The sequence below is a fragment of the Rutidosis leptorrhynchoides genome, chromosome 8 (genome assembly GCF_046630445.1).
Source record: "Rutidosis leptorrhynchoides isolate AG116_Rl617_1_P2 chromosome 8, CSIRO_AGI_Rlap_v1, whole genome shotgun sequence".
Classification (NCBI taxonomy): Eukaryota; Viridiplantae; Streptophyta; class Magnoliopsida; order Asterales; family Asteraceae; genus Rutidosis; species Rutidosis leptorrhynchoides.
Genome location: NC_092340.1, coordinates 61,306,836 through 61,367,489, shown reverse-complemented (window position 1 = coordinate 61,367,489; position 60,654 = coordinate 61,306,836). Strand labels below are relative to the sequence as shown.

Below are 60,654 nucleotides of genomic sequence, written 5' to 3'. Positions count from 1 at the left end.
AGACTTGAACCTTGAAACTGACCAGGTGCCAGACCACGTGTTAGGTCGCGGCGCGACACCTATGGCCGCGGCGCGGCAATAGCCGTGTTTGGGTTCTGACCTACTTTGTCAAATTTCGAAAAATGTTTGCTATGCTACGCACCTCCGATTAACATGTAACTTGGCCAACATGCTCATATATGACTTCTAAGCTTAGAAAAATAGTTCGGGACCCGACCCGAACGTGTTGACTTTCGTTGACTTTGACCGACCGAAGTTTGACTTTTTGTCAAACTTAACCAATTAATTATGCAACCCTCCTAACTTGTTTATATACTTGTACCTTGCATGAAACTTGACAATTTGATTGCACATGCTACATAATCGAGTCGTATTGAGCCATAGGACTAATTGAACATCTTTACCCTTCGTGACTATCGTTATTGATACAACCTATTTGTTTAGGTCAAGCCTAGCTTTGTCTTTGCACGCGTTTACTTGTCGAAGTACTTTATTAACTCTTGCACTCAAGGTGAGATCATAGTCCCACTTTTTCAATCACTTTTATTCTTTACATCGTGGGCTGAGAAACACATACATTTCATACTTATTTACTTTTCATGCTTTGACAAGGAGTTTTAAAAGAGGGAAATTTAAAGGATGAAATACCCAAAGGATCGGAGAAGCATCTTAATATTCGGGAAGACGGAACCCGGTATAGGGCTGAAAGGATTTGGGTACCAAAATTTGGAGATATGAGAGAAATGGTACTTAGAGAAGCTCATAAAACCAGATACTCAATACATCCTGGAACGGGGAAGATGTACAAGGATCTCAGGAAATAATTTTTGGTGGCCGGGTATGAAAGCCGATGTTGCTAAATACGTAGGAGAATGTTTGACGTGTTCTAAGGTCAAAGCTGAGCATCAGAAACCATCAGGTCTACTTCAACAACCCGAAATCCCAGAATGGAAATGGGAAAACATTACCATGGATTTCATCACTAAATTGCCAAGGACTGCAAGTGGTTTTGATACTATTTGGGTAATAGTTGATCGTCTCACCAAATCAGCACACTTCCTGCCAATAAGAGAAGATGACAAGATGGAGAAGTTAGCATGACTGTATTTGAAGGAAGTCGTATCCAGACATGGAATACCAATCTCTATTATCTCTGATAGGGATGGCAGATTTATTTCAAGATTATGGCAGACATTACAGCAAGCATTAGAAACTCGTCTAGACATGAGTACTTCCTATCATCTACAAACTGATGGGCAGAGCGAAAGGACAATACAAACGCTTGAAGACATGCTACGAGCATGTGTTATTGATTTCGGAAACAGTTGGGATCGACATCTACCGTTAGCAGAATTTTCCTACAACAACAGCTACCATTCAAGCATTGAGATGGCGCCGTTTGAAGCACTTTATGGTAGAAAGTGTAGGTCTCCAATTTGTTGGAGTGAAGTGGGGGATAGACAGATTACGGGTCCGGAGATTATACAAGAAACTACCGAGAAGATCATCCAAATTCAACAACGGTTGAAAACCGCCCAAAGTCGACAAAAGAGCTATGCTGACATTAAAAGAAAAGATATAGAATTTGAAATTGGAGAGATGGTCATGCTTAAAGTTGCACCTTGGAAAGGCGTTGTTCGATTTGGTAAACGAGGGAAATTAAATCCAAGGTATATTGGACCATTCAAGATTATTGATCGTGTCGGACCAGTAGCTTACCGACTTGAGTTACCTCAACAACTCGCGGCTGTACATAACACTTTCCACGTCTCGAATTTGAAGAAATGTTTTGCTAAAGAAGATCTCACTATTCCGTTAGATGAAATCCAAATCAACGAAAAACTTCAATTCATCGAAGAACCCGTCGAAATAATGGATCGTGAGGTTAAAAGACTTAAGCAAAACAAGATACCAATTGTTAAGGTTCGATGGAATGCTCGTAGAGGACCCGAGTTCACCTGGGAGCGTGAAGATCAGATGAAGAAGAAATACCCGCATCTATTTCCAGAAGATTCGTCAACACCTTCAACAGCTTAAAATTTCGGGACGAAATTTATTTAACGGGTAGGTACTGTAGTGACCCGAACTTTTCCATGTTTATATATATTAATTGAGATTGATATTTACATGATTAAATGTTTCCAACATGTTAAGCAATCAAACTTGTTAAGACTTGATTAATTGAAATTTGTTTCATATAGACAATTGACCACCCAAGTTGACCGGTGATTCACGAACGTTAAAACTTGTAAAAACTATACGATGACATATATATGGTTATATATATAGTTAACATGTTTTTATTATAAGTATGTATCTCATTAGGTATTTTAACAATGAGTTATATACATAAAAATGAGACTATTAATTTAAGAAACTCGAAAACGATATATATAACGATTATCGTTATAACAACGTCTTACTAGGTACATATGAATCATATTAAGATATTGATACACTTGGTTAATTATGTTAAATGATAAGTAAATATATTATTAAGTGTATTAACAATGAAATACATATGTAAAAATAAGACTACTAACTTAATGATTTCGAAACGAGACATATATGTAACGATTATCGTTGTAACGACATTTAACTGTATATACATCATACTGAGATATATTATATATCATAATATCATGATAATATAACAATTTAACATCTCATTTGTTATAATAAACAATGGGTTAACAACATTCAACAAGATCATTAACCTAAAGGTTTCAAAACAACATTTACATGTAACGACTAACGATGACTTAACGACTCAGTTAAAATGTATATACATGTAGTGTTTTAATATGTATTCATACACTTTTGAAAGACTTCAAGACACTTATCAAAATACTTCTACTTAACAAAAATGCTTACAATTACATCCTCGTTCAGTTTCATCAACAATTCTACTCGTATGCACCCGTATTCGTACTCGTACAATACACAGCTTTTAGATGTATGTACTATTGGTATATACACTCCAATGATCAGCTCTTAGCAGCCCATGTGAGTCACCTAACACATGTGGAAACCATCATTTGGCAACTAGCATGAAATATCTCATAAAATTACAAAAATATGAGTAATCATTCATGACTTATTTACATGAAAACAAAATTACATATCCTTTATATCTAATCCATACACCAACGACCAAAAACACCTACAAACACTTTCATTCTTTAATTTTCTTCATCTAATTGATCTCTCTCAAGTTCTATCTTCAAGTTCTAAGTGTTCTTCATATATTTTACAAGTTCTAGTTACATAAAATCAAGAATACTTTCAAGTTTGCTAGCTCACTTCCAATCTTGTAAGGTGATCATCCAACCTCAAGAAATCTTTGTTTCTTACAGTAGGTTATCATTCTAATACAAGGTAATAATCATATTCAAACTTTGGTTCAATTTCTATAACTATAACAATCTTATTTCAAGTGATGATCTTACTTGAACTTGTTTTCGTGTCTTGATTCTGCTTCAAGAACTTCGAGCCATCCAAGGATCCGTTGAAGCTAGATCCATTTTTCTATTTTCTAGTAGGTTTATCCAAAGAACTTAAGGTAGTAATGATGTTCATAACATCATTCGATTCATACATATAAAGCTATCTTATTCGAAGGTTTAAACTTGTAATCACTAGAACATAGTTTAGTTAATTCTAAACTTGTTCGCAAACAAAAGTTAATCCTTCTAACTTGACTTTTAAAATCAACTAAACACATGTTCTATATCTATATGATATGCTAACTTAATGATTTAAAACCTGGAAACACGAAAAACACCGTAAAACTGGATTTACGCCGTCGTAGTAACACCGCGGGCTGTTTTGGGTTAGTTAATTAAAAACTATGATAAACTTTGATTTAAAAGTTGTTATTCTGAGAAAATGATTTTTATTATGAACATGAAACTATATCCAAAAATTATGGTTAAACTCAAAGTGGAAGTATGTTTTCTAAAATGGTCATCTAGACGTCGTTCTTTCGACTGAAATGACTACCTTTACAAAAACGACTTGTAACTTATTTTTCTGACTATAAACCTATACTTTTTCTGTTTAGATTCATAAAATAGAGTTCAATATGAAACCATAGCAATTTGATTCACTCAAAACGGATTTAAAATGAAGAAGTTATGGGTAAAACAAGATTGGATAATTTTTCTCATTTTAGCTACGTGAAAATTGGTAACAAATCTATTCCAACCATAACTTAATCAACTTGTATTGTATATTATGTAATCTTGAGATACCATAGACACGTATACAATGTTTCGACCTATCATGTCGACACATCTATATATATTTCGGAACAACCATAGACACTCTATATGTGAATGTTGGAGTTAGCTATACAGGGTTGAGGTTGATTCCAAAATATATATAGTTTGAGTTATGATCAATACTGAGATACGTATACACTGGGTCGTGGATTGATTCAAGATAATATTTATCGATTTATTTCTGTACATCTAACTGTGGACAACTAGTTGTAGGTTACTAACGAGAACAGCTGACTTAATAAACTTAAAACATCAAAATATATTAAAAGTGTTGTAAATATATTTTGAACATACTTTGATATATATGTATATATTGTTATAGGTTCGTGAATCAACCAGTGGCCAAGTCTTACTTCCCGACGAAGTAAAAATCTGTGAAAGTGAGTTATAGTCCCACTTTTAAAATCTAATATTTTTGGGATGAGAATACATGCAGGTTTTATAAATGATTTACAAAGTAGACACAAGTACGTGAAACTACATTCTATGGTTGAATTATCGAAATCGAATATGCCCCTTTTTATTAAGTCTGGTAATCTAAGAATTAGGGAACAGACACCCTAATTGACGCGAATCCTAAAGATAGATCTATTGGGCCTAACAAACCCCATCCAAAGAACCGGATGCTTTAGTACTTCGAAATTTATATCATATCCGAAGGGTGTCCCGGAATGATAGGGATATTCTTATATATGCATCTTGTTAATGTCGGTTACCAGGTGTTCACCATATGAATGATTTTTATCTCTATGTATGGGATGTGTATTGAAATATGAAATCTTGTGGTCTATTATTATGATTTGATATATATAGGTTAAACCTATAACTCACCAACATTTTTGTTGACGTTTTAAGCATGTTTATTCTCAGGTGATTATTAAGAGCTTCCGCTGTCGCATACTTAAATAAGGACGAGATTTGGAGTCCATGCTTGTATGATATTGTGTAAAAACTGCATTCAAGAAACTTATTTTGTTGTAACATATTTGTATTGTAAACCATTATGTAATGGTCGTGTGTAAACAGGATATTTTAGATTATCATTATTTGATAATCTACGTAAAGCTTTTTAAAACCTTTATCTATGAAATAAAGGTTATGGTTTGTTTTTAAAATGAATGCAGTCTTTGAAAAACGTCTCATATAGAGGTCAAAACCTAGCAACGAAATCAATTAATATGGAACGTTTTTAATCAATAAGAACGGGACATTTCACATATGATACGCCATTTCGTAGGTAATTACGCATACAATACAACTAAACACTTACAAACAACATTACAAAGCATTCAATGCATCAAAAGTTCATTTTACTTCTATCAAACCCTAACTCAAACTCACAAATTTAATAATTATGTTTATGAAGCTATTCCGTGTCAACCTACATAACAATTTGAAGCTAGTGATGCTAGTAACACATTTAATACATGCACTTTTAACATCTAACAACATTTAGGTAACCAAATCTCAAGATCAAGCACACTCATTTCAAGTTTAAGCTAGTTACATCAAAATAACAAGAACAATCATATAAATCATATATTCATGTTAGACTTGAGCCATAGACACTAATTAACACTTTTATAAGTTAAAAACATCAAGAATACAAAATCTAGTGTTTTTAGAAAGTTACCCAAATGTAATGAAGTTGGTATGGAATCGAAGAGGAAGTTGCAAGGATTCCAAATATGTAATTTGTTTGAATTGATGCTTGCTAGATCTTGAATAGATGATGAATCTTTGATTTGGTGTTTGAGAGAATAAAGTGGAAGTAGTAAACAAGTGAGGAGGTGAATGAGTGGAAGGGATGATGGTTTGACCATTTGACCTAGTAACATCTTTGGTCATTTGGCAAGTCTAGTCCCTCGAGTTTGAATCGGGTGTGTGAATTACCTAAACGAGATATTTTAAAACGCGTATTAACGGAGGATGTTATAATTACATAACAGACTTTAAAATAGTATAATGGAAGGTAAACGGAAAAAGGCGGGATGTTACAGTTTCCCTCCAAATGAAGCAATTCAAATCTTATGCGACAATAAAGCAGCAATTGTCATCTCAGAGAATCCAGTTCAGCACGACCGAACCAAGCATGTGGAAATAGACCGACATTTTATTTGAAAAAAGTTAGATGGTGAAATCATCTCTCTCCCATTTGTCATATCAGAAGACCAGTTAGCCGATATTCTCACTAAGTCTGTCAATGGAAGATTATTCACTGAAGTGCTTAGCAAGTTGAATATTGAAAATCTCACTATTCAACTTGAGGGGGAGTGTTAGAATCAAGCAACAACAAGCAGTCAACGAAAGTCAAATTACCATATTTGGTAATTTTACTATAGGATCAGAAGTCATCGACTTCATCATTTCCCGAAATAAAACTGCATTGGTCACAAGTTTAACGACTACAACCTGCACAAAAGAAACAGCCTTTTTCCTTTATTGTAAAAGGGGTTTCCAAACTTAATTGGAGCCAAACCCAAAATAGAATTAGCTGTTAGGGACTTAGCTTATATAAACAACACTTGTAAATGAAAAAGATAACAATTCAGTTCAATAACAAAACAGTGATCAATAATTTACAACAATTACAGCTTTCAATTCTCAACTGTAACAGTACGATCAAGAAGTATGTGAAAGCAAACGTTGCAAATACCACTGTTTGTAATATATGGATTGAAGAAGTCGATAACAACGAAACGTTTGAAATAGTGAGTGACAAAATCATCGAAGAATATAACGAGGTTTTGCAGCTTTCTCTTAAAGTTTTGGAAGATTGAAAAGCCAAAGATAAAGAAAAGGAACCGATGCCGAAAAGTAACGGTCACCGGAACTTCTACCGGAGGATGGGGAAATCCTGCCGGAAGATGGTGAAGGATTTGTTACCGTTGATGATTTAAACTTTCAAACTCCAACTAAAGTAACTACATCAGAAAACATAGCCAAATCAAAAGAGATACAATACTTTATGGAGAAAGTGTCAAAAGCTATCCTAAATGAGAAGGAAAAAGAGGCAGAAGAAATAAAAAGGGCACTGTTTTCATCTAAAAATAAGAATAATGTACAAGAGAACATGGCAAAAGAGGACAAGTCAATGTCAACCAATCCTCACACGTCTCAACAGATACCTTTTAGTTTTGAGGAAAATAACTATCCTACCCTCAACCTATTATCACCAAAAATTACACCCAACTCAAAAAACTCTTCTAATTCAATTACAGTCCCAAACTCCTCTGCTGTAAAAGCCAACTCGTTTATTCACAACAATGCTTCTTTTGCTTCGAAGGTAGCTGACACAAACAAAACTTATCTTCAAGGTCAATGCTTTGGAATTAGTTGCCGGGCTTCATGTCAAGAGATTAGGAAAGAGTAGGCACACAAGAACTACCTTTTATTGCAGAAGATTAGAAGAAAGCTAAACCTAAGGATAGTAATTGGGTCGACAACGTACCAAATATTTCTGATTTATTCGACAAAGATAGTGAAATCAACCACGTTGTTGGGCAAGAATCAAATTTTAAAACAAGTAAGATTAATGACAAACTTTTTGGGGCGAGAAAGTTAACTTATAAAGAGGAATTGAAAATTTTTGGCATGATGATGAAGAATATGGCGGAGGATGAGGATCTCGCCAACTCCTCAAAATCATGAGAATCGCCTCTTGGTACACCCGAGGCCTCAGAATTAAGTCGAGAAGTCGTATGGCTGGTGCCTTTGTATATAGCTTTCAAATTCAACTTTTAGCAACTCAAGAATCCATGGTTAAAGTGGGTTCACAACCCATTCTCAATGAGTTTGGAAACACTGTGACTACTGTTTCCTTCTTTCTCACTTCGATAGTCCCATTTTGCATTCGTTTTCTTCTTTCTCCGGTAACAGGTGATTCCACACTCACACCTATATTACCATCTGTGAATTCTAGAATGGGTTCAATTGCATTAGTTCTTACCGAAGACATATGCAAAGCTCACTTGTTCCTCATGGAACATGATCAAGCACATGGAAGATACATATGTTGCACTGATAGTTTTACTTTGTCTCAATTGGTTCATCATTTTTCAAAAGTTTATCTTTCCCTTAATTCACAAAGAGTTGTAGAGACAAAAGATGAATCAGTCCCTGCTGAAATATCTTCAAAGAAGTTGAAAGATTTGGGCTTTAAGTACAAGTATAACTTGCAAGAAGTTATACATCAAACTGTTGAATATTGCATTGACTATGGTCTCTTACTTTCTTCTAGAGAACACACAAAGGGTGTACATTGCCACTTTGGTGCATAACAGTACGAGTTTTGCTTCCTTATTTGTTTCTATTTCTTTAGCCTTTCAATGTTTTTTTTAGTTTACTAGTTCTTTTCATGTATTTTGGGCTAGTTCTTGTTAGAGAGGTTCCAACTATGACAGAACTTCTTTCAGGACTAACCAATCATTCACTGTCACATCAACACTTCCATCTCACTTCCTTTCCAGGACTAAACCCAGGACTAAACACTCCTAACCATGACACTCCTTCCTTCCATATTTATATTTTCTTTTTTTAAATTTTTTTATATTATCAAATAATTACAATTATTTTATTAAACTAAATTTTTTATTAAAAATAAAAAATCATTACAGTAATTAAAAAACATTACAATAATTAAAAAAATACATTAAAATAAAACATACAATTAAAAATAAAATTACATGAAAATATAAATAAAACACTACAATAATTAATATTAAAAGTCCTATTCTTCATCGTCGTCTTCTTGATCTTCTTCATCCTCGTCATCGGGAATGTGTGAAGGTCCGGCGTCATCTTGATTGTTTGGATTTCTTGTCGGATCATGTCGTATGCGATAATTAGGTGGAAGATTATGTATGTGTTCTCCAAACATATCTCGTAGTAGTCGATGAATGCCCACATCTCTTATTTCCGCGTTCACTCGCATATGCGCATCAACCTTTTCTTGAAATGATCCCCGTGCTCGTCGAACCGGACGATAATTTTCCTCAAGTCCACAAAAGGAACGACCGTTGTCCTCGGTTATCATATTATTTAATATCACACAAGCTAACAAAATTCTTCTAATTTTGCGGATATAATACGGTCGTGCCGGACGTTGAACAATTTGCCATCGGCCTTGTAGTATTCCAAATGCTCGTTCAATATCTTTTCTTGCCGATTCTTGATACCTTTGAATTTTTTTTTTTTTGTTTCGGGTCTATCGGATTTCTGAACGCCTTAACTAACGTATGAGGTTTGTTCACATTTGCAAAAATTGTTTAAACAATCATATGAGGTTTGTTCACCCATATGCAAACACTTATCAAAAACATCGGCCGAAGCGGCATAAGCTAGTTGACGTATGGCGGATGTGATTTTTTGAACAATATTAAAACCAAGTAATCCGGTAGCATCACGTCTTTGAATAAAATAACTAAAATATTTTGGAACCGGAGATTGAGAAAAGTTCAAAATACCTTGACATATACGAAGAAATAGAGGTTTGCTCATTCGAAAACGATTACGAAAATAATCGGCCGGAAAAGTGGGATCGTCGGAAAAATAATCATTCCATAAAGCCCTTGCACGACCCTGACGATCTCTTTGTAAATATCTTCTAGGTGCCCGTGGTATTGGTTCAACTTCTTCGTTGTCACTTAATTCATCTAACGCGTTAAGTGATTCGAGTGCTCGATTCGTAGTGGTATTCGTGATCGATAATACCATATATGTGTCCGGATCGGGATTTGTGTTATTGGAACTCATTTTGTTTAATTGAGTGTAAAAATGATGAAAAGGTAAAAAAAAAAAAAATGAGAGTGATGGAAATAAAAAAGAAATGTATGTTTGTGTGTGAAAAAATAAGAAAATATGAGTGTTATATATAGGAAAAAGGGGGGGAAAAAAAAAAGAAAAAAGGTAACCGGTGCACATAGCCGTTGGTTTTTTTTTTTTTTTTTTTTTTTTTTTTTTTGCAAACTGCCGTAGGGGCGGTGGCCTGGGCGGACTCGTGCCAATAGCGCCCAGGCTGGGTGGACCTGGGTAGGGATGGCATCGGGTCGGGTTTGGTCGGGTATAGACAATACCAAACCCGAATCCGATTAAAAAACTCACTCCCAAACCCGGTTCCATACCCGCCGGGTACCCATTTATCAACTAACCGTCGGGTAACGGGTTTCCCCACGAGTAACGGGATCCCCGTTCATACATTCACAAGTAACAATGTTTAAGTTTCAGTAATAATCTAATGTGAAAAAAGTACCATGAGCCATAAGTTATCAAAATCTAATATCATGCAAAATAGAATAGAATGTGATAACAGAAACATCAAAGAACATGTCTTAAGGAATGAAGAGTGTATTGCAACTGCGAAAATTTAGAGATCTAAAGGAATGAAGAGTTTATTGTAATTGAGAAAAATTAGGGATCAGTGTATAAACTATAAAGGAATCGAGGAAATAAGGAATGAACCGTCCATTATCATACTGCCCATCTAAAATCTAAAATTCAGAAATTTTATTAAATTAAAAATTTACTTGTTAAGTAACAGAATATATATATATATATATATATATATATATATATATATATATATATATATATATATATATATATATATATATTAAATAAATGGATCGGGTAAATAAGTTGAGTATACGGATCGGGTATATGAGTTTTTAATTAAAATCAAACCCGAACTCAAATCCGGGAAAAAAAATAAATATATACCCATACCCGACCCTAAACCCGTATACCCGAACCATACCCAGCCCGATAATATCGGATTTCGGGTTTCCCCATCGGGTACGGGTATTTTTGCCATCCTAGACCTGGGCGAGCTTCCTGGGCGAACCATTAGGACCAGCCTTATGAGCTACACATGCCTCTTTCATTGTATTTGGACAATAAACTTTCATTGTTTTACGAAGGTTTCTATCAATATAATCATCTTTTTTTAGCCGAAAAAAAAAAAAAAAAGTAGTGACAAGACATGATACAAGAAGGAGCAATTGATAATGGAACTACAAGACCCCAAACTTCTGTCAGTCATTTCATCCATCACATGCCATGATGCTAACCAATAGTACATGCCACAAACTGCCACTTACACATTTCAAAATTTTCAATTACATGAAAAAACTTTATTACACCACCTACACGATAAAAATAAATTATAAATAAATTAATCAAAATTAAACAAATGTAGAAAGTGTGCTTAGTAACTTTTGAAAAATTAATTATTAATTTAATTATTTAACAACAATACAAAATACAAATATTTTCAAATCAAGGTTTTCTAAGATTATATTTGACGGAACAAAAATATCTTAAAAATATCTTTAAGAAGAAAGAACATCCGTTTCCCCCCTTTTATCATCCCCTGATTTTTTGACCTAAATACGGAGTAATATATACATACAAAAACCTATATCTATAACCCTTCTTCCCAACCAACTCGACACCTCTTCAAAATCACCGATCATATCATCTTTACAAACCACCGTTCACTACGTACGGACTCTAACCTTTTAATTTAGGGTTTAGCTTACATATTGCGTAAAACAGTTAGTTAAACTTGCGCTTTGATCATAGATGATGGTAGTTATTTCGGTTTCATCGTCATGTATGAATTTTCTAGCTAGAGAATGCCGGAGCTTCGCCGTAGAGTACGCCGTACCGGTGGTTCCCCTGTAATCGTTAAAAAGGGAGGTCGTAGCTCGCCGATTGCGGCGAACAAAAGATCGGAGCATTTGGAAGGTAATCGCGTGAAAACACGAGCAGCGGCGACTCAGAAGGAGTTAACAGCATTACCGGTGGTGGTGGTTGTTTCAGAAGAAGTCAAAGTAGTTAAGGAAGTCAAAGTAGAGATGGCGGATGGTAGTGGTGGTTTGAGTGCTAATAAGGTTACTGGACAGGAAGAAGAAGGGAATGCTGCTCCTTTTCCTGAGAAGGTATAAACCACAAACCTCTTATTTGTTCTGTAATTTGGTTTTAAGATTTTTAAAGTGTTGATTTGTTGCATGGCCTTAAGAAGGAAATTAATTTGTTAGTTACTTGTGTAAAGCTCGATGAATGTTGTTAAAATGGTTATAATTTTTACTAGTTGGTTTTAGGAAACTAAAAATTTATGGGCCATCTCTAAGTTCTTGAATTATCTTCATATTCTTCATGACTTTATGGTTTTGTTTTCTGTATATGTTTGTGTTTCTGAATGTGTTTATGCATTTTCATCGAACTTGAAAGATTAATTCAAGTCTTTATGCTTATGCTTTTTGCTTTACAAGTACGAGTTCATAGTCGGGGACTTTAGAGTGATACCGACTTTTGGAGTCATAAGATCAAGGGTTCAATAAAATCATCAAGACTTAACATTAATACTCAAAAATCTTTTTATTGACTTTGAATTCTGTATATCGAATATTGATTGTATATATATATATATTTATTTGTGTATATTATGTGTATGTATATACATGGCAACAATTAGTTCGTTCATTGCCTCATAACGTGTGACCTCAGGGCACAAGTTACACAATTCCATAGATCAATTGAGTAGTTGTGTTGTTGTTATCTGCTACCTGAATGAACTGCAATAACTCAGCTGACTGAGTACAGCAACTGTACAAAGTGGAAAGAGAAAGCTGTTTATGGATTTTGTTTTAAGCTGATTTTCTGCGAGCTTAAATTTATTACTTCAGACTGTTTTTAATGATCAAACTATTTAAATTTTCATTTGGTGACTTGGATGCAGTTCATGCAGGAGTAACTGTACGATCGTTCTTTTTGTATCCTTTCAGGTTCAAGTAGGCGGATCACCAGTATACAAGGTTGAGAGGAAATTAGGCAAAGGTGGCTTTGGTCAGGTATTTGTAGGTCGCCGTGTTTCTGGTGGAACTGAACGCATATCAGGCCCGGGGGCCACAGAGGTATGTTTTTTGTACCAAGCAATCAACTTAGAATGCTACAAGTTGTCTCCTTTTGTAATGGCTGTTGGCTAATTTATTTTTTGTATTTCATTTTTGTAACAGGTAGCTCTTAAGTTTGAGCACAAAAATAGCAAAGGGTGCAGTTATGGTCCTCCGTATGAATGGCAAGTTTACAAGTATGTTTTTTTCTTTTCTTTTTTTTTTTTTTTTTTAATTGATGCTGAAGTGCTACACATATTTATCTTTTAAAGTTGGAAGTTACTCATAATTTTATTGGTCAAACAGCACTTTAGGTGGTAGTCATGGTGTGCCTAAAGTACACTTTAAAGGAAAACAAGGAGAGTACTATGTGATGGTATGATAGTTGGCTTCCTTCTCATTTGTTGGATTTTTTTTTTTTTTTTTTTTTCTTTCTTGACAATACAATAATCTGCTGTTCTTATGCGTTTTTCACTCTTCCAGGTCATGGACATGCTTGGCCCTAGTTTGTGGGATGTATGGAATTCTTCAGGACAAACGTGAGTTTTTTAAGTTTGTAAACTTACGTTTTTTTTTGTTGCCCTTGTCATTTGACTTAACCTAGACGTGTCTTTTATTGGTTATGGTCCATGTTTCTTGTTTGTTGACCATGTCAAATTTCCAGGATGTCATCTGAAATGGTTTCTTGTATAGCCGTCGAGGCTTTATCAATTTTGGACAAGATGCATGCAAGAGGGTATGTTATCCAACTCTTTCCTTTTTGTCTAGATTCATAGTTACAGATATAATTGTATTTTTTTTCTTCCATGTTTGACATTACTTTTTACTGATGTTATATGTCAGTTATGTGCATGGAGATGTAAAGCCAGAAAATTTTTTACTTGGTCAGCCATCAACATCTCAAGAAAAAAAGTTATTTCTTGTCGATCTGGGTCTGGGTAAGATATCATCATATTCACTCATTATTGATTTTTTTCTTTAAAAAATTTCCAATTGGTTTTATGAATGTATTCATTTATTGACTCATGATATGCAGCAACAAAGTGGCGAGAGACTGCCAGTGGTCAACATGTTGACTATGATCAGCGTCCTGATATGTTCAGGTAAAAATTTTAGATCACCAGTTACATGGAAACAAACCATTTTAATACATCCCTCTAATGCAGAAAATTGATATCTATTTTCATATGAATGCAGAGGAACGGTTAGATATGCTAGTGTGCACGCACATTTAGGAAGGACTGCTAGTAGACGAGACGATCTCGAATCTCTTGCTTATACGCTTATCTTTCTTCATCGTGGCAGGTTGCCTTGGCAAGGATACCAGGTATTTTTTGATTTGTTATAATTTTCTGTTTTGGTATATAAATGTGATACAAATTGTAGTTACATTGATATGTGTTATTGTTTTCAGGGTGACAATAAATCATTTCTGGTTTGTAAGAAAAAAATGGCCACATCTCCTGAAATGTTATGTTGCTTTTGCCCTGCATCTGTAAAGCAATTTCTGGAGATAGTTGTGAATATGAAGTTCGACGAAGAACCAAACTATTCCAGATTAATTTCTTTGTTTGAGGGCCTACTAGGGCCCAATCCTGCCATAAGGCCCATAAACACTGATGGAGCTCAGAAGGTAAATCCACAACTATAATAGTTATAATGTTAGATTATATTCCAGTAAATAAATATGTTGATGAATGGGTAACTTAAAGTTTTCAACTTTGTGTTGATTTTAGATTATATTCCAAGTTGGTCAAAAACGGGGCAGATTGAATCTTGATGAGGAAGATGAAGGACAGCCTACAAAGAAAATTCGAATGGGTTTTCCTGCAACACAGTGGGTTTCAATTTACAATGCTAGGCAACCAATGAAACAAAGGTCGCTACTTTATTTTTTTTTTTTTTTTTTACCTTTTATCTGATCTGATAAGGGATAATATATATATCATAAACATCACATGTTTACTTTCCATTAGGTATCATTACAATGTTGCAGATGCAAGATTGAGCCAACATATTGAGAGAGGAAATGCTGATGGTTTACTAATAAGTTCTGTTGCATCTTGTTCAAACTTGTGGGCCCTAATAATGGATGCTGGGACCGGCTTCACAAACCAAGTTTACGAGCTCTCTCCTTTCTTCCTACACAAAGTACAAATTATACTCGTACTATTTTTACAAGTGGGGTCCCACAAGTTGTATGCTTATATTTTTTTTTATTCTCATTAGGAATGGATTATGGAACAATGGGAGAAGAACTATTATATTAGTTCCATTGCGGGTGCTAATAATGGCAGCTCTCTTGTAGTGATGTCAAAAGGTTGGTTACAAATCTTGCTTTATGGGTGTCTTTATGCACCCAACTGTTGGCCTTTAGGTATAAATATAAACTGATTTTTGTAGGGACCCAGTATACTCAACAATCTTACAAAGTAAGTGATTCGTTCCCTTACAAGTGGATAAACAAAAAATGGCGAGAAGGGTTTCATGTGACCTCAATGGCAACAGCAGGTACCCGATGGGGTATAGTCATGTCTCGAAATGCCGGCTTCAGTGACCAGGTATCGCTCACTCTTACTTCCTATATCGAATGATATATAATTATATATGTTAATATGTATGCTTCTTTAGTATCATTGTAGCTTTTATGTTGCTTTAAGTAGGAACAATATATATATGTGAAAAACACTTTGTGAGTAATGGCTTGTGCTTTGTAGGTTGTGGAGCTTGATTTTCTTTATCCAAGTGAGGGGATCCACAGACGGTGGGATAATGGTTATCGTATTACGTCAACAGCTGCCACGTGGGATCAAACTGCCCTTATCTTAAGTGTACCCCGACGCAAGCCTGGTGATGAAACACAGGAAACTTTACGTACATCACAGTTTCCAAGCACACATGTTAAGGTCAGTGTATAGTTGCAACTCTAGTATTCTTGTTTATTAAAAAAAGAAAAAAAAGAAAAAGAAAATCTGTTTGTAACTTTGTGTACTTTCTAGGTTTCAAAAGTTTAATAGGGATGTGCATGGATTCATGTTTTTGTTATACCCTTATAATAGTGTCTAGTCTAACGTGTGATTTGGTTTGAAAATGTGCAGGATAAGTGGGCAAAAAATCTGTATCTTGCTTGCATTTGCTATGGAAGAACCGTGTCGTGATGACAATGGTACGTGGTTTGATAATTGCTCATAAGCCAATTATTATATAGTTGTGAATTGTGTAAGAGTTGAAGTTGAGGAGATAAATCAAATCTCATGTTGTTTGTAAAACATGTTATTTATTGTATTCAAGTGTATGTATATTATTCTGGCCCCTCCTTTCATCCCTTTTTGCAATATCTTCTGCTCACATATGCCTTATCACAGATATGAAATTGCTTCTTATTGGCTTCCTAGAATTAGTCTTTCTACCTTCCTTTTATTTTAGTTTAACAATTTAACTAACAATTAATTACTTGTATATTGAATGATGCTAACGAGTTAGGGTCTCCGTGTGTTGCTGTGGTAGAACGTTTGCTAAATTTGATAGAACGTTTGCTAAATTTGATAGATAGAATGGATGAGAAAAATAGAAGCAAAAGTGGGTAAAAAAGGTGACTTAGTGTTGAGTCTGATCTCATCCAATAGAAATGTGCCGTCTGTTCCATTTTGTCTATTAGTATATGTTGAAATAACATGTATTGTATAGTGTTTTAATCAAGAGTGTTTTAATCAAGAGAAGCACTTATTGTTGGGGAAAGTATATTTTTTTCGTATTTTATTTAATTTTTTTTTTTTCAAACATTAATATCAATATAAAAATATGAGTATTTAAAAAAGACACTTGATAAATGTTATTATTTTGGCGGGAAAACGATCGAAGAAATAAATGACAACATGCATCATATGTAATGTTTTATTAAAGTTTGTTTTTTAAGGGTTCAAAAATTACGGTTTAGGGTTTAGAAATTAGGGTTTAGGTTGAATTTTTAACACGAACGGTTTAGAGTTTTGAGTTTAGAGTTTTGGGTTTAGGGACTAAACCCTAAACTCTAAATTGGACTAAATTTTGAAAAAAAAAAAAAAAACTTCACATAAGATGAAAAAAATGATGAAAAAAATCCTAATTAAAACATTACTTATTACTAACATTTATTTCTCCAACGTTTTTCTGCCAAAATAATAACATTTATCACAAAATGTCTTTTTTAAATATTCATATTTTCATGTGATCTTAATGTCTGGAAAAAAAAAATTAAAAAAGTGAAAAAAAATTACTTCCCTCACTTGCCTCCAAAAAAAATGCTTTACTCTTGATGATGACCCGTACTTTATATATTTTAATAAAAAAGAAGATGGTAATAAAATAAAACGTTTTATATTGTAGACAAAAGAATAGAATATAGAAAGATCCTTAGGTTGAACTGTCGAAGTATGTGATTATTTTTCTAAGTGACTGTAACTACACTAAGGTCATTTTCACTGAGCTTCCACAATCGATAAGTGAGCATGGACGATTTGATAAGAGACTCTTCAAGCCTTTGACTCATTATCCTGCACATATTTTACTTCTGTCAACATTTGTAATGTCCGAAACCGATTTTTATTAGTTACTATTAACTATATGCTTAAATACTTAATTCATAATTGTAGTGGGATTTAAATTTAGAATAAAACTAGTGTTCGAACCCTCGCTTTGCGCCGGGGGTTCGGTTTCAATGTATTTTATTGCGTTTAGTTTGTAAAATTATTTTGTGGCTAACGATGATGTCGTTGAAGCGCAACTCGAGTCGAACTAAAAGGTACAATCCGTGAAAGATTTATGTGCTATTTAAATTAACAATATATGTGCATCTCCGCGTTTCGCTATGGAATTGTCGACTTTTAAAAATTTAACGCAAAATCAACGTATATGAAAAGTACCCTAAATATTTAGCATTTTTTAAAAAACGTCCGTTTTGCGTATAGTTAGTGACATTGTGTTCCTAAAATTATTTCGAGTTTAACGATGGTGTCGGAAAAATTTAACTCGTTGCGAGCGAGAAGATATGACCCGTTGAATATTTGAGTGGAGTTTATTTAAGATTTTTTGTGGAAATGTTATTTTGACACTTTACCCCCCTATTTTGGGGGTCATTTTAATTTTTGAGCAAAGTTTGAGGGGTGTTTGTGGTGAAATGAAAATTAGTTAAAAGAAGAAACAAAGGTGAAATGTTCAAAATACTTTTGATACTATTCACTATTTTTGTCTAATAGTTAATATAATAAAATAATAGTAATAGTAATAGTAATGTACTAGTAATTAATACAGTAAAATTTAAAAAGTGAAAAAAAAACCCACTCCAGTGATAAGGTCCGCACTTCAGTGTTCATCTCACCAACCCTCATTCACAATCTCGTCTTTAAACAGATTATCCCATAAAACAATTAATATTTTAATATTTAATATTTAATATTTAATATTAAAATTAAAATTGAAATCTAATTTATTTGTTTCCACAAATAATATATAAACCCAGAAAACAATTTAAGATCTTTTTGCCTAACCTTGTTTTCTTCCTTTTTCTTGAATTACAAGATATGATTTCAAGAAAATTGCAAGTAGTATCCCCTGTTCCAGCAGACATTGACATTGCAAATTCTGTTACTCCTCAACATATATCTGAGATTGCTTAAGATCTTAATCTTAACCCTGACCATTATGATCTTTATGGTAAATACAAGGCAAAGGTATGTGCTTTTTTTTGCATTTTAACTTACCCTTTTGTTATCTATATACAAAGTGTTCTAGCTTTACTTTCTAAGAGACATTTTTGAGGAAAATGTTATTGTGGGAAATTAACATAATATGAAATTTTTACTTAGATAGTACTAGTTTTGAAACTAAAAGTCAAACTGTATCCACTTTGATGTTTTGAATTAGGTATGTGATTGATGAACTTAAACTGTTACAATTACTTTTTTGTTTGACTTACAAAAATATAGCCTTGGATGTCAAAGTGGCATCTTTCTTACTTGAAGATTTTGAGTTTTCTTTTTGTGGAAAGTTATATTGTATCATCAGTCATGTTAATTGGTCTCAATTTATCATGTGAAAATATGCTTTCACTTTATCATGAAAAATCAAAATCATCTCTTTTATGGACTGATATATTTGAATGATTTACTGATTTGGTTATGTGTAAATTCTTGATTATGCTGTCTGTGATGATTTGGGCATGTGAAAAGTTTGGTCATTTTGGTCTATGATAATTTGGGTATTCGAAAATTTTAGGTTTTGTTGTCGGTGTTCGATGAACTAAAAGAAAGACAAGATGGATACTATGTTGTTGTCGGAGGGATCACTCCAACTCCTCTTGGAGAAGGCAAGTCTACTACTACTGTTGGTCTTTGTCAAGCTCTGGGAGCATATCTTGATAAAAAGGTAACATTTTTCAGTTAGTTATGAATTATGAATTAAGTAAAAAGGTAGCATTTTCAGTTTGTTATGATTTTCCCATTTAGGATCTCATTTTTCAGTTAGTTATGAATTAGGAATTATAAATTAAGTAAAAAGGTAGCATTTTTTCACTTATTTATGATTTTCCCATTTAGCATCTCAATTTTCAGTTAGTTATGAATTCGAATTAATTGAAAAGGTAGCATTTTTCAGTTAGTTATGATTTTACCATTTAGTATTATGTTTGTATGGTTAAGTAAATTCGGTTTAAATGTTCATAATCATGATCACATTCATGATTAAAACTTGTGTTGTTAGGTTGTAACCACCCTCAGACAACCTTCACAAGGACCAACATTTGGGATTAAAGGCGGTGCAGCCGGTGGTGGTTACAGTCAAGTCATCCCAATGGATGAGTTTAATCTTCATATGACCGGTGACATTCATGCAATCACTGCTGCAAACAACCTGTTAGCCGCTGCAATCGACACACGAATTTTTCACGAAAACACACAAAAAGATACGGCTTTATTCAATCGTTTGTGTCCTCCAAATAAAGAAGGTAACCGCGAATTCAATGACATAATGTTTAGACGCTTAAAAAAGCTTAATATCACCAAAACCAAACCCGAGGATTTGACCCCGGAAGAAGTCAACAAATTTGCTAGACTCGACATTGACCCCGATAGTATCACTTGGAGGAGGGTTATGGATGTAAACGACCGTTTCTTAAGAAAAATAACCGTGGGTCAAGGACCCGATGAAAAAGGAATGGTTCGAGAAACGGGTTTCGATATATCCGTTGCTAGTGAGATAATGGCGGTTTTGGCCTTAACAACATCTTTAACCGACATGCGAGAACGGCTTGGGAAAATGGTGATCGGTAACAGAAAAAACGGTGATCCCGTGACCGCTGATGATCTCGGGCTCGGTGGTGCGTTGACCGTGCTCATGAAAGATGCGATCAATCCAACATTAATGCAGACTCTTGAAGGCACCCCGGTTCTTGTTCACGCAGGCCCGTTTGCTAACATAGCTCACGGAAATTCATCAATTGTGACTGACAAAATTGCATTGAAGCTAGTGGGACCCGGTGGGTATGTTGTTACAGAAGCGGGATTTGGTTCGGATATAGGAACCGAGAAATTTATGAACATTAAATGTAGATATAGTGGTTTGAAACCTCAATGTGCTATTATAGTGGCTACTATCAGGGCTCTTAAGATGCACGGTGGTGGGCCCCTGGTTACAGCCGGTAAGCCACTTGATCGTGCTTATACTACTGAAAATGTGGGTCTTGTTGAGGCAGGGTATGTGAATTTGGCTAGACATATTGAGAACACAAAGGCGTATGGTGTTAATGTTGTTGTGGCGGTTAACAAGTTTTCGACTGATACCGATGCTGAAATCGATGCCGTTAAAAACGCTGCCATTAAAGCCGGTGCGTTTGATGCTGTTCTTTGCACTCATCATGCACATGGTGGAAAAGGAGCGATTAGTGATATTTTATCTTGTATATGGATATAGATAAAATATAGATATAGATATTTCTATGCAAATGCTGCTAGCTGCTTTTTTTTTAAGCAAATAGCGTACTTATAAATGCTAAATTAACAAGAAATAGTAAGAGTAGATGATGAGTTAAGAGCTGTTACTGAACATTGTTAGCTGATTTTGTGTATTGATTTGTTAACTTTGCAAATAAATTACCATTTTGTCCCTAGGTTGACCTTGGCATTGCAGTTGAAAAAGCGTGTGAAAATGCTACACAACCTTTGAAGTTCTTGTACCCTTTGGATATTAGCATCAAAGAGAAGATAGAAGCCATAGCCAGATCATACGGTGCTAGCGGCGTTGAATACTCAGAACAGGTATACACCCACTTTTTACTTGTGTGTTCGACTGGTCAGATATACTTTTTCGTATGGGTCGATTTAGGTTGTGTTTTACTTCAAACTATACCCAGCAAACGGGTCAGGTTGGGTAATGGGTCAAAATGGTTTTGGGTTGAAATGGCTCATGGGTCAAATTTTTAAAATTTTTAAATGGGTCCAAATGGGTCAGGTTGAAGTTCAAACCAGTGACAAAAAAATAAGCTAAAAGGGAAACAGGTCAACTGTGTTGAAAGTCGCCCAAGTTCTACTTTTAATGCCTATATAACCTCTTACTCAAAACCAGTTCAGCCCATCTTGAATCATACTAGAATATGATTCATTTCAACTTTAACATTTTGACTTCTATTCAACCCGTCTGACCCGCCCATCTTGTCACTGTACTGTTATTCTGTTAATTAATCGTCTGTGTTGCAAGATAATTTGCTTGGCTGATACAGTTCTTTATTATTTTCTTAAAAGGCTGAGAAACAGATTGAGATGTATACCAAACAAGGATTTTCTGGTCTGCCGATCTGTATGGCGAAGACCCAATACTCGTTTTCCGATAACGCCTCAGCAAAGGGCGCCCCGACAGGATTCGTGTTGCCGATTAGGGACGTTAGGGGAAGCATCGGTGCAGGATTCATTTACCCGTTGGTTGGGACTATGAGCACAATGCCTGGACTTCCTACAAGACCTTGCTTCTATGACATTGATCTCGACACCGAAACTGGACGCGTTAAAGGCCTATCTTGAAAACCTGTAAGAAGAATACGGTTCAGTTAATAAACCTTTTTTTTTTTTTTTTAAATATTCTCTCTTGCACATTTTGAAGAAATTTGAGTTTTGTACTTTGTGTTGTGTATTAGATGCATTATGACTGTTTTTGGGTGTGTAAAATGCCTTTGAAATGTTTCATGTTTTGTTTATTGGTGCACTGAAAGTAATAAAAAACTGAAACAATAAAACAAGGTATAAAAAATGGATCTATATACTCTTACTGTTGCATTTGTGTTGTTACAAGGAATGTTCTGTGTTTGTAGTTTACGTACGGCAGTGTTGTAAAACTCCCCGATTAATGTCGTCCATTTTAGGAACCGGCCAGTCCGAGTAATTAGTTGGTCAACTTAGGTCAGTGAATTAAAATAGAATTTAGTAGGTCAAAGTCGAATTTTGTTAGTCAAAATCGATCAAATTCAATATTGATCAACAGGTTAATATAAAATTAAATAAGTCAGAAATTTATAGTTATTGAACAAATGAAGCGTATGTTTATGTTTTAGACAATTATATTAACGTTTATGTTTATGATTTTTTTTCCTTTTTTTTTTTTTTTTTTTTTTTTTTTTTGTATGTTTACACATAATTTTGAAATTTATTACTTTAATTTATAAAAGCCCAGTCCAATTACTCCCCGAGCTGCTGATTAATTCCTCAAAACTCCCGACCAAGTACTCTCCGATGATGATTTTTGCAACCTTGCGCGTAGAGGTCATCGATGTATATAAATACGATATTAAAGGGGTAGTTTTTTAATTTATCAAAAACATAGGGGTTTTAAATGATAATACACTCCAATTTATTTATTATCATATTCATTCAGATCCTACAGTTCATAGTGAAATAACAACTCGTTGTACATGATCTTTAAACTTGACAAATCTATGAATTAACAACCCTGCAGTTTCTCCTAATCTCTCCAGCTGATCCTGTAAGAGGCTGTATGTTTCCCATTTTAATCATTGAATTTGCGAAATCATTGAAAAAAATCTTCGAATTGTTACTGTAAATCTCAACGAGACTTCGTGTGGTTGAAACGGCCTGATCGCTCGAATACAGGAATTGATCTGATTCCAATATTCCCCGTCCGTTAATCAAGTTTTGGAAGTAATGATTATCGAATAGGTCGGTCGAGTTCCAATCGAGAGGTGTTGTCTTATCAACATCTCCATTAACCGGACATAGATTTTGAAGACCAGTTACCATTGTGGGGTCCAGTAACGTGCTATCGGGAGAGTTTGTCCCTGAGAAGTTGAATAATCTGTTTCCAAATGAAGCACACCTTGCTTGCCCGATTGTATGCGCACCTGCATAGCTAGATCCAGTTAACAAGATATAGTTGAAAAGTAACTGAAAGGGACAATTTTGACCCATTTGATTGGGTTATGTTTCATCTCTAACGGTTCAAATGGGTTCAGTTAAAAGATATAACTAGAGACAAAACGGGTCAAATGAGTTAACTAAAGATACCTGATAGGGACACCACATCTGTGAGGTTAAGGCCCACGGCTTGAAACTTGAGAGTAATGGCATCAACCGACTCAAACGGTGCAGGTAGCATTGTGTTAGCTCCACTTTGGTTAGCCACAAGTCCATCCCTCCTTCCTAGTAACACCTTCCATGATGGTCCTCCACTCTGCAAAGTGTGCGATCAACTTTCAGGTCAATTTTAAGGTGGGGCCCAGTCAGGTTTGAATCTTGTGGTGGCCAGGATGGGTTGGAAACAGCCACAGAGTAATCCGACTGGGCTGCGTACATTAGAGTATGATGTCGGAATACTCGCCCTCCCGGGTAACCCGAACAGGGAAAAACCTTGTAACTTTTTTTCAGGTCATTTTTCATTGTATATTTTGTATGCTTCTTAAATACTTACCAAAAAAACGGAATCACGGGCAACTATGGCTAAAATGTCAGCACAAGAAACTACTCCACTGCATGAGCTCTCGACGGCACTTTTGATCGCATCAATCACCTCAAATCCTCTCGCAGAATTATTGTTCGGTAAAGCAGTCTTCTCTCCATCACTTCCATCCAATAAAACCGATGCATCACAACCCTACGTAATTATTGCAAATGTAGCGCACAACATGTTAAGATAAGCGACATGATATACATGTATATTGAATAATTAGAATAATATAACTAACATTCACAAAGCAATCGTGGAAGTGAAGGCGAAGCAAAGAAGCTGCCATTCTCATTTCAGTTTTAACGGCGCTTATCACTTGTTTACGTACAATGGTTAGCAGATTGGGACATGAATTTGAGTAGAAATTTGTTGTTAGCTGAGAATTTGCAACCAAACATAGCATTAAAATGGTTATAAACCAAGCAAAACTATTAGTCTTCATGGGTATATATATAACTCTATAAGTAACTGATATTTGCTCGAAGAGAAAATTCTTTGAGGACTACGATTAGATACTTCACTTAATTTATACCCAATAAAGACTTACAAGTGCAAACACATTTCGATTTGCAAGTAGGCTATTGTGGAACGCCGTAACAAAGGAGTAACGCTGCTAATTGGTCGAAAGGTCATAGGATAATGATCAACTGAAAGTGCAGACTGACAAAGCATTTGAAACTGTAGTGCTGTGAGGTAGGGCGGCAATATCTTAAGGTAAGTTTGCAATTTCAAGGTTTAAAATGTTGAAAATGTTTATCACTATAATGCTATAAATTATAGTTTTTTTGGAAAGAATACTATAAATTATAGTTTAGTCAGATAAAAGTAGCTTAAGTCTATCAGAATCTATAAAATATGTATATATGGATGCTGCAGAAGTTCATATCAGAGCAAATTCAACCTTATGGTGGAGCTATTAGGCATGGCCAATATCATAATCTCCACTAATTTGAATCCACTATAAGGTATATGAATATTTTATTGGCCCAACATGAATTAACTTAACTATCGAGTGATGAAGTGATGGTTGTTTTCAAACCATATCTTCATACAGCCTATGAGTTACATGCAAAAACTGATCATCTAAAAACCTATCAATAACAATCACAACTGTAGCACCTTACACACTTTACAGGCTTTGGACTTTACATATGCGCAAATTACCCCAGAATTATCAACTACCCCACTTACCGATTTCCTTTACCATTGCCAACAAATATCTCAATTCCAGAGGAATCATTACCGCATGGCGCAGAGAGGGGAGGTCATAAGCGTCTATACACTAAAATAGATTTTTGACGGAATGAAAAAGACATATATGGTAGAATCGTAACCATAGAATACGATCCGAATCAAAACGCATACATTTGTCTCCGGTGGCGGATGTAGGATTGGTAGTCACTGGTGTCATCGGTTAAAACTCCAAAACAATTTCTATAGATGTCTTATTTCAACGGTGACACTAAAAAAATGTACATTATCCAATGGTCACTAGTTAAAAAACTCAAAAAAAAAAAAAAATCACTAAATCGCGTATTTCACTAGTTTAAAATTACTCACTAGGGGTGCGTTTAATATAACTGGATGATTAAGCGCCGAATGATTTATAAACTGGATGATTTAAAGATTCTGAATGAAGTTGTTTTTCAATGATAATAACATGTGTGATAATAATTTTGAACTAATAATGTGAATGATGTAAAATTATTTTATTAACCTTTGACATGAATCAATATAATTCTTTAATAAATATTTTTGATATAATTCAAAGAGAATATTACATAGAATGTCGGTGTTTAATTGTTACTCCATAATTTCAGTTTTGAATGATTAAACTCTCATTTGTCATTGAGAATATTTCTCATCAATTCAACATTTATTTATTTATCCGTTCAATTAAAGGAAAAACAAATGCGTTTTAATTTAAGAGTAAAAAAAATTAGACAATTACCTTTAAAAAATAATCAAACGGGTCAATAATGAGGGGTATGAGAATTTTGGGTTTCCCGCGCCTGTAGACAATATAGAATCTCAATAAATTATTCATTTACTGTACTACCAATTTTTAGGGTTTGTTTTGTTCCAACAATGGAGGACGACGAGTATTACAAGAAGAAGGCCAGAATTACACTTTTTACAATAATGGCATTTGCTTCATTTACAGTCGTTTTATTGCTCCTCGCCTTCAGCTACTACTGCTACTTACGCAACAAGCTCTCTAATTCCCTAAAACCTCCCAAAGGTTACTACTAATTTCATCACTTTCTATATATACATATACATTTCTGTCTCTATTTGTGTAGCTGCTACTTGTTCAATTTTCCTGCATTATTTGAGCAATTTACTAATTTCATCACTTTCTATATTTCACTAGCATATACATATACATTTTTTTTTTTGTCTCTATTTGTATTTGTAGACCACTAGCTTAGGTGCTGTTTGTTTTTTAAAACAAGATGTGTCCTGAAGGTCTGTGTGCTGAATATTGAAGACTGCTGAATATTGAAGACTGTTTGTGTTTATGTATGCAAAATAACTTAATCATGTCTAAGCATCATTTAGAAGCAGATTTTGAAGTCTGCGAGGTTGCAGACAGAATAAGACATTATTTTATCTTATGTCTTCAGAAAAACAAACAGTCTGCATTAAAAACGTCCGAGGGCGCGCAAACATGAGATATAATAAGATCTGCAGACGGAAAAACAAACCAAACCTTAGTGTAGCATCTTCTATTACTCCAGCTGCTGCTTGTTCATGCCTGCATTATTTGAGCAGTTTCTCAAACTAAAATTACACAGTTTTGATCTAATGTACCAATTTGACCTAGTTATAGCTTCATAGTTAGGTGTGTAACAGCTCCATATTCACTTTCCCCTTATATTATTCACACTAAATCGACAACTCTGTTTGTTACATTTATATGTATATCTGTATGTGTCATAAAAAGGGATTGTGGACTCTGAGGATAAAGGCAATAGGAATATTGAATCAGAAACTACTCAAGTTATTACTGAAAAAGGACTACAAGTGTTTACCTTCAAACAGTTACTTTCAGCAACCAGTGGGTTTGGGAAATCAAATGTAATTGGACAGGGTGGGTTCGGGTCGGTTTACAGTGGTGTGCTTCAAGATGGGAGAAAAATAGCTGTGAAGCTCATGGATCATGCTGGAAAACAGGGCGAAGAGGAATTTACAGTCGAGGTTTGGTCTCCAAATTGTCTCCCTACCTTAATTTTTCATTGATCAATATCAACCAAGAATATAACCAAGGAATATGTTACTGCATCGATGCTCTCTAGGATCAATATCATGAATTTTTTGTACAGAAAAAATATATGGAATGTTTTGTTGTAAGTCAATTAGTCAACTTTTGTTTACTTTCAGGTGGAAATGCTGAGCAGGTTGCGTTCTCCATATTTACTTGCATTGATCGGTTACTGTTCAGAGAGTCAGCACAGGGTTTTGGTATATGATTTTATGGCTAATGGTGGTCTTCAAGAGCATCTGTATCCAATTCGAGGTATGTAACGGTTTACATCCTATGTGTACAGTAATAGATACATGAGGAAATATTAGTATTGAACATCTCTTTTACAAGTACTTATTATAAGGCTTTATTACATCGTTAGTGGTGAATAGAAGCTGGATTTGTCTTAATTATGATCTTTTTTTCTTTTGATATAATTATATAACACAGGTGCTAATGCGGTTCCTTCTAATTTGGATTGGGAAATACGATTGAGAATAGCTTTAGAAGCAGCTAAAGGTTTAGAGTACCTGCATGAACACGTTACCCCTCCAGTGATTCACAGAGATTTTAAAAGCAGTAATATTCTTTTGGACAAAGGTTTTCATGCCAAAGTTTCCGACTTTGGATTGGCGAAACTTGGATCATATAAAGCTGGTGGTCATGTTTTGACTCGAGTATTGGGTACTCAAGGATACGTTGCACCTGAGTAAGAACTAACTCAACAAACCCTTCATAATAACATAACATAATATATTAACTTTCAGTAAAAAACAACTTTCTTTAAAAAATTTGATAACAAATAATATAATGAGTATTATAGATTATATGACCTCTGGCATGGTTGCAATCGGCGGTTTGGTGACTAGCCCTCCTCGATTCGAAGAAAAGTTTAATAAGTCGGGCAATGATCAAAATTCGGGTCCAAGTTGGGAAAAGTCGGGTCAAAGTTGGTCAAAAGTCGACTTTTTTCTTGCCTTGTTCTAGTGTAACCCAAGTCCATTTCAAAATTGCTTTGTATATCATTTATTTTTATAATATCTATGCTTGAAATATTTATATTTAAAAGTCAACGTTGGTCAACGTCCGTCTCGACCCCGTCTCGACCCCGTCTCGACTGACTTGACCTTTCAAGGTCATGACCGACTAGTCTACGTCTCGCGTCTTTTTCAACCTTGACCTTTCCTTAATAAAACTGTTTTTAGCTATTGCATCTTTGAGTTTTTATTCAAGAATTTGGTTACTAATTGTTGAAGGTATGCTCTGACTGGCCATCTGACCACAAAATCAGACGTTTATAGTTACGGGGTTGTCCTTCTCGAGTTGCTTACTGGTAAGGTTCCAGTTGATATGAAGAGGTCACCTGGAGAAGCTGTTCTTGTATCTTGGGTAAGATTATCATTTAATCCATTTAGCAAACGGGTCAGGTTGGTTGGTTTGGGGTAACGGGTCATAACAGTTTTGGGTTGAAATGGTTCATGGGTCAAACTAGTAACTTTTGTAGCGGATACAAATGGGTCAGCCCTTGTTTAATCATAATTGATTTGTCCAACAGGCTCTGCCCTATCTGACAGATAGAGATAGAGTTGTTGAGATTATCGATCCAGCACTCGAAGGTCAATATTCAATGAAGGAGATTGTACAGGTGGCAGCAATAGCAGCAATGTGTGTTCAGTCAGAAGCAGATTATAGACCATTAATGGCAGATGTTGTTCAATCTTTAGTCCCTTTGGTGAAGCATCAAAGGCTATCTACTAAGGTAAGCAATTGTTCTAGCATTAGTGCTACACAGTCTCCCAGGATCTAACAAGGTGTTTTAGGTTTTGTGACAGTTTGTTTAGTCTTAATTAAAGGGTCTGCACATTTGTTGTTTCTTGGCTTATCTTCTCTAGGAATTGACGTCGAAGTACTAACCCAAACTTCGGCTAGGTTTGGATTTCTTGCGTAGTCTTATTGTATTAGGCTCGATGTTGACTGGGTAATTTTTAGTCATTATAATTATAATGTAACTGTATCACTTGTTATCAGGGATTCAATGTTCCAAGAGGTTGCAATGCATCCTGTGTTTTCGGTTCCAAAATGAAGAGTACAACTATACATTTATGATGCAGTTCGAAAATCGCTAATAAGTTGTCTGCCACCATGGTGAAAGGCAGTGTTAACATGTTTGATAAACTAATAAGCTCAAGTTTTAGCCGTTAAAAAAAATAATAAAAATAAAATAAAAAATAAGCTCAAGTTTTATGTTTTGATGGGCTTATTTGCTTTTGGCTTATTAGCTTATATAGGAGGTGAAGAATAAGCCCAAACTTCATGGTTTATTTGCCTATCTTCACAAAAATGAGCTTTTAAGCTTTAATCTGTAGGAAACACTCAAATTTAACCTACAAACTTATTGCTAATAAGCCAACCCAATTACCCATTTCCGCTCATCTCCCGCCTTCGACTTGAAAGCGATAGGCAAGCAAGCTTCAACCCTCCCCAAGACAACAGAGCCGCCGAGAAGGTATTAGCCACCGGTGACCGTACTTTCGTAAAAGCACCATTGGGCGGTGGTTCCTCCTCTCTTCTTCCTCTTGAACCTCGGGTTGGTTGGCCCGGAAAGTCATGGGAGAAACACTTATAACTGGTGTAGCATAATGAATTATCTAAGAATCTCTCACGAAGATTCAAGGTTACAACCTCAATTTCAATTAATGCCAAATTAAAAGTACATAATTTAGTGTGTTACGTAGGGGTGATGTTGGCGAAAAACTCTACCTTAGAAAAAGATAATCGTGCATCTACATTAAAAATATTGTTTAGATAGAAAAAAGAGATTACTATGCATAATGCGCAATTCATCCGGTACCAGGTCTCGCGCTTGATTTCCCGAGGCTTTATCTTCTATGGGGAGCAAATATGCTCATTCATAAGAGAGTTTCCTCGCTTATAAAAAAAATATTATTTATTGTTTAAAACAATTTATACATCATCATGACGTCAGCAAAATTATTGTTCAACAAGTGTCATTCTATTTTTTTTCTTAAGAATAATAATTTATCACCTACCATTTATTCTATCAATCATTTTATAATGACACCTTAAAGAACCATGTTTTATATTGAAAGAATTATCCGTTGAAATGGTATAAAAGTTTTATTTTTCAATTTTTTAAGAGGCTGATATATTCAATGCCGAACCTGAAACAATCGAAAAAGATGCATATTATAGACTGATTTGACAAGAGAGGCTTTGGAAACTTCAAAAACATGCCATCGATAAGGCCGGCGGCAGGCACAAATACTCAATTAAACAACTTATGATACTTCATTCGACTCTGTCTGTATCCATTTGTCTCATTCTGCTTCATATCCAATTAATATTTCATATATTTTTTATTATATATTTAATAACCAAAAACCAATGATCTTCATTCTCCCATTTTTTCAATATTATTCACTAATAAACCAATTTCCCTGTTACCTTTGTTGCATTATTGCAGTTCCTTTTTGGATCATCCAACTCATTTTGTGATATGTTCGACTCAAGTTACTATCTACAAGATTAAGTCTAACGGTACGTGCTGCTGTAATCTATAGCATATGTATGAAATTGCTACTCCTATGTATGCAAGTTTATTTACAACATGTTAAAAAGTTTAGTTATGTACAGGAGACTAACAAAGATAATATCTGTTATATAATGATGATGATCATTAGTTTTCTTAGTTTTGGTAATATAAAGGACTTTATATTACCAGCATGTAAACAAAGTTAACAGTAACGATGATGACGTCACGCTGACATCATATCAACGTCATCATCCAATATATATATTTTTTTAATTTCTTTTAACCTTTTTTTCTAAAAAAATTTACCCCCACCACGACGCGCGATTTTTCTTTACTCGTTTGACTATGAGACATGAAAGCCTTTCACTAACATAGACACAATCATGTGAAACTTGTCCTCCAAACATTTTAGTGAGGGTAGCCACGAAGGACGTCTTAGGACATGTGCAAAGTGTGCGGTCGCACGGGGCCCAGAAATTTTAAGGAGCTTAAATTTTGTAAATTCCTTAAAATTATATACAAATCACTCAAAATATTAGTGTTAGGCCGAATTGTTTTGGTTAGAAAATCGGATCGGGTCAGTTTAATCCAAAAATATAATTAACGTTTAAGGGCTCCTTTTTATGTCTGCATAGGACCTTCGAAATTAATGAAACGGCTCTGGTACTAGTCAAGGTGAAGTTGGGGAAACCTGTGGGACCCATGGGTCTTATTTCTTGTACTTTCGTTTTTTTTTTTTTTTTTTTTTTGTTGTACTTTTTGTTGTACATTTTGTGTTTTTGTGGGGTATATTAGTTATGTGTTACTTATGGGTTAGTGAAAGGGGTGATAATGATGTAACGCTAATGTGTCATAAGTTATTGTGTTAAGAAAGAGCGTGGTAATAAGAGATTGTAGCTCTAGTTTAAGCTTAAAATTAGTCTCTCTGCCATATTAACTCTGTAATTTGGATCAAAACAAGCCATTATGCAGTGATTCCCCCCCCCCCCCCTCTCTGTTAGAGTGTTAGTAGATCTTAGTCTTACTATATTAGTTATAGGAGATGCAAAGTCTATGCGCAGTGATTAATTGGTTAATCAGATTTATTTATTTTTTTATTTAATTTTTTTTTTTTTTAACAGATTACACATCACGAACTCGTCTAAATGGCGATGTCACTAGAGGATCTTTTAGCCGAGGAGGGTTTTAAGACGAGGAACTCGAAAAGAATTTCAGGAGTTTCATCTGGACCTCATACATCAAAACTACCATCTCACCTGTTTCGAGACGAACATAAATTCGATGCGTTAGGTCGTTTAAAAAAGACGGAAAGGGCGTATTCTGACAACAGACGATATGAAAAACGCGTTGAATCTCCAACAACTGATAAAATCAGGGGTAGAAGATCAGTAGATGTTTACAGAAGGGAAAAGTTAGACTTAGATTTAAGAAATGAAACGAGAGAACGACATGTTAATCGATATAGTAATGAGTCGTCACAACAGTTTTCGCCCGATGAGATAGTTGAAGTCAAAGAACGTATTCGAAAAGTCAAAGACCGAATGATAGATAAAGGGAAGTACAAAGATATTTATCTAAATGACGTTTTTAGCCCTCCGAAAAGTAAGGATCAACGCTATAACGGAATTGAAGATGAAGAACGGTACGAGTATGTCTTAAGAAAGGACGTGCAGATCGACAATGGCTATAATAATAATCCCGGGTCATCATCTAGCAAAGAAAACGTTCGTGACAGTAGGGCCCGCAGGCCCGTTGAGATTGATTCTGTTGCTGAGGTGGCTCTTGATGACGTGGCAGTTAAAGCAATGATATCCATATTGAGTGGTTATGTCAAAAATTTTCAGAAAGATCAAGAGTTCAGAACATCAATGTATCACAACTGTTTTGCAGCACTTAATCATTCGAAGGTAGAAGACGAAATAGTTACTGAAAGCAAAGTTATATCGAATCTTGATCAAGCGATAGATACAGTCGAAAAAGCTGCAGACAATCGTGCTAGCGCAAAAGAGTTGAAAAAGGCTTCGTTAAAGCTTAGCGTTATCACAGGTCTAAACGCAAACGATTTGAAAGATGGTGTTACATCAGGGTACCCGAACTCTGTTTTGTCCGCTTGCGGTCACTTGTACTTAAGCGTGATTTATAAGATACAGAAAAAGGACCGAATATCAGCAAAACATTTGTTGCAGATATTTTGTGAAGCGCCAAATGCAGCTCGAACGACAATAGTCCCTGAATTATGGGAAAATGTAATTTACCCTCATTTATCACATTTAGAAAAATGGTACGATCAAGAAGTTGAATCGTTAGCAGACGATTTGCATAATGAGAGGAAGCTAAAGCAGCTTAAAAAAGTTTATAATGAGATTTTGGATACGGGGACTTATGAGTTTGCGTTGTATTATAAAGATTGGCTTGCAGATGATGTCGAAGCTCCTTCGATTCCTTCGATTCATGTTCCAAAAGTTTCGGTGCAGGAAATTGAGAATGTAAGTGGTGGCCCGTCGTTTTCCTTTTCACCGCAGCCTATGGTTAGTAAGAAGTTATATGATTCTGTATTTAGTCAGATGCGTAAACCGGTTTCTGCTGAGGTGGAGGATTATCGAAATTCAGAGAGATCGGATGATGATGATGATGATGATGATGATGATGATGATGATGATGTGTATAGCTTTGATGGGTCTGTAGTTGAAGATAAACGGACGTTAACTTACCCTTTGGAAGAACTAGAATATCAGGTTAGTATAGATTAGTTGCGGATCCAGATTTTTTTCGATGGGTAAAACGTTAAAGTTTTTATCTTTATATAAAAAACAATATTATAGCTTACGACATCAAACTTTAACTTATAAATACATTAAAAAGGATCCGGTCATCAGGCGACTGACCCAATTGTTCTACAATCCGACCCTAAGCTTCAGAGGCGCGGACCTATAAAGGGTCAACCGGGGTCGGCCGCCCCCGACGACCCAAACTTTTTTAGTGTAATTTATATGTTATAGTCCAACGTTTAGTGTATTTATACATTAGAAGTCGACGTTTTGCTTCTGTTTTCTTTTTTTTCTCTTTCAAATTTTTAACATTTTTCACCCGTCGAAAAAATTACTGGATCTGCCACTGCTGAGCTTAATCTTAATATTAATCCTTTGTATTTATCTTCCATAGTTGCTTGTAACTATACTTTCATACACATCTATAGCTACGTAAATGTACATGCACTCAATTTTTCTTAAAATGTAGAACGATGAAAACTCTATCGTGAAGCAGGAAGGATCAGAGAGTGTTAATATGCTACAATCACTTCCAGTTGCAAAAGTTAACGAACTTACTCTCAAGCGGCTAGCAAAGTTCGTCTTTGGAGCGCAACAAACCGAAAGATCTGTTGATCTCGCTGAAACTAATCGCTCGTCACACGATGCAAAATATCCTGATTTTTCGGTAATTATGTGTAACAACTTTAGGGATGTAAATGAGTCCGAGTTACTTGAGCTCGAACCCGAGCTTGAACTTATATTGAAGCTCGTTTAATAAACGAGCCCGAGCTCGAGCTTTATTCCTCAAGCTCTAAAAGCTCGCGAGCCTAAACGAGGTTTAAATATATATTACACTAAATATTATTATTGTAATAATATGATATACGGAGTATATAATAATATATAAATAAATATATAATAATAATAATTACTATTATATAAATAATAGTAATAGTAATAGTTTGAATAATAATAGTAATCTTATTATACGTGAATAAAAATTACGAATTTAGTATTATGAAATATAATTACATGAAATAATACAAAGAAAATAAATATGATAATTTGATATAATTAATGAGGCGAGCTCGAGCTGAGCTCGAGTTTGTAAAATATCAAACGAGCTGACTTCAAGTTTAAGATATTAGACTTGAATCGAGCTAAGCTCGAGCTCATTGAAATTTAAACGAGCCGAGCTCGAGTCTACCAGATCGAGCTCGAGCCTATCCGACCGAGCTCGAGCTTGGGTCGACTTGTTTACATATACAATCTATAAAACTATGCCATTTGTTTCTCATTCATTATACGAGTAACTGTATATTTATAATGTAGCCAATAAGAACGAGGCCGTTGGGTGAAGACGGCAGTCAGCTTTTCAACAACATCCCCGAGGATTACATATGCCCATTAACCGGACATCTTTTTGAAGATCCAGTGACTATAGAGACGGGTCAAACCTACGAGCGTGCAGCTATTATCGACTGGTTCAACAAAGGCAACACAACATGTCCTGTAACCGGAAAAACACTTGAATGCCATACTGTACCGTTCACCAACTCTATTGTGAAACGGCTCATCGACAGCTGGAAATCGAAACATTCCAGGGAGATTTTAGCCTCCGCTTCTCAGCCCGTAAGAAGCCCTGGGGAACATAAATATAAGTCTGACGCAGCTGTGTTCATTATAGAGCAGCTGCTTACTGTTTTCGGTAAAGATGAAAATACAGCAAACGCGAAGCAACTAATTGATATTGGCGGTTTACATTTTCTTGTTCAACAATTTGGGGATGGAAATTTAGATAAAAAGAGTCGTGTAGCTGCGTTGTTGTCTCGATGTGTTAATGCAGACTCGAGTTGCAGACGTCATGTGGCTATACAGATCGAAAAGCAAGGTTTAATGGAGCTACTTCATTGTAAGGAAGTAAACTCGAGAACGAATGCTGTGTTTCTTCTATTCGAACTGATTTGTCTCAACAGGTATTCTAGTTTCGAAGATACTATGACTAAAATATCTACATTCGTATGACCATACAATATATTCGTTAAGAATGCAATATTTATGTCCCTGCAATCAAGGTTGGAGAACGCACAACTCGGAGAGTACTCGGTCAGCACTTTTTGGGGAGTACTCAGCAACTCGAGGGAGTACTGAGATGTTGACCAAGTTTGACTTTTACCGACTTTGACCAAAATTTGACCAATTTTACGGGTAATCTCAAATTTTGGTCGAGTTTTGGCCGAGTTTGACGAGTAATCCCGAGTTTTGACCGATTTTGACTGACGTTGACCTAGTTTGACCAAGTTTGACTATGACCGATTTTGACTGAGTGTTGACCAATTTCCCTAGTAATCTCAAATTTTGGCCGAGTTTTACCGAATTTGACGAGTAACCCAAGTTTTGACCGAGTTTGACTGAGGTTGACCGAGTAGTAAAACCGAGTACTCGGATCTTAAAACCGAGAACTCAGCGAGTACTTGCCGAGTTTTACCGAGTTCTACAACCCTGTCTGCATTACCTACATCATGTTGGTTGTATCAATAATTCATGTCTATGTTTGTTATTCTAGGAGAAAAGATGTTCAATTTTTCCTAAGTGGCTTGCAAAAGGAAGGTATAGTGAGCTCAATGCACATTTTGCTACTGTTTCTTCAAAGTTGTTCACCCGAACAAAAACCTTTCGTTGCTGTTCTCCTATTACATCTGGATCTAATGGTATGTTTGTTACGGTTATACATAAACGAATAAACGATTACAGATTATGATGATTATGATACTGTAACACTTTGTTTCACCTAAGAACATGCGAACTTGTTTAGCGCACAGTTTAATCTATCCTTCACTAAAGTTAGCAAAACTTACGTCGAAACTGACAGGTGGATCAACAGAAGTACAGTATATATAGAGAAGAAGCTGTTGATACAATTACATCTGCTCTTGATTCCAGTCTTACTGATGAAAATGTCCGCGAAGCATGTTGTAAAGCGCTCCTTATCTTGGGAGGGCGTATATCTTTCACTGGGGACGTAATAACCGATGATTACGTCCTACAAAAAGCTGGTTTTAATGAACGTGAATCAGACGACAAAATCACAATTGATAACGAGGAAGAAAAGGCTGTTGACAATTGGTTGATCAAATTGTCTGTGTCTCTTATTGGTGATGGAAAGAAGTCGTTTTTGGATTCGCTTTCAAAGTGTTTGAGTTGTAGACATAAAGATATGGTGAAGGTGGGTTTGATTACAGTGGTGTGGTTAAGCTCTTCGCTCATCTTGTTACGCGATTTGGGATCCAAGATCTCAGCTTTATCGATTCTTATCGCGAATTTAAAAGAAAATCTTGAAAATAGTGAATGGGTAGAGCACAAGGTTCTTGCTGCAACGTCTCTGCTTAATTTTAGTAGAATCCCAGGTTTGTATGTTATTTCAGATTTCGAGTTCTGGTGGAAATGGGACCGATAGGTGTCAATTCATGACCCGACCCGAAACCCAAACCAAAAATAAACTTGGTCAATACTCCATCCTGAGACAAGCCATCATCTAAAAGGCTTTTAAGATCGGGTTAGGCTAAACGGGTCGACCCTTAAACCTAGAATAATATCAAATATCCAAACACACCTAGGGCCTGTTTACTTTCCGCTTAATGATCTGTTTCTGTACATCTCTTAATTCAGTAAGTAAAATTGTTGTTTCTTTGTCACTTAAGCTGAAAATTGGACTGTTTCTAGAAGACATAGAATCAGACACCTCTTCCCATACATAGGCAAATTCAGAATAAAGTAAACAGCCCCTTAATTTGTACCGTTTGACTTGAGACCACCCTATCAACGTGAAATAAACCAATCAACTGACCCATTAACCTAATGGGTTACGAGGGACGTTACTAGGTTTGGTACTTTTGACCCACCAACTATTTAAACCAAATCAGATCATGTTCAGGTTTGGTATTTAAGATCTGCAATCCCGACTCAACCCAACCCTACCCAAACAGCCACCTAAAAGACCTGTGAACATTTTCCTTTTTAGTTACCAAAATGTGCATTGCAACATGCATAGAAGAATTTACAACATGTTTTGTGAATGGCTGCAGATTGCATGAACCTCTTCACTACAATTGCCGACGAGATTTCGGAGTCTCTAAAGAACCTTGCAGAAACAAGCTCTACTGCAAAAGAACTGTATTATGCTGTAATCACACTGAAAGATCTATAATCTTTTTTAATATTCTGGCTAATTATGATCATAAACCCATGATCCCGTCTCAACTTCTTAATTAGACCAGTTCTAATTATCGGTCTTGGTCATGGTCCCTCGGCAAGCACATCCATTGGCTTCGGTTTCATACTTTTTTTTATCTCTGTAAATGTGTTATGTTTGTATTGTACAATGACTGTTCATGTATGATTTTGAACATAGAAATTTAAGGTTTAGCTGTGTGCATATATTGTCAACGGTAAATATGACCATTCTTTATAGTTTCCTTTACGTAAAAACCGTGCACTTATTGGTCATGTAATCCCTCCGTCCCAAATCTGTTTTCCTCAGACAAAAAACACACGGTTTTAGAAAAAGTGAATGACAAAAACACACAGTTGTAAAAAAAGTGAATGAAAAAAGTAACTGTCACATATATACTTTTTGTTAACTTTCAAGTCATGTCCTTGACTTTTTATCCATCCTTTCGTCTTATATGTATAAATTAACCCTCAAACTGTAACAGAAGTATATATTTAAACCCATATATACACGAATAAATAGATCTTATTATAAATAACAAGGTCCTGATCATTGACAGTAAGGCACACCCAATACTAGTACATAACATTTCATCCAACACACACAAAACAGAACCAAAACACAACCCATACTAGTACACCACCTAAGCCAAAACAGACCCATTACATCTTATTCTTGTACCAAAACACGCCACCTGTTTCCCCTTCATCGGGTTCCACAAACAAACACTCTTTCGCTTCTCGCCACATCGCTACATAAAACGGCGTCCCGTCAAACTGATAATACTCCCCCAACAGAGGCTTCACTGCTTTTGTTGCTTCCATTGCGTTATAATGAGGCATTGTAGAAAACAAATGGTGCACCACGTGCGTATCCGTAATGTTATGGAGCACTTTGTTCAACACACCGTAGTCACGGTCAACTGTCGCTAATGCACCCTTTAGCCACTCCCATTCTGAGTTGTCGTAATGAGGTAATGAAGGGTGCGTGTGTTGAAGGTACGTGATCAATACAAGGAACCCGTTCACGATCATTAACGGGATCCCGTACATGCAAATTACCCAAACTACCCCTTTTGATAGTGCGAAGTTGTATAGGACGAACGACATGGTGATGATCCCGATGTCGGAAAGACATATTTGGAGACGTTCACGGTCGTTGTAGATCGGGCTGTTTGGGGTGTAATGACAGGCGAAACGGTCGTAAGGTCGTCCGGATACGTTGAACGCTAAGTATAACGGCCATCCGAGAGTAAGGGTAGCAAATAGACTAATCGTGCGACCCGGGGGGTTGTTTAAGTACTTCGAGTACCACGGGATTTTGGATCTCGGTTTCGGGACGAAGACTTCGTCACGATCGAGGGACCCGGTGTTGGAGTGATGTCGACGATGACTGTATTTCCACGAGAAGTAAGGAACGAGTAAACACGAGTGAAGTATAAACCCTACGGTGTCATCGACCCATTGATAATCACTAAATGCATGGTGACCGCATTCGTGGGCTATGACCCAAACTCCGGTTAGCACGCAACCTTGGGCTACCCAATAAGCGGGCCACGCGATGAACGAGAAAGGGGTTGGGAGACGATGGAAGAAGGTGGTGGCAATGTAGTAAAGGAGGAAGGTGATGGTGAGATCGGATACAACGTAAGAGAAGGAGCGAATTAGCGAACGTTGGAAACAATGCGGAGGAATTGCTTTTTTGAGGTCGCTAATTGTGAACGGGGGTTTGGAGATAGGGGCTCGATCGAGAGGGTTCTTTTGCTCGCCTTTGGTTTGGGACACATACATGCACCCTCCACCTCCCATTTTGTTCTTTTGCTGATTGATCGAAAGACTATGACTGCACACTTTGCACGCCTCAACCTGCATTCGTGTAAAGATTAAGTTGTTATTTATTATTATCACTTATTTTTATAGCTGATAAAAACTTTAAACACTATGTGAAACAATGTTTATGTGCACCATTGATTATGTAAAATGGTATTCTAGTAATTTGGTTCTCAAAAGCATAAAGCTTAACGTCAAACACTAGTTTAAACAGTTCAATTTTCCAAAATAAAAATGAAAACTTTATCATGAGCACAAGGATCTTTCTAAAAAAAGACAGTATATAGCTTAAATTTTAAGAACTGAAGTTGCACGTCAAGTATTATCACAAAGTTTTGGCTCCACAAAATAAATTGAAGTTTGCTATAAATGGAAATGAAAGTGAAACTATAACTGAATGAAAATTCTATGATTAACCTCAAGTCCTTAAATGGGCTCATTTTAAAATATCCTTAAATGGGCTAATTTTAAAAATCTTCTCATACTGTAGAACAATAATTCTAATTCTAAAAATATACTAGTTGGCGTTATAATTATATTTAGTAGTGGTGTACTTTGTAAGTAGGACACGTAACATCATCCGTGAATATTACTTGTCCATAGATCGACATAAATGTTCAAGGAAAGTACTTATTTGAAAGACAACATGTTCATCCATAAATTAAATTATTAAATCAATATTTGTTTATGCAAATTTATTATTCATATCAGTGACGATTGCAGGATTAGAACTCAATAGAATTTCGAATTTTTTTAATACTGATTATATTTTAATGCTATTTTAGTTGTTATTTATTTTCAAAAAAACTATAAATTCGAAAAATATATGTCGTCATAGTAATTAAATTTAATATTGTCCTATACAATTTTTTTTTAAAAAAAAGACTATAAATTCGGAAAAACATATGGTGTCCTGTACTTAAATTTAGAATCTATTGTGTGCTATAAAATTTAAAAAGTAAAAGTAAATTCTACCTAACAAATTTAAACCAGTGATGTCTCGTAAGCTAAACCACATTATTTAATACTCCGTATTTAATATTCATAATTCATATTCATAACTGAAATAGATAATAATCTGAAAATCTCTCTCAAATGATCAGTAACATGCTATAAGACTGCTTCCTTAAAAATTGATAGATTATAAACAAAGAACCAATTCAATCAATTTTTTTTTGATAAAAATTTCTCATTTACAACCTGGAGGTAAAAAACATGCAGCAGATAAATTCACAAATTTACAAAACAAATAACATTGAATAAAATTACTAATTAAATCCGACGCGCAAATAATTTTATATCAAAAGATCTGTTTGTCAATCAATCAATAATGTATTTAAAATAAGCATGACGTAAATTAAAACACGGTAATCATCGATTTTTGGCCGGAAATAATATATTTAAACACAATTCATACATCATTAGAGAAATAGGGATATCGAAAATGTACCTGATAGAGTCGATGATTGGGGTTAGGTTTTCAATTGAATCAAGTGATCGATAAATATAATGCTGTTAATTTTCAATCTGTTATCTGCGACCGAAGAAGTGGTTCTTCGTCTCCGTAACAAATTGAGTAACTGGTATATATAACCAAATATTTTCATAAGATGCCCCTGAGGTTTTATCACTCTGATGAAATAAGCTTAAAATTGTTATAATTCAGTAGGCTTATAACTATCTTTAATGGTTATAAGAACAAAGAGAGAAAAAGAGAGAAGAAGGAGAGAAAAAATATTGATATTGATATTTCAAGAGAAATGGTGCACCTTAAATGGTTACCATACATGTCTATTTATAGTATAAAATATTACTATGCAAGAAATATAATAATAATAAAATTAACATCCAATCTAGATATTTTATAACACAATCTAGATATTTTATAACACTCCCCCTTGGATGACAATTTTATTAGAGAATAACTAGTACTGCCTCGTTAAAAACCTTGCTAAAGAAAACCCATTGGGATAAAACTTTAGCTAAGGGAAAAAGAGTGCAGCATAGAGTTGACTCCCCCTCAAGTAGGCAACGTCTGAGTTGTTACATCTTCTGAACATGCCTCATGTCAATATTATGAACGTGTGTTCTGAAAATAGCAGTTGGCAGTGCTTTGGTATAAAGATCGGCAGAGTTGTTGATTGAACGTATCTCATTTTAATCTGGTTGTCTTTTACGAGATCTTGAGTATATGAGAAGAATCTGAGGTTTTCATCTGAAACTGTATCATCTAAATCTTTTATGTACAAGTTTAGCCCCTGTGATTTGTCTACAGTCTCCTTCATGATTTGCTCAAACCCTTGTTTCAATTCCTATTCTCTTGTAGTCTTTTCTGAGCCTTACCAACATACCATTCTTTTCCATCAAACTTATGACCGTTAAGATCGTCTATGGTTTTGGCGCCTCATCAACATTTATATTTTGTTCTGTCACTTTTGATACTCTTCTTTCATTTGTATTATGCAAGCTGCATTATCTTCATATATAGTTATTGGTGAAGATAGTTGTTGGTCTTTTATAGCGTTCTAGTCCACAAGAATCATTAATGATTTGTGTCATTGATCTCAACCAAACACATTTTCGAGTAGTTTCATATAATACAATCACTTCGTCATGATTTGATGATGTTGCAACAAGTGTTTATTTTAAGAACGCCATGATTTTGTGGTACCTCCATTTAGGAATACATATCGAGTTTGAGATTTATCTTTATGAGGATTTGATGAATGACCTGCATATACATAATCAACCAAATCTTGTTTTGAAGCGTTAGAATAAAATAATTTTAAATAAGCAGTTCCTCAAGGGTATCAAAATATGTGTTTGATCCCGCTCCATTGTCATTTGAGCTGAATCTTGCCAACAAATTAACTGCAAGAGAAATGTCAGGTCTTGTACAATCTATAAGATACATAAGAACCTCAATTGCACTAAAAAAATGGAACTTCCGATCTGTTAAGATTTTCATGATCTTCGCAGGGATGGAATAGATCAGTGTCAATATTGAGTGATCTAACAACAATGAGTTTGTCTTTAAAAAAAATGTTTTAAAATCTTTTCGGTATAAGTTGTTTGATGTACAAGTAAACCATTAGGCATATGCTGAATTTGCAATCCAAGGTAATACTTGGTTTTTTTTTAAGATCTTTCATTTCAAAATAATTCTTTAGAAGTTGAATGATTTCATAGATTTCTTTATTTGTTCATATGATGTTAAGAACATTGACATAAACAACTACGATCACATATCCGAACATTGTTTTTATAAAACATACGTGCAAAATAAGTTTATATGTATACCCTTTTTTTATCAAGTAGTCATTTAATCGGTTATACCACATACGTCCCATTTGTATAAACCCATTTAGAAATCTTTGTGATTTAATGGAATATATTCCCTTGGGTTTTACATTAGATGCTTATGATACCTTAACCCTTTAGGTATATTCTTATATATCACTATTAAGTGATCCATACAGATAAGTAGTAACAACATTCATGAGATGCATTTAAATAACTACCAGGTTGATTAAGTATCTAATAAGTAATTGTTGAAATGTCCCGTTCTTATTGATTAAAAACGTTCCATATTAATTGATTTCGTTGCGAGGTTTTGACCTCTATATGAGACGTTTTTCAAAGACTGCATTCATTTTTAAAACAAACCATAACCTTTATTTCATAAATAAAGGTTTAAAAAGCTTTACGTAGATTATCAAATAATGATAATCTAAAATATCCTGTTTACACACGACCATTACATAATGGTTTACAATACAAATATGTTACATCGAAATCAGTTTCTTGAATGCAGTTTTTACACAATATCATACAAACATGGACTCCAAATCTTGTCCTTATTTTAGTATGCAACAGCGGAAGCTCTTAATATTCACCTGAGAATAAACATGCTTTAAACGTCAACAAAAATGTTGGTGAGTTATAGGTTTAACCTATATATATCAAATCGTAACAATAGACCACAAGATTTCATATTTCAGTACACATCCCATACATAGAGATAAAAATCATTCATATGGTGAACACCTGGTAACCGACAATAACAAGATGCATATATAAGAATATCCCCATCATTCCGGGACACCCTTCGGATATGATATAAATTTTGAAGTACTAAAGCATCCGGTACTTTGGATGGGGTTTGTTAGGCCCAATAGATCTATCTTTAGGATTCGCGTCAATTAGGGTGTCTGTTCCCTAATTCTTAGATTACCAGACTTAATAAAAAGGGGCATATTCGATTTCGATAATTCAACCATAGAATGTAGTTTCACGTACTTGTGTCTATTTTGTAAATCATTTATAAAACCTGCATGTATTCTCATCCCAAAAATATTAGATTTTAAAAGTGGGACTATAACTCACTTTCACAGATTTTTACTTCGTCGGGAAGTAAGACTTGGCCACTGTTGATTCACGAACCTATAACAATATATACATATATATTAAAGTATGTTCAAAATATATTTACAACACTTTTAATATATTTTGATGTTTTAAATTTATTAAGTCAGCTGTCCTCGTTAGTAACCTATAACTAGTTGTCCACAGTTAGATGTACAGAAATAAATCGATAAATATTATCTTGAATCAATCCACGACCCAGTGTATACGTATCTCAGTATTGATCACAACTCAAACTATATATATTTTGGAATCAACCTCAACCCTGTATAGCTAACTCCAACATTTACATATAGAGTGTCTATGGTTGTTCCGAAATATATATAGATGTGTCGACATGATAGGTCGAAACATTGTATACGTGTCTATGGTATCTCAAGATTACATAATATACAATACAAGTTGATTAAGTTATGGTTGGAATAGATTTGTTACCAATTTTCACGTAGCTAAAATGAGAAAAATTATCCAATCTTGTTTTACCCATAACTTCTTCATTTTAAATCCGTTTTGAGTGAATCAAATTGCTATGGTTTCATATTGAACTCTATTTTATGAATCTAAACAGAAAAAGTATAGGTTTATAGTCGGAAAAATAAGTTACAAGTCGTTTTTGTAAAGGTAGTCATTTCAGTCGAAAGAACGACGTCTAGATGACCATTTTAGAAAACATACTTCCACTTTGAGTTTAACCATAATTTTTGGATATAGTTTCATGTTCATAATAAAAATCATTTTCTCAGAATAACAACTTTTAAATCAAAGTTTATCATAGTTTTTAATTAACTAACCCAAAACAGCCCGCGGTGTTACTACGACGGCGTAAATCCAGTTTTACGGTGTTTTTCGTGTTTCCAGGTTTTAAATCATTAAGTTAGCATATCATATAGATATAGAACATGTGTTTAGTTGATTTTAAAAGTCAAGTTAGAAGGATTAACTTTTGTTTGCGAACAAGTTTAGAATTAACTAAACTATGTTCTAGTGATTACAAGTTTAAACCTTCGAATAAGATAGCTTTATATGTATGAATCGAATGATGTTATGAACATCATTACTACCTTAATTTCCTTGGATAAACCTACTGGAAAAGAGAAAAATGGATCTAGCTTCAATGTGTAACATCCCGCGTTTTTCGTTAAATTTATTTTAACGCCGTCTTTTTTTTTAAATGACATCTCTCCTTACCTATACTCGTACACTTCGTTAACTAATGTTCTTGATAACCCCGTTATTCGATTACAACATCTCTCGTTAACTTGCGTTTTAAAAATATTCGATCGGTTAAATCCCGCACCCGCTTTGAAACTCGAGGGACCGGAGTTGCCAAATGGGCAAACTAGTTGACTAGGTCAACTAGTCAACCCATTTTTCATTCCATCATCTCCCTCATCTCTTTTCTCTCCATCTCAAGACACACACACAAACCCATTCCATTCATTCATCATCTAAATTCAATCTTGGAAGCTCACAACAAATCCGACTACATATTCTTAATCCTCTCGTCATTCTCTACGATTTGATACTAACTTCATCGATTTTGGGTAACATTTCTAAAACTCTAGATTTCTCTAAATTCGTGTTTTTGACTTAAAATGGTGTTAGTTAGTGTCTATGGCTCATTGTGATATCGTGTATGTAATTTGTATGCTTGATTTGTTGTATTTGGTGTAACTAGTTCATTATGAAAATTGCTTGCTAAATCTTTGATTTTGGATGATTAAAAGTTGTTTAATTGTTAAAGTTCATGTATTAAATGTGTTACTAGCATCATTAGCTTCAATTTGATGTGGAGGATGATTAAGAAAACTTCAAAAACATGATTATTGATTTTGAGATGTTTGACTAGGGTTTGATAGTTCTTGACATGAATTTTTGGATGCTTGAATGTCATGGAATGTTAATTGTTAGTGTTTAGTAGTAATGTATGCTCCATTACCTTCAAAACGGCATATCATATGTGTGAATTGGTTTCCCGAAACTCAAATTGCATTTGATGAACTTGAAACTTTGAAATGAACGTTTAATGATCACTTGATGAGTTCTCGGCTATTGTAAATGATGTTGTCGTTTGATGATAAGTGCTTAGTTGTGTTCCTTGTCAAAAGAGCTTTCCAACGGTATAAGATACGTCTTCTAGTTGTTTACGGTTTGCGTTTTGTGGTTGTTTGAAGTTTTGACCAAGACTTGAACCTTGAAACTGACCAGGTGCCAGACCACGTGTTAGGTCGCGGCGCGACACCTATGGCCGCGGCGCGGCAATAGCCGTGTTTGGGTTCTGACCTACTTTGTCAAATTTCGAAAAATGTTTGCTATGCTACGCACCTCCGATTAACATGTAACTTGGCCAACATGCTCATATATGACTTCTAAGCTTAGAAAAATAGTTCGGGACCCGACCCGAACGTGTTGACTTTCGTTGACTTTGACCGACCGAAGTTTGACTTTTTGTCAAACTTAACCAATTAATTATGCAACCCTCCTAACTTGTTTATATACTTGTACCTTGCATGAAACTTGACAATTTGATTGCACATGCTACATAATCGAGTCGTATTGAGCCATAGGACTAATTGAACATCTTTACCCTTCGTGACTATCGTTATTGATACAACCTATTTGTTTAGGTCAAGCCTAGCTTTGTCTTTGCACGCGTTTACTTGTCGAAGTACTTTATTAACTCTTGCACTCAAGGTGAGATCATAGTCCCACTTTTTCAATCACTTTTATTCTTTACATCGTGGGCTGAGAAACACATACATTTCATACTTATTTACTTTTCATGCTTTGACATTGTGAACAAATACGAATACAAAGATGCATACGAGTTTGAACAAAAGTCCTCAATCCAATTATCATTAGTTCCACTTGCAGGGTGTAAGTGTAAGCGTGTAATTATGTTGTGTGGCCATACGGGTTTAACAAACCCTCATTCAGACGGTTCGCTACCGTTAGTGAATGAAATATAATTTCAACAAAGTATAGTGTAAGTTCTAACACTAAATTCAAAATTCAGAGGGAAGATTCGGTTAAGCCTTGATAATTGGGTGCTCGTGATACAAATACTATTTTGGAATGTGAATGATTCTGGTTGAGCAATTCTTAAAGAACCTTGTGGTTCAATACAATTTACTTACTAAACCTATGATTTCACCAACGTTTTTCGTTGACAGATTTCTATGTTTTTCTCAGGTCTTGCACGATATGTGATACATGCTTCCGCTCATTATTTTGATACTTGCATTGGATGTCGAGTATACATGCATACATGGAGCGTCTTTTGGATACTTTTAAATTGTGTCGCATAAGTTTCATTTGTACTTAAAACTTTGTATCGTAACTTGTGGTGGAACTATTCTTGTAAAACTTGAACAACCTTTACATTTGAAATGTATGCGACATATCTTTTGGTCAAACGTTGTTTTAAAGACTTATGACCACGTAACGGGACCTAAGTAGACGGCGCCGTCAATGACGATTTGGTCGGGTCGCTACAGATGGTATCAGAGCCTTGGTTGTAGGGATTTAGAGTTCATTTGTGTCCACCCCGAGTCATAAGGTACATAGGTGAATCTAGACTACAACCGGCATATAGACTGAAGTAGGAATTACTTGACTATTTGTGCATTTATACTCGAACTCTTCTATCATATGTAACTCGTATTCGATCTTGATCTTACGTTGATAAATTTTGTTGATGCGCCACCTTGACTTTATGAAGTAATGTTAAATGCACATGAGAATCAGGGTAATATAATTTCCGGGATTATATTACGGTGATTCACATGGACGTTCCGACATTATGACATAAAGAATTTAGGGCGAGTCAAGGAAAATTTTCTCTCTATCCTTATTCCATACTCCGGTTAGTATTGTTGAAAATACTAACCAACGATATTCTTGTGTCATGAAGGAACAATGGCTCGTCGACGCGCTCCTCCCGAAACTCCCGAACAAGCCCTCCAACGTATGATAGCCACTGCCGTGGATGCGGCCATGGCCGGTCACTCCTCCAACAACAACAATAACAACAATCATCACAACAACAACAACAATGGAGCCGGAAATTCCAACGAAGGATGCTCCTATAAGAATTTCATGGGGTGCAAACCTCACACTTTCGATGGAACCGGGGGACCGGTTGTGCTCACCCGATGGTTTGAGCAAACGGAAGCCGTCTTTAGCATAAGCGGTTGTCGAGACCAAGACAAGGTTAGATATTCCACTCACACCTTCGCCGGTATCGCTCTCACATGGTGGAATTCGTATGTACAATCGGTGGGTATCCACGAAGCCCACGCTCTCTCTTGGGCCGACTTAAGAGGAAAGATGATCACCGAATATTTTCCTCGCGAAGAAACCCGAAGGCTCGAACAAGAACTAAGAGCTCTGAAAGCGGTCGGGAACGACCTTAAGGCCTATAATCAACGATTCTCCGAACTTGCTTTGATGTGCCCAAATCTTGTGAACCCCGAATCTTTAAGGGTTGAACTTTACATGGATGGTCTCCCCAAGAGCATCAAACAAGGAGTAATGTCATCCAAACCCGCTAACCATCAAGAGGCTTTGAATATGGCCCGCCAATTGATTGAAACAGTGGACGAGATTGAAGTGCCGGCACCTAAAGCCGAGGATAAGTCGGGTGACAACAAAAGAAAATGGGAAGCCCCCCAATCAAGCAATTACAACAACCTCGCCAAGAAGCCCTTCATCCCCAACGGCAAGAAAGGTTATACCGGACACCTACCGTATTGTAACGAGTGCTACAAACATCATTTAGGCGAATGTGGCAAACCATTTTGCTTGAAGTGTCAAAGAAGTGGCCATGTAGCCCACGATTGTAGGAATACCGCTCCCGTCGCTCAAAAGGAGCCCAATGCACCCAAGACGGGTGTTTGTTTTGAATGTGGCCAACCGGGTCATTTTAGGAGTGCGTGCCCAAATAAGAAAATCAACCCCAACGCACGCCGTTAAACTTTCAACATCAACGCCTAGGATGCCCGAGACGACGATGGACTAGTCACGGGTATGTTTCTTCTCGAAATTCTCACGTTTCATGTTTATTCGATTCGGTTACCGTTAGACGTTTTATAAACAAGGCTCTGACTCATACTCTTTGCACTTCACCTTTTTCCCCTAGACACTACTTAGGCAATTTAAGTGACCGACGGAAAATATTGTGTGCCTATGAATTTTATTGGATGATATACGTTAAGACTTTTGACTTGACACCTATAGAACTAGGGAGCTCGGAACCTATTCGTTAAAAAATATATATATATATATATATATATATATATATATATATATATATATATATATATATATATATATATATATATATATATATATATATATATTTCCCCATCATCTTGTATAGATTATTGTGAACTGAGTAATTTTCGGTTGGAAACCGATACCCTCTCCCTCGCATCCATGACCTCATGATTATTTGCACGAATCCCGTATGTTCCAAATCGACCTTCGTTCCGGTTATCATCAATTGGGGGTTAAGTGAGACGATGTCTCCTAAGCCACTTTCCGAACTCGCAACGTTAGTTGTAAAACTCTCTTAGTACCGTTTGATTTATTTAGGGCTCGCCCGTATCCATAAACCTCTTGAACCGCGTATGCAAATTCATATAGACTAATCTGTTATCGTATTTATAGATGACATCTTAACTTGTTTAAGTAAAGAAGGAAAACGAACAACATCACCATCTTACGCTCGAACTTTTGAGAAAAGAGCAACTTTATACCAAATTCTCCGAGTGAGAATTTCTGTTGAACGAAGTCCAATTTTCTAGACCATGATGTTAATGGTCAAGGCATTACAATCAATCTCGAAATCAAGCCACATGTAATCAGGAAACTCTCCCAACTTAGACTTGTATTCGTAAAATCTTAGATCTCGCCTGTTATCACCGAAGATTCATTTCTGACTTTTCTCGTGTTACCCGACTTTTACACTCGTTAACTCACTAAGGGAAAACTTTAAACCTCTCCGTGTTCGAACCTTGAGCGTGATTCTTCACAACCAACATTTCTAGTTAAAATCGTATAGCAACAGATGGAACTCAAACATGGAAATAATTCTACTTAAACGCCCGAAAGGCATACTCTCTCGACTCGAAATCAACGGAACTGAAATTCGTTATTTTACACGAAGAATTCGAATACTAAATTGTGGATCCGATCAACTTTCTCGTCATCACGTACCACACACATACCTCTGTTATTTCACCGTTACTGTCTGATATTACTGGAATTTAAGATAACACACAATCCAACGATACTTCACTTTTCTTTGACTTAACGCCCTTGTGTTTCTGATAATCGGTCAACTATTATTCAACCCCGAACTATACAACTACGTGTACTACCTCGTTTCTCTTTCAGACTTCAACTTTTGACAACTAGAGGCACGTTATGGCAACCTCGAGATGTAAACTCATCCTATTCTAAGTCCTCATTTCACTACTATCTTTACCGTTCGCATTTCCGTTTAAAGAAACTCCTTGTAACATTTCTCCATGGATAGAGAAACTCCTCATATTACATAAGTATTCGCCACGAGGGTGAATAGTCCTAACGAACATTTTTCGAACCCTAACTAACTTGTTCAAACGTATCTTAAGAGATTCTATTCCAACACGGTGTATCTTCGTCATTTATCCTGTATCGAAATACTCGTTTCACTTCTAGTGTTACAAGAAACCTTGGGAACCCGCTTAGACACATGTACCGCGTATCTCCCACAACCGACGAACCGAGCAAACGTACGATTCAATCTTGGAAAGACATGTTACAGACTGGTATTGTCACCTTCAGTAGTTCCTCTTACAATGACAGCTATCACTCGTATATTAACGCAGCACTTTCCGAAACCCTATATGACCGCTAATGTCATACCCCTGTTCATTTAACCAAAGCATCAACCACCGAAATCTGGACTCCATCAATAAACAACAATTGAGATAATCCAAGTCCGAGAAGGGCTCGAGACGACCCGTAGTCACCCAAAAGAGTCATACCAAACTTAGATGAGAACCTCACAAATCCCAGTGTGTAACCGCGTAATATTGAGAAACCGCACCTTGGAAAGGTGTAATCCATTTTGGAAAATCGAGAAAGGCTATATCCGCAATATCGAACCTTTTGAAACCTTGGGGCGTATTGGAACCGCTTCCTATCGTTTAGAACTTCCGACTCAATTAAGTTTCCGTTTATCCTACATTTTGTGTAACAAACTTACAAATGTGTCATGCGGAACAGGAATGTGCAATCCTTCTAGATGCACCAACTATTGATGACAAACTCCTCTTCATGGGAAAACTGGTTGAAATCATGGATCGTGAAATCGAACCTCAATACAACGTAACACCCCGACTATCCGGATTCGTGGAATGTCCAAGAAAGTACCTTCAATCATTCGTAGAGTTACTACACTAAGTCTCGAGTAAGAGACATCGACTATTACTTCCAACTAAATTTCGGGACGAAATTTCTTTTGAGGTGTGGATAATGTAACATCCCGCGTTTTTCGTTAAATTTATTTTAACGCCGTCTTTTTTTTTAAATGACATCTCTCCTTACCTATACTCGTACACTTCGTTAACTAATGTTCTTGATAACCCCGTTATTCGATTACAACATCTCTCGTTAACTTGCGTTTTAAAAATATTCGATCGGTTAAATCCCGCACCCGCTTTGAAACTCGAGGGACCGGAGTTGCCAAATGGGCAAACTAGTTGACTAGGTCAACTAGTCAACCCATTTTTCATTCCATCATCTCCCTCATCTCTTTTCTCTCCATCTCAAGAACACACACACAAACCCATTCCATTCATTCATCATCTAAATTCAATCTTGGAAGCTCACAACAAATCCGACTACATATTCTTAATCCTCTCGTCATTCTCTACGATTTGATACTAACTTCATCGATTTTGGGTAACATTTCTAAAACTCTAGATTTCTCTAAATTCGTGTTTTTGACTTAAAATGGTGTTAGTTAGTGTCTATGGCTCATTGTGATATCGTGTATGTAATTTGTATGCTTGATTTGTTGTATTTGGTGTAACTAGTTCATTATGAAAATTGCTTGCTAAATCTTTGATTTTGGATGATTAAAAGTTGTTTAATTGTTAAAGTTCATGTATTAAATGTGTTACTAGCATCATTAGCTTCAATTTGATGTGGAGGATGATTAAGAAAACTTCAAAAACATGATTATTGATTTTGAGATGTTTGACTAGGGTTTGATAGTTCTTGACATGAATTTTTGGATGCTTGAATGTCATGGAATGTTAATTGTTAGTGTTTAGTAGTAATGTATGCTCCATTACCTTCAAAACGGCATATCATATGTGTGAATTGGTTTCCCGAAACTCAAATTGCATTTGATGAACTTGAAACTTTGAAATGAACGTTTAATGATCACTTGATGAGTTCTCGGCTATTGTAAATGATGTTGTCGTTTGATGATAAGTGCTTAGTTGTGTTCCTTGTCAAAAGAGCTTTCCAACGGTATAAGATACGTCTTCTAGTTGTTTACGGTTTGCGTTTTGTGGTTGTTTGAAGTTTTGACCAAGACTTGAACCTTGAAACTGACCAGGTGCCAGACCACGTGTTAGGTCGCGGCGCGACACCTATGGCCGCGGCGCGGCAATAGCCGTGTTTGGGTTCTGACCTACTTTGTCAAATTTCGAAAAATGTTTGCTATGCTACGCACCTCCGATTAACATGTAACTTGGCCAACATGCTCATATATGACTTCTAAGCTTAGAAAAATAGTTCGGGACCCGACCCGAACGTGTTGACTTTCGTTGACTTTGACCGACCGAAGTTTGACTTTTTGTCAAACTTAACCAATTAATTATGCAACCCTCCTAACTTGTTTATATACTTGTACCTTGCATGAAACTTGACAATTTGATTGCACATGCTACATAATCGAGTCGTATTGAGCCATAGGACTAATTGAACATCTTTACCCTTCGTGACTATCGTTATTGATACAACCTATTTGTTTAGGTCAAGCCTAGCTTTGTCTTTGCACGCATTTACTTGTCGAAGTACTTTATTAACTCTTGCACTCAAGGTGAGATCATAGTCCCACTTTTTCAATCACTTTTATTCTTTACATCGTGGGCTGAGAAACACATACATTTCATACTTATTTACTTTTCATGCTTTGACATTGTGAACAAATACGAATACAAAGATGCATACGAGTTTGAACAAAAGTCCTCAATCCAATTATCATTAGTTCCACTTGCAGGGTGTAAGTGTAAGCGTGTAATTATGTTGTGTGGCCATACGGGTTTAACAAACCCTCATTCAGACGGTTCGCTACCGTTAGTGAATGAAATATAATTTCAACAAAGTATAGTGTAAGTTCTAACACTAAATTCAAAATTCAGAGGGAAGATTCGGTTAAGCCTTGATAATTGGGTGCTCGTGATACAAATACTATTTTGGAATGTGAATGATTCTGGTTGAGCAATTCTTAAAGAACCTTGTGGTTCAATACAATTTACTTACTAAACCTATGATTTCACCAACGTTTTTCGTTGACAGATTTCTATGTTTTTCTCAGGTCTTGCACGATATGTGATACATGCTTCCGCTCATTATTTTGATACTTGCATTGGATGTCGAGTATACATGCATACATGGAGCGTCTTTTGGATACTTTTAAATTGTGTCGCATAAGTTTCATTTGTACTTAAAACTTTGTATCGTAACTTGTGGTGGAACTATTCTTGTAAAACTTGAACAACCTTTACATTTGAAATGTATGCGACATATCTTTTGGTCAAACGTTGTTTTAAAGACTTATGACCACGTAACGGGACCTAAGTAGACGGCGCCGTCAATGACGATTTGGTCGGGTCGCTACAGATGGTATCAGAGCCTTGGTTGTAGGGATTTAGAGTTCATTTGTGTCCACCCCGAGTCATAAGGTACATAGGTGAATCTAGACTACAACCGGCATATAGACTGAAGTAGGAATTACTTGACTATTTGTGCATTTATACTCGAACTCTTCTATCATATGTAACTCGTATTCGATCTTGATCTTACGTTGATAAATTTTGTTGATGCGCCACCTTGACTTTATGAAGTAATGTTAAATGCACATGAGAATCAGGGTAATATAATTTCCGGGATTATATTACGGTGATTCACATGGACGTTCCGACATTATGACATAAAGAATTTAGGGCGAGTCAAGGAAAATTTTCTCTCTATCCTTATTCCATACTCCGGTTAGTATTGTTGAAAATACTAACCAACGATATTCTTGTGTCATGAAGGAACAATGGCTCGTCGACGCGCTCCTCCCGAAACTCCCGAACAAGCCCTCCAACGTATGATAGCCACTGCCGTGGATGCGGCCATGGCCGGTCACTCCTCCAACAACAACAATAACAACAATCATCACAACAACAACAACAATGGAGCCGGAAATTCCAACGAAGGATGCTCCTATAAGAATTTCATGGGGTGCAAACCTCACACTTTCGATGGAACCGGGGGACCGGTTGTGCTCACCCGATGGTTTGAGCAAACGGAAGCCGTCTTTAGCATAAGCGGTTGTCGAGACCAAGACAAGGTTAGATATTCCACTCACACCTTCGCCGGTATCGCTCTCACATGGTGGAATTCGTATGTACAATCGGTGGGTATCCACGAAGCCCACGCTCTCTCTTGGGCCGACTTAAGAGGAAAGATGATCACCGAATATTTTCCTCGCGAAGAAACCCGAAGGCTCGAACAAGAACTAAGAGCTCTGAAAGCGGTCGGGAACGACCTTAAGGCCTATAATCAACGATTCTCCGAACTTGCTTTGATGTGCCCAAATCTTGTGAACCCCGAATCTTTAAGGGTTGAACTTTACATGGATGGTCTCCCCAAGAGCATCAAACAAGGAGTAATGTCATCCAAACCCGCTAACCATCAAGAGGCTTTGAATATGGCCCGCCAATTGATTGAAACAGTGGACGAGATTGAAGTGCCGGCACCTAAAGCCGAGGATAAGTCGGGTGACAACAAAAGAAAATGGGAAGCCCCCCAATCAAGCAATTACAACAACCTCGCCAAGAAGCCCTTCATCCCCAACGGCAAGAAAGGTTATACCGGACACCTACCGTATTGTAACGAGTGCTACAAACATCATTTAGGCGAATGTGCTGATTTGGTGAGACGATCAACTATTACCCAAATAGTATCAAAACCACTTGCAGTCCTTGGCAATTTAGTGATGAAATCCATGGTAATGTTTTCCCATTTCCATTCCGGGATTTCGGGTTGTTGAAGTAGACCTGATGGTTTCTGATGCTCAGCTTTGACCTTAGAACACGTCAAACATTCTCCTACGTATTTAGCAACATCGGCTTTCATACCCGGCCACCAAAAATGTTTCTTGAGATCCTTGTACATCTTCCCCGTTCCAGGATGTATTGAGTATCTGGTTTTATGAGCTTCTCTAAGTACCATTTCTCTCATATTTCCAAATTTTGGTACCCAAATCCTTTCAGCCCTATACCGGGTTCCGTCTTCCCGAATATTAAGATGCTTCTCCGATCCTTTGGGTATTTCATCCTTTAAATTTCCCTCTTTTAAAACTCCTTGTTGTGCCTCCTTTATTTGAGTAGTAAGGTTATTATGAATCATTATATTCATAGATTTTACTCGAATGGGTTCTCTGTCCTTCCTGCTCAAGGCATCGGCTACCACATTTGCCTTCCCCGGGTGGTAACGAATCTCAAAGTCGTAATCATTCAATAATTCAATCCACCTACGCTGCCTCATATTCAGTTGTTTCTGATTAAATATGTGTTGAAGACTTTTGTGGTCGGTATATATAATACTTTTGACCCCATATAAGTAGTGCCTCCAAGTCTTTAATGCAAAAACAACCGCGCCTAATTCCAAATCATGCGTCGTATAATTTTGTTCGTGAATCTTCAATTGTCTAGACGCATAAGCAATCACCTTCGTTCGTTGCATTAATACACAACCGAGACCTTGCTTTGATGCATCACAATAAATCACAAAATCATCATTCCCTTCAGGCAATGACAATATAGGTGCCGTAGTTAGCTTTTTCTTCAATAATTGAAACGCTTTCTCTTGTTCATCATTCCATTCAAATTTCTTCCCTTTATGCGTTAATGCAGTCAAGGGTTTTGCTATTCTGGAAAAGTCTTGGATGAACCTTCTGTAGTAACCAGCTAGTCCTAAAAACTGGCGTATGTGTTTCGGAGTTTTCGGGGTTTCCCACTTTTCAACAGTTTCTATCTTTGCCGGATCCACCTTAATACCTTCTTTGTTCACTATGTGACCGAGGAATTGAACTTCTTCCAACCAAAATGCACACTTTGAAAACTTAGCGTACAATTTTTCCTTCCTCAATACTTCTAACACCTTTCTCAAATGTTCACCGTGTTCTTGGTCATTCTTTGAGTAAATAAGTATGTCATCAATGAAAACAATGACAAACTTGTCAAGGTATGGTCCACACACTCGGTTCATAAGGTCCATGAACACAGCTGGTGCATTAGTTAAACCAAATGGCATGACCATAAACTCATAATGACCGTAACGTGTTCTGAAAGCAGTCTTTGGAATATCATCTTCTTTCACCCGCATTTGATGATACCCGGAACGTAAGTCAATCTTTGAATAAACAGACGAGCCTTGTAGTTGATCAAATAAGTCGTCAATTCTCGGTAGTGGGTAGCGGTTCTTGATGGTAAGTTTGTTCAACTCTCGGTAGTCGATACACAACCTGAATGTACCATCTTTCTTCTTGACAAACAAAACAGGAGCTCCCCACGGTGATGTGCTTGGTCGAATGAAACCATGCTCTAAAAGTTCTTGTAATTGGCTTTGCAGTTCTTTCATCTCGCTGGGTGCGAGTCTGTAAGGAGCACGAGCTATTGGTGCAGCTCCTGGTACAAGATCTATTTGAAATTCAACGGATCGATGTGGGGGTAATCCCGGTAATTATTTCGGAAATACATCGGGAAATTCTTTTGCAATGGGAACATCATTGATGCTCTTTTCTTCAGTTTGTACTTTCTCGACGTGTGCTAGAACAGCATAGCAACCTTTTCTTATTAGTTTTTGTGCCTTCAAATTACTAATAAGATGTAGCTTCGTGTTGCCCTTTTCTCCGTACACCATTAAGGGTTTTCCTTTTTCTCGTATAATGCGAATTGCATTTTTGTAACAAACGATCTCCGCTTTCACTTCTTTCAACCAGTCCATACCGATTATCACATCAAAACTCCCTAACTCTACTGGTATCAAATCAATCTTAAATGTTTCGCTAACCAGTTTAATTTCTCGATTCCGACATATATTATCTGCTGAAATTAATTTACCATTTGCTAATTCGAGTAAAAATTTACTATCCAAAGGCGTCAATGGACAACTTAATTTAGCACAAAAATCTCTACTCATATAGCTTCTATCCGCACCCGAATCAAATAAAACGTAAGCAGATTTATTGTCAATAAGAAACGTACCCGTAACAAGCTCCGGGTCTTCCTGTGCCTCTACCGCATTAATATTGAAAACTCTTCCACGGCCTTGTCCATTCGTGTTCTCCTGGTTCGAGCAATTTCTAATAATGTGGCCTGGTTTTCCACATTTATAACAAACTACATTGGCATAACTTGCTCCGACACTACTTGATCCGCCATTACTCGTTCCGACACCATTTGTTCCTTTCGTTCTATTAACCCCTGGTCCGTAGACCTCACACTTCGCCGCGCTATGACCATTTCTTTTACACTTGTTGCAAAATTTGGTGCAGAACCCCGAGTGATTCTTTTCACACCTTTGGCATAGCTGCTTCTGATTGTTGTTGTTGTTGCGGTTATTATTGTTGTTGGGATGATTGTTGTAGTTGTTGTTGTTGTTGTTGTTGTTGTTGTTGGGCCGTTTGTTGTAGTTGCGATTGATGTTGCGATTGTTGGGATAATTGTTGCGATTATTGTTGTAATTGCTGTTGTTGTTGTATTGGTGATTCTTATCACCGTTTTCCTCCCACTTTCTTTTGACTTGCTTCACATTGGCCTCTTCAGCAGTCTGTTCTTTAATTCTTTCTTCAATCTGGTTCACTAGTTTGTGAGCCATTCTACATGCCTGTTGTATGGAGGCGGGCTCGTGTGAACTTATATCTTCTTGGATTCTTTCCGGTAATCCTTTCACAAACGCGTCGATCTTCTCTTCCTCATCTTCGAATGCTCCCGGACACAATAGGCACAATTCTGTGAATCGTCTTTCGTACGTGGTAATATCAAATCCTTGGGTTCGTAACCCTCTAAGTTCTGTCTTGAGCTTATTGACCTCGGTTCTGGGACGGTACTTCTCGTTCATCAAGTGCTTGAATGCTGACCACGGTAGTGCGTACGCATCATCTTGTCCCACTTGCTCTAGATAGGTATTCCACCATGTTAACGCAGAACCTGTGAAGGTATGCGTAGCGTACTTCACTTTGTCCTCTTCAGTACACTTACTTATGGCAAACACCGATTCAACCTTCTCGGTCCACCGTTTCAATCCGATCGGTCCTTCGGTTCCATCAAATTCCAAAGGTTTGCAGGCAGTGAATTCTTTGTAGGTGCATCCTACACGATTTCCTGTACTGCTAGATCCAAGGTTATTGTTGGTATGTAGCGCAGCCTGTACTGCGGCTATGTTTGAAGCTAGAAAAGTACGGAATTCCTCTTCATTCATATTCACGGTGTGTCGAGTAGTCGGTGCCATTTCCTTCAAAATAGTTAAATGGAACAAGTTAATCATACAGAATATTAAGAGTAGTTAATAGTATTTCGTAGCATAATATGAACTCATTTATAAAAGCTTTTTCTTCATATTAGCGTTTTATAAGTTTAAATTCGGGTAGTACCTACCCGTTAAGTTCATACTTAGTAGCTAATATACAATTCAACTACTACAATTCTATATGAAAAACTGATTATAATAATATTTCGCGTTCAAACTTTTATACAATATTTTACAAACTTACAATACCGCTTATTTTACATAAAGCATGAAATGTAGCACACAATAACTTTGATACAAGATAGTTGTGAAGACAATTCTAGCTAGTACACAAGTCGTTCAGCAAAGGCAATAAAGACACGTAATTCATACGTCCAGAAACAAGTCATGCATTCTGGTTTTACTAGGACTACTTCCCATCCTTGGTCTTGTGCAACATAACCGTTATGGCCGTTGATAAGACAGCGTGTTGTAACGTCATCAAAGGGACGAGGGTTACGTAATGTCCAACAGTCCCGTAATAATCTAAAAACCTCATTTCTTACCCCAATTACCGACTCCGTCACTTGTGGAAACGTTTTGTTTAATAGTTGTAGCCCGATGTTCTTGTTCTCACTTTGGTGAGAAGCGAACATTACTAATCCGTAAGCATAACATGCTTCTTTATGTTGCATATTAGCCGCTTTTTCTAAATCACGAAGTCCAATATTCGGATATATTGAGTCAAAATAATTTCTTAACCCGTTGCGTAAAATAGCATTTGGGTTCCCCGCAATATATGCGTCAAAGTAAACACATCGTAACTTATGGGTTTCCCAATGTGATATCCCCCATCTTTCAAACGAAAGTCTCTTATAAACCAAGACATTCTTGGAACGTTCTTCGAATGTCTTACAAACTGATCTCGCCTTAAATAGTTGTGCCGAAGAATTCTGGCCGACTCTAGACAAGATTTCATCAATCATGTCTCCGGGTAGGTCTCTTAAAATATTGGGTTGTCTATCCATTTTGTGTTTTTAAACTGTAAAATAGACAAGAGTTAGATTCATAAAAAAATACTTATTAATACAAGCAATTTTTACATATATCATAAAGCATAAGAACACTATATTACATATATTACACCACACGAATACAACTATCTTATTTCGACTCGCTCGTTTCTTCTTCTTCGGTTTTGGTTCGTTTTGCCAAGTTTCTAGGGATATATGATGTTCCCCTAATACGAGCCGTCGTTGTCCACATTGGTTTAGAAAAACCTGGTGGTTTAGAGGTTCCCGGGTCATTGTTACAACTTAAGGACTTCGGGGGTTGACGATACATATAAAGTTCATCGGGGTTGGAATTAGATTTCTCTATTTTTATGCCCTTTCCCTTATTATTTTCTTTTGCCTTTTTAAATTCAGTTGGGGTAATTTCTATAACATCATCGGAATTCTCGTCGGAATCCGATTCATCGGAGAATTGGTAATCCTCCCAATATTTTGCTTCCTTGGCGGAAACACCATTGACCATAATTAACTTTGGTCGGTTGGTTGAGGATTTTCTTTTACTTAACCGTTTTATTATTTCCCCCACCGGTTCTATTTCTTCATCCGGTTCCGATTCTTCTTCCGGTTCCGATTCTTCTTCCGGTTCCGACTCTTCTTCCGGTTCC

General features: G+C 36.1%; 7 protein-coding genes across 9 annotated transcripts; 5 read left to right on the top strand and 2 right to left on the bottom strand.

The window, feature by feature from the left end:
* Positions 1-7,930: 7,930 nt before the first annotated feature.
* LOC139863465 (putative anthocyanidin reductase) lies at positions 7,931-8,563 on the top strand. Its single transcript, XM_071852096.1, has one exon. It carries the CDS (start codon positions 7,931-7,933, stop codon positions 8,561-8,563), a length of 633 nt encoding a protein of 210 aa, XP_071708197.1.
* A 3,101-nt stretch (positions 8,564-11,664) lies between these two features.
* On the top strand, positions 11,665-16,481 carry LOC139862033 (casein kinase 1-like protein HD16). The gene is made up of 16 exons (XM_071850580.1): positions 11,665-12,223; positions 13,070-13,198; positions 13,301-13,374; positions 13,484-13,553; positions 13,661-13,716; positions 13,842-13,913; positions 14,021-14,115; positions 14,214-14,280; positions 14,375-14,504; positions 14,592-14,810; positions 14,914-15,056; positions 15,154-15,328; positions 15,407-15,497; positions 15,581-15,738; positions 15,895-16,083; positions 16,276-16,481. The coding sequence occupies exons 1-16, from the start codon at positions 11,918-11,920 to the stop codon at positions 16,333-16,335; spliced, it is 2,034 nt and encodes a 677-aa protein (XP_071706681.1). The 5' UTR covers positions 11,665-11,917; the 3' UTR covers positions 16,336-16,481.
* A 2,248-nt stretch (positions 16,482-18,729) lies between these two features.
* LOC139861182 (formate--tetrahydrofolate ligase-like) lies at positions 18,730-22,336 on the top strand. Of its 3 annotated transcripts, XM_071849480.1 has the most exons (5): positions 18,730-18,885; positions 19,430-19,520; positions 19,913-21,088; positions 21,319-21,465; positions 21,949-22,336. In XM_071849480.1, exons 2-5 carry the CDS (start codon positions 19,470-19,472, stop codon positions 22,222-22,224), a joined length of 1,650 nt encoding a protein of 549 aa, XP_071705581.1. In that variant the 5' UTR covers positions 18,730-18,885; positions 19,430-19,469; the 3' UTR covers positions 22,225-22,336. The 3 variants fall into 3 exon arrangements, with proteins under 3 accessions (XP_071705581.1, XP_071705582.1, XP_071705583.1); XM_071849481.1 differs by lacking the exon at positions 18,730-18,885 and having other exon boundaries at positions 19,299-19,520; XM_071849482.1 differs by lacking the exon at positions 18,730-18,885 and having other exon boundaries at positions 19,316-19,579.
* A 794-nt stretch (positions 22,337-23,130) lies between these two features.
* LOC139862250 (peroxidase N-like) lies at positions 23,131-25,081 on the bottom strand. The gene is made up of 5 exons (XM_071850822.1): positions 25,059-25,081; positions 24,396-24,585; positions 24,122-24,304; positions 23,719-23,884; positions 23,131-23,555 (listed from the first exon to the last, which is right to left on the bottom strand). The coding sequence occupies exons 1-5, from the start codon at positions 25,079-25,081 to the stop codon at positions 23,131-23,133; spliced, it is 987 nt and encodes a 328-aa protein (XP_071706923.1).
* A 1,164-nt stretch (positions 25,082-26,245) lies between these two features.
* Positions 26,246-29,211, top strand: LOC139863463 (probable serine/threonine-protein kinase PBL7). Its single transcript, XM_071852095.1, has 6 exons — positions 26,246-26,399; positions 27,105-27,358; positions 27,542-27,677; positions 27,855-28,113; positions 28,661-28,793; positions 28,960-29,211. The coding sequence occupies exons 1-6, from the start codon at positions 26,246-26,248 to the stop codon at positions 29,209-29,211; spliced, it is 1,188 nt and encodes a 395-aa protein (XP_071708196.1).
* A 2,891-nt stretch (positions 29,212-32,102) lies between these two features.
* LOC139863462 (putative E3 ubiquitin-protein ligase LIN-1) lies at positions 32,103-37,914 on the top strand. Its single transcript, XM_071852094.1, has 6 exons — positions 32,103-33,692; positions 34,195-34,392; positions 35,040-35,683; positions 36,274-36,418; positions 36,580-37,114; positions 37,793-37,914. Exons 1-6 carry the CDS (start codon positions 32,103-32,105, stop codon positions 37,912-37,914), a joined length of 3,234 nt encoding a protein of 1,077 aa, XP_071708195.1.
* A 596-nt stretch (positions 37,915-38,510) lies between these two features.
* On the bottom strand, positions 38,511-41,304 carry LOC139861079 (acyl-lipid (9+3)-(E)-desaturase-like). Its single transcript, XM_071849380.1, has 2 exons — positions 41,218-41,304; positions 38,511-39,803 (listed from the first exon to the last, which is right to left on the bottom strand). Exon 2 carries the CDS (start codon positions 39,744-39,746, stop codon positions 38,601-38,603), a length of 1,146 nt encoding a protein of 381 aa, XP_071705481.1. The 5' UTR covers positions 39,747-39,803; positions 41,218-41,304; the 3' UTR covers positions 38,511-38,600.
* Between the last annotated feature and the right edge of the window lie 19,350 nt (positions 41,305-60,654).

Excerpts from the sequence above, each read along its gene's own strand:
- LOC139863465 (XM_071852096.1), top strand. The coding sequence starts at position 7,931 with ATGAGAATCGCCTCTTGGTACACCCGAGGCCTCAGAATTAAGTCGAGA.
- LOC139862033 (XM_071850580.1), top strand. The coding sequence starts at position 11,918 with ATGCCGGAGCTTCGCCGTAGAGTACGCCGTACCGGTGGTTCCCCTGTA. Across the intron at positions 12,224-13,069 it reads CTGCTCCTTTTCCTGAGAAG|GTTCAAGTAGGCGGATCACC; the intron begins GTATAAACCACA and ends GTATCCTTTCAG. Across the intron at positions 13,199-13,300 it reads CAGGCCCGGGGGCCACAGAG|GTAGCTCTTAAGTTTGAGCA; the intron begins GTATGTTTTTTG and ends TTTTTGTAACAG.
- LOC139861182 (XM_071849480.1), top strand. The coding sequence starts at position 19,470 with ATGGATACTATGTTGTTGTCGGAGGGATCACTCCAACTCCTCTTGGAG. Across the intron at positions 19,521-19,912 it reads TCCAACTCCTCTTGGAGAAG|GTTGTAACCACCCTCAGACA; the intron begins GCAAGTCTACTA and ends TTGTGTTGTTAG. Across the intron at positions 21,466-21,948 it reads GCGTTGAATACTCAGAACAG|GCTGAGAAACAGATTGAGAT; the intron begins GTATACACCCAC and ends TTTTCTTAAAAG.
- LOC139862250 (XM_071850822.1), bottom strand. The coding sequence starts at position 25,081 with ATGCCTAATAGCTCCACCATAAG. Across the intron at positions 24,586-25,058 it reads CCTAATAGCTCCACCATAAG|TTTTGCTTGGTTTATAACCA; the intron begins GTTGAATTTGCT and ends GAAGACTAATAG. Across the intron at positions 23,885-24,121 it reads CCCGTGATTCCGTTTTTTTG|AGTGGAGGACCATCATGGAA; the intron begins GTAAGTATTTAA and ends CACACTTTGCAG.
- LOC139863463 (XM_071852095.1), top strand. The coding sequence starts at position 26,246 with ATGGAGGACGACGAGTATTACAAGAAGAAGGCCAGAATTACACTTTTT. Across the intron at positions 26,400-27,104 it reads TTCCCTAAAACCTCCCAAAG|GGATTGTGGACTCTGAGGAT; the intron begins GTTACTACTAAT and ends TGTCATAAAAAG. Across the intron at positions 27,359-27,541 it reads AAGAGGAATTTACAGTCGAG|GTGGAAATGCTGAGCAGGTT; the intron begins GTTTGGTCTCCA and ends GTTTACTTTCAG.
- LOC139863462 (XM_071852094.1), top strand. The coding sequence starts at position 32,103 with ATGGCGATGTCACTAGAGGATCTTTTAGCCGAGGAGGGTTTTAAGACG. Across the intron at positions 33,693-34,194 it reads TGGAAGAACTAGAATATCAG|AACGATGAAAACTCTATCGT; the intron begins GTTAGTATAGAT and ends CTTAAAATGTAG. Across the intron at positions 35,684-36,273 it reads GAACTGATTTGTCTCAACAG|GAGAAAAGATGTTCAATTTT; the intron begins GTATTCTAGTTT and ends TTGTTATTCTAG.
- LOC139861079 (XM_071849380.1), bottom strand. The coding sequence starts at position 39,746 with ATGGGAGGTGGAGGGTGCATGTATGTGTCCCAAACCAAAGGCGAGCAA.